The sequence below is a fragment of the Talpa europaea genome (assembly GCF_964194135.1).
Source record: "Talpa europaea genome assembly, chromosome: 6".
Taxonomy (NCBI): Eukaryota; Metazoa; Chordata; class Mammalia; order Eulipotyphla; family Talpidae; genus Talpa; species Talpa europaea.
This window is the reverse complement of record NC_140072.1, coordinates 558,883-626,177: the sequence shown is the minus strand read 5'-3', so window position 1 is coordinate 626,177 and position 67,295 is coordinate 558,883. Positions and strand designations below refer to the sequence as shown.

Genomic DNA, 67,295 nt, shown 5'->3' with positions numbered 1-67,295 from the left:
GGTGCTCCCGCTGGACAGCATTGCCCGGCCTGGCCGAGGGGCACTCTGGCTGCCCCTCGGAGAAGCTGAGCTCAAGGGCAGCCTCAGGGCCAGGCTCCACCTCCCAGAAAGGAGGTGGGCAGGGAGGGGGCGCCTGGGGCCAGGCCCTTCACGCATCCCCACCCGCACGCGCTGCTCCCCTGCATCTCCTCGCGGGGGCTGCGGGCCTGCTGGGGGCGGGGGTGGGCAGGCAGGCTCCGGGAGCCTCCCCCGGCTCTGGCTCCTTCCTGGCCGCTTACAGGAGGAATTTTGTTTTATAAACGCGAGGGCCAGGCTGACCTCTGCGGGCCAGCGTCCTTATCTCCCAGCTCCCGCCGCCCCGGCCACAACTGCGGTCATGAGGCCCTTTGCAGGCCAGGGAGGACCTCACTGGAGTTCTCCGTGGGACCAGGTCTGAGCGGAGGAGACAGCACCGAAAAGGTGGCGCCACTGAGACGCGAGCGAGCAGGTGTCGCGCATTTCCACTCTGACCCGAAGGCCCGGCCAGCGGGAGCTCCACCGGGTGTGCTCCAGCGACACCCATGGGCCCAGCCAACGCTCACGTTGTTCTTAGTGTTTTCTGACCCCGAGAGGCCTTCCCTCGCTCTCCAGTTGCAAGCAGGCCACCCCGAAATGCTCTGTGTGGTGTAAAGAGTCTCAAGCCTGTCAGTGGCGTGGGGTGGCATCCCGCCGTGGAGGCTTGGCCAGCCAGGGGCCGCGAGGCCGCCCTCGGCTCAGACCCGGCCTTCCGTGAGCAGGAGGCGCCCCGGCCCGGCCCGGCCCGGCCCCACACCCAGTCTCTGGGGGCAAGATGGCGGCCGCCCTTGAAAGGGCCTCGAGTCCCCCCATGAGCCCGAGCCGCCCCCACGCCTGGTCCTCCTTGCTGTAGCCCCGTGGACAGGCCACGCTGACCCCCAGCCCGCGCAGCAGCACGTCCTGGGAGCCAGGAAGGAAGCGCTCGGCCCTTCCACTGTGCACCGTCTGTCCAGGAACAGGCCAGGCCTCCTCCCTGCCGGGCTCCTCGGGGGAAGCCGACCCTCGGGGCTCAGGCCTGACTGCTGACCACGTCCTCTGGGCAGGGACCCAAGAGTCTCCCCCCACCCGCCTCAGCACCCCCCTGCCGGCCCCTGCAGACCAGCATCCCTACCTGAGGTGCAGGCTGGGCGCAGGGCGTCCTGACCGCGGGGGCCTGGAGGACACTGCGCCTGCCCGGGCCCCCATGGCTGTATTTACAGCGCGCCGGCCACAGAGGCCAGCGCGGGGCTGCCGGCTGCCCAGCAAATCGGCAGGCGGCTCTTATCTCGGCAGCTTCCTGTCTGAGGCTCATCGTGGTCCTGCTGCAGGAAGAGGGTCGGGGACCAGGGGGACGCAGCGCTCGGGGGGGCCGGCCTCGGGGTCCCCAGCTCTCAGCCCTCACCCAGGCCAGGCGCCTTTTTCGCCTTCCTGCTTTTCAATTTTCTTTTTCTTTTTTGAGAATCTAAGCATACCGCGTGACGGCGTCCACTGGCGCCCGGCGGGCTGAAGGAAACACAGCGGACAGCCCCCTGCCCTTCTCCACCTGGGCCTCACCCCGCCCCAGCCCCTCACGGGGCCCCGGCTGGCCGCGCTGCCGTCTCCCTAAACGCTGCGTGAGCCGGCACCTCCTGGGGCCACGGCCGACACTGACTGTGGAGTCAGGGCCAGAGTGGGGGGCTGGGCCTCCGGCCTCTGGGCCGCTGGCTCTGAGGGTGAGTCCACCCAAGGCCCGGGGAGGGAGCACCGGCCAGCACCGCGAGTGCCAACAGCTGCGGCCAGCCCCGGGGACGCGCGGGCAAAGCCCCCACGGTGACTCGGCTGGGACAGGAGGCGCAGGGGGGCGGGCAGGCCGAGCTGGGCCACAGCCGCCAGGGGCGCTGACCGGGAGGCCACACGTCCCGTCGGCTGACGCAGAGAAGCATTTGACAAAATTCAACACTTTCACGATTTAAAAAACTCCCAGAAAGACGGGCTGGAGCGGCGTGTCCCCAGCTTGGCGAAGACCGTCTGCTCTTTGAAGAGCTGACATGCACCTCGCACTGGGCGGAAGGATGGGGCGTCCTCCTCGGAGCAGGGCCAGCCAGGCCGTCCGCCCGCACCCTCTCACCCACCCCGGCACCGAAGGCAGCAGGCTGGAGGCAAACACAGAGCCCCGGGGCGCTGGCGCCCACAAGCCAAGGGGCCGACGTGGGGCCACTTCTGTGTTTCAGCTGCTGTGACTGACGCTGCCCGGACGTGCGGCTCGGACCTGTGTGAAGCTTTCCCTGCTCTGGCGCGAGCCCAGGACGGAGCCGCTGCCCCACTCCCGCCACGGCGCCTGCCCGAGGCTGCAAGGTCCCGCCTTCTAGCCAGCTTCCTCCCCGCAGCTGGCGTTTTCCCCAAAGGACAGCAGAATGACTTACAATTTAGCAAATTCCGTGGCAAATCATGTAAAGCAGCCATTTGTTGACGGCATTCGAAACACCGCCTGCGGCTGCCCGGAGGCCTGGGGGTTCAGTCTCAGGCTCTCACCACTGTGGCCTGAGTCCATCCCGGCCAGGGAGCTGCCCACCGGGTGCAGCAGACCCCTCCTGTTCTGCTCCCCACTCTGTCTCTGGGGAGTCCTCCACCCCCCCCAACTCTGGCCTGCACCCCAGCTCTTTTACACAAAAATAAATTAAAAAAAAATTTAGGGGCCTCCCTGGTGGCGCAGGGGGTTGAGTGCAGTGCTGTGAAGCTGTCTGCAGCCTCTGTTCAATCCCCGGCCAGGGAGCTACCCACAGGGCGCCACAGACCCCTCCTGTCTCCCCGCTGCTCCCCTCGGCAGTGTATTCCGGTCAGCCTGCCTGTTCTGCTCCCCGCTCTCTCTGGTGAATTCTCCCACCCCCCACACCTCTGGCCTGTGTCCTGTAAATAAATTACGCCTTGTCTGCGTAAATAAATAAATCTTTAAAAAAAATTTTTAAGTTGGTTTATTTAAAAAAAAAAAAAAAAAGGCCACCTGAGAAGCAGCGGAGCAGCACCCCGCGAAGCCAGGCAGCTGACTGACCCCGCCCCGTCACTGGCAGGAACCACAGTTCGTGAACAGAAACCGAAGGGCACCGAGACCAGGAGAGCACGATGGGAACGGACGCAGCGGCCACCCCTCCGCACCCCCGCGCTCCCCGGAGTACTTCTCCCAGCCGAGTCAAGGGCCGCGGGGTCCTGGAGCCGTGTCCTCCACCCACACCGCCCCCGCGTTCACCGGCCCCTGAGCCTTGCCGGGCCCGGGCGTCCTCGGGGCGGCGGAAGGCCAGGTCCTCGCTGGGCCTCCTCGGCTGCGGCCTCGACGCCCCCGGCCAGTGCCACGCAGAGCAGCCTCCCCCGAAGGCCACAGCGTCCTCCGCCGGAACCTGCGGGCAGGCGGCCACAGACAGTCGCCTTCAACCCAGAGCAACCCGGGGACTCAGCTCAGTCCCACGCCCCTGGGGACATGAGGCGGCGTTCTGGGGGTGACCCCAGGAGGGCACCCTGCAGGGGAGGGGGGCTGCTGAGCGCTGTGTGACAACAGCCCCCCAAGAGTGGCCAGGCCCCCGCGTCCATCGTGCTGAGGGGACCCCTCTTCAACGCGGCACCCCTGGCTGCCCCGACGCCTTCAGCCGGACGGGGGAAGACACCGCATTTGGGTTTGGGTTGCCCTGGGCCTGGAGAAGGACGGCACCTGCAGGGGGAGGGGAATGCAGCGGCCGGGCTCGCCCCCGGGCTTCACCCCAGGGCCGAGAGCCGGGCACGGATGCCGTAAATGCCCATGCAGGAGAGATCATTGGCCAGAGGGAGGCCAGGAGACAACACAGGAGCGGGGAGAGGGAGGGAGGGGGAGCCCATCACAGGGCCCTGGGCTTGGTACCACCCACCTCCCGCCCCGGCCTGTCTCCTGCGGCTGCTCTGCCCGAGTGCGGTGCCCTGATTCAGCCTTGGAGGCGTCACAGACCCCTAGGGCCCGACCGTCTCTTGTCATCGGCCCGCATCCGCGAGGAGCCTGCCCGGCTGAGGTGGCTGCAAGCAGTGGGCTCTCGCCCAGTCCTGGGCAGGCAGCACGGCCCCACGCGGGCGCTGGGATGAAGCGGGTGGGGTGTCTGTCCGGCGGGGCGAGACGGTCACCTCCCCGAAGCCCCACTTGCTCCCTCCCTCGGCCTCGCCGACACCGTGAAGGCTTGGCATGGGACTGGCCTTTGCCATCGTGAACGCGAACTCCCGCGGTGGCCGGCCTGGGGGTCGGGGCGAGAGCTGGCCGGCCTCCGTCACTGTTTACATTTCTCAGAGATAACCGACAAGTCTGGGGACCGGGCCGGACAGGCCGGCCGGTCTCTGGATGGGAACTTACCCTGGAGGCCACTGACCCAGGACTCTTTGTCCACAAGGCCATTCACCCAGGCTGCCCCCTCCAGCCTGAAGGCCTCCTTTTCCCAGAGTCCCTGGGAGCCAGGGCCCGGCCCCTTTCCCTTGGCGCGGGGCGCCTACCCCCACCTCTCCAAGCGCACAGGAGCCCCTCCCGGCCCCACAGCCCGTCCCCGCACTGGAGACCAGGCCTCATGGGCACCTGTGCCTGGGGACTTCCGCAAGCCGGCCCCACCCAGAGGTGATGGGGCACCTGGTTCCTCTTTGAAGTGCAGGAGCAGGGAGTGAGGGTGGGAGGGGTGAGGCTGGCAGGGGCAGGCTGGCACCAGCCAGACCAGCGCAGCGCACGCCCCTGCAGCTCCGGGGGCATCTTTGTTCCACAGCATCTTGGAAAAATTGTTTACCCCAAAGAATATTCTATGGGGGCCTCCCTGGTGGCGCAAGAGGTGAAGCACCGCACTATGAAGTGCCGCGGACCAGCACAGCGATGGACGATGAGGCCGTCTCAGGGTTGAGAGATTGCGCAGGGTGGTCAGGGATTCGATGAATAAATGACACACAGACACACTTCAAGAGAGTGAAAATCTGAGTGCGTCTTTATTAAGCTAGTGGTCAGTATATATATGTTTTTCTAAAAGCATAGGAACAGTGAACATCAAAGAGATCAGTTTGCTCATAGACTTAGCTTAATTGACAGGGCAGTGATTTATGTCCGAAGTTACATCTGGACCTAGCCTCATTCCTAATTGGACAGGCTATAAATTCTTTCTACTGTTCTGTCATAATTAATTGTCATGGGTGAATTTATTTTATAATGCAGTTAATATCAAAGGTACTAAAGTTAAGCACATACTAACAATTCTATTATAACACAGTGTTTAGTAATGTTTCATTTGCATTAACCTAATTATTAAATTAGGTATGTTTTTTTAATTAGCAATCAATGACCAGAAAAAGGAAAGATTTTAGAGAGACAGTTGTAGCAGAATAAAGTTTGTGGGCCTTGAGAAAGCGAGATAAGGTTCCAGGTGGTCAGCATTTCTTTTAACCATCTTTGTGGCGGCTTCTGGTGGTCGTTATCTCTTGGCAGGCATTCGGCTTCTCTGCATCTTAGGGAGTTTGCTGTTCTCCCCCTGCGCGCATGGTTCCTTGCCCACGCCGGACCTCAGGGACCATGGCAACAGCCATTAGCCCTGAGTGTCACTGCAGGGGGGGGTGCAGCAATGAAGCTGTCCACAGCCTCTGCAGCACGAGTTCCATCCCCGGCCAGGGAGCTGCCCACAGGGCGCAGCAGACCTCTCCTGCCTCCCCGCTGCTCCCCTCAGCAGTGTGGGCGCACCTGGGCCCGGAAGCGGGGCTGTGAGGCCGTGTCACAGAGGACGGACGGGAGAGCGGCTCTGAATGCAGAGCCCAAGCTGCTGCTCTCCCCGCGCACCCTCAGACCTGTGGGCACTTTGCTGAGGGCCCCCAGTTCTCTTAAGCTTTTGGAACTGACAGAACTGAACACCCCCCAGCAGCCCACAGGTGGTGAGGTCGCAGCCACCGGCCACTCCTGAAAGTTCAACTACTGTGGGTACGGGACACGACAAGGCGGCAGCATCACCTTACAGGTGAGCAACAGGCCGAGGCAGACATGCCAGGAGCAGGGGCTCAAGGACAGCGCGTGCAGCCTTGACGGGCGTGGGAGAGGGACCGCAGAGGCACAGGGAAAGCAGGGGGAGCGGAGGGATGGGCTCTAGAGCTCCGCAGAGAAAGGGGAAGAGCAGAGGGGTGAGGCAGAGGCCCACCCTGGGTGCCTGCCAAGGGCGGCCTTCCCACTAGCCCAGCCCCCAGGCCTCCCCATCCCCACTTTCCACTAGGCCCTCTGGGCAGGGCCCTCCAGCTGCGGGAGCCTCAGGGTGGGGCGCAGGGTGTGGTGAGCTGAACCTGGGCCTGGGGCTGCCTCCCGCACTGTGGCCGCCGCTCCACCCCAGCCAACAGGACAGGTGGACGACCCTCTCAAGGTCCAAGAATCCCTGAGAGCCACTCGGCACAACCGGAGTCCACTTCGGGCTCCTGCCCCACTGTCCAGCCCGGTGAGGGCCCGACTGCTCCCGGCGCTGACTTTTCACCTCATGTGGCATCTGTGCTGCAGGACGGGGGGAGCAACAGGGTCCTGCTCTCGCGCTGGACTTACCAGAGGCAGTTGGGTGGAAGGTGTGGCTCGGGGACTGGGCCCGGGGCTACCAGATCCAGGCTCTGGACCGCTGGCCGACCCGTCTTAGAAACGGCTGAGGCAGCTTTCATGTTTATAGTAAAAACCCAGTGAAGTCAAGGGCTCCTCGCCAGGCCTCGCGCTGAGGAAAGCGCCGTTTCTACCAGGAACTCCTGCAGCCTGTGCCGGGCTCCTGAGCCGTCCCGCGCAGAGTGGCTTCCCGGGGCCGGGAGCGGGCGGAGGCCTGGGGTCCCCGGGCTCCTGGAGCCGCGTCCTCAGGTGCAGGCGCCGCCGCCCGGCCCTCGGACACCGAGCACGTGCCTCACAGGTCCGACTTCCCGGCACAAGCTACAGCGCTGGGCTCAAAATGCTCCGGCCTCGGCAGGAAGCCCCCGGAGACGCAGACAGCTGTGTCCACACCGCCCGAGTTTTGAAAAACGTGCCCAAACCAGAACGTTTTAAATATTTTATTCAGTCATTTGTTTACAACTGAAACTCTGGGAACTCGAAGTTTACATCCTTGCCTGTGAGCTTCTTATAGACGCCGGAAAAAGTTTCAACCTACGAGAGAAGAGACAACTCATAGCCGGGCTGCTCCACGACACGCCGGCGTGGAAGGCGCAGTGACGGCGTGAACCGGGGCCCGGTGCGGCCTTTCCTGGCGGCCGGTGCCCAGAATAGGGTGACAGGCCCCCGAGGCTCCCCTCCCAGGCGGCCTTGCGAGTCTAGCGGGACTCACTCCGCTTCCATTGCCCTGGCCGCCCAGCGGGCAGAGCGTGCATGACCGTCCGGCCCCCGACGCCGCCGGCCCCCGCGGCCCCGCACCTTGTGCTCCACGTTGTTCTGCTGCGCCTTGTCCAGGTGCACCTTGATGAGCCGGCTGCCGTCCAGCTTCACGCGGATCCTCTTGCCCACGATCTCGCTCGGGAAGACCAGGTCCTCCAGGATGGCATCGTGCACGGCGGTGAGCGTGCGGCTGGGGGCGGGGGACAACGTGAGACCCGGCCAGCGCGCGACGGGAAACCACAACAAACCCAGGTTCCTGAGGTGGAGTCAGCGCCGCTTCTCAAACTAGAGGCTTTCCCGCCCCGAATGGCCACCCCACACCTGGCGCATCTTCTCAGGACGCCCTGTAAGCGCACACTCAGCCTCCGGGACTCGGGAGGGGGGACGGGTACGTCTGTTTATCAACAGGTCCACTCCTGCTCTGCCCGGTCAGCTACGCCACCGCAGCTACCGCTGCAGGATTCCTCCTCCGAGCCCGCACCCCCCCCCCAGTGAGGTCAAGTCAAACCACCCCCGCGGCCACAGGGCTCACCTCCCGAAGACCCCTCCAGCGCGCTCGACACCACTCCTGTTCCCGCCATCCCAAGAGGCAAGGCCCGCCCCGAAGTGCTGTCCACCTCCTGTGGCCACGCCCGAGGACCCCCCATCATGGGGGCCGCCTCCCCCATCAGTGCCCCAGGCCCATGAGCTTAAAGGTCACTTCAGACATGGGGAACGCTCTGCGCAAGGTCAAGGCTGAGCAGACACTGCGCCTGGTCGGTGCAGCTGCTGGTGGGGTGCTCTGTGGGGGTCTTGCTCCCCACAGCGGATCAGACACGATCCCCCTGCGCTCCCACTCTGCTGCTCCCAATTGCCCACCAAGGCCCCGCTGCCCCCAGCCAGGCGCAGGACCCGGGGCCCTGAGACCCAGCACCGCCCCAGAGAGGACGAGCCCGTGCCCGTCCTGTGACTTGGGAGGGAGGCGGGGGGGGGGGTTGGGGGGGGGAGCGCGGCCACTTCCTCTAGCAGGTGACTAAGTAGCAACTCAGGTCACCCCTCAGGCCTCAGCGCTGAGGGGCCAGTCACACAGCCCGAACAGCCCAGAAGGGAGGATGACCTGCCTCTGCAGCTGCGTGCGCCGCCCCCACCCTCAGCAGCACCGCCACCCAGCGCGCAGGCAACACGCAGACCCTGGGCCAGCACCCCGATCCCGAAGCGGGGCCCTCCCTTTCCCTCCGAGGATGTTCTGGCTGGCGGCGGCAACCACAGCGGAGTGTCTCCGACTGGCCCTAGAGTCGGGCGCAGGCCCTGAACCAGCCTGTGAAACCAGACTCTGAAATACCCAATGGCCTGGCTCGAGGAGCCCGTCCACACTGGCCTCACGCTGCCGACTCCCGCCCCAGCGGCGGCGACACGAAGCCTGTCCAGCACCCGCGGCCACAGCACCCCCAGCCTCGTCACTCTCTGAGCCCGCCCCGGGTGAACCTGAGGCGACACCAGGGCCCGAGAGCAGAGACCCAACTTTACTGCCTCAGCCTGGGTTTTGCTCCAAAACTAACTTTTAAATGACACAGCCACAAAGGAAACCAGGAGCCCCCCAGAACAGCCCGCCCTCGCCGTGGACGCCGGCGGACACCAGGCACATCTTTGACGCGGGCAAACCCCTCACCTCCTGGGGCGCTTCTGCTTATTTTTTGTGCGGCTTTTCCGAGTTGGCTTAGGCAGGATTCTCCTCTGCAAGGGAAGAATCACCATGAGACAAAGTTCAAGGAAAGACACCTTCCAGCCCGCAGGGCGCTGCCGCCCGCCAAGCCAAGCGCCCGCCAAGCCAAGCGGCGCTGCAGACCGGACTCAGCAGCGCAATCGTCCCAGGCTCGAGAGCACAGCGACGGGCGCCACCACGAAGGCCTCCCGCCTCCTCACTTTCCGCAGAACCGCAGCTGGTGCAGCGCACCGCTGAGTGAGAGCCGCCGCTTCCCGCGCCCCCTCCCAACGGGACCTTTCAGGCGAACCAGGCCACTGCCTTCCCGCCAGCGCCCCGGAGCCCCAGCAGCCTGACACCTGCGCCCAGACCTGCCCGCACCCGGGCCAGGTGTGACGGCAGCCGTGCTCGGCTCTCTGCGCGTCCCTACAAACACCCCCGGCCTCTTCCGCTGCCCACACCTGACCCAGCCGCGCAGGACGCTCCGCCAGCCGGTCCTGTGGCTCCCCGTGGGCAGCCCCCCGAGCTGTGCCCCCCACCGCAGCCAGCAAGGCCCCGGCCCCCTCTGGCCCAGTGGGAAGCTCCGCAGGCGCCGGGCCCACACACCTGCGCGATGAAGACCACGTGCTTCCCGCTGAACTTCTTCTCCAGCTCCCGCACCAGCCGCACCTGGATCTTCTGGAAGGACTTCAGCTGCGGCACCGGCACGAAGATGATGATGGCCTTGCGCCCGCCGCCGACCTCGATCTCCTGCGGGGGCCGGTCTCAGCTCAGCCGCCGGGCCTCGGGCCGCGGGCACCGCGCGGGCCGCCCCTCCCCGAACACCCGAGCGCGCGGCTCCCCAGCCGGGCCGAGAGGCGCCCCGGGCGGGGGGCGGGCAGCCCCGCTGCGGGAGGCGGACACCCCGGGCCCCGCCGCCCCCCGCCGGCCCGGGTCCCCGGGGCGCCCCGGCCCCCGCACCTTGGCCGCCGTGATGTTCAGCTCCCGCAGCTGCGCCTTCAGGTCCGAGTTCATCTCCAGCTCCAGGAGCGCCTGGGAGATGCCGGACTCGAACTCGTCCGGCTTCTCGCCGTTGGGCTTCACGATCTTCGCGCTCGAGCTGAACATGGCGTCCTCCTGCAAGGGGGCGCGCTGAGCGGGGTGCGCCGCCCCCCGCGCCCCGCCGCCGCCCGCCCGCGCGCCCCTGCCCGCCGGCAGAGGCCATCCGGGGCCCCGGGCCGGGGAATCGGCCGCATCCCCGCCCGCTGGGCAGGGCCCGCCACCCCGGCGCTCGCCCCGACCCCTGCCTGCGCCGAAGCCGGCCGAAAACGCCCCGCGGAGCGGAGGCCGCGCACCCACCTGGTTGAGCGCCGGCCTGGAAAGAGGCCCCGGTCTCGCGAGAGCTCGGCAAATCCCGGCGGCCGGAAGGGGGAGGCGGGACCGCGGGAGGACTGGGTGGAGGCCCGAGAGCCACCGAGACGCGGCGGGCGCCTAGAGAGCCGCAGGAAGTGGCCCCGGGCGCGTGCGTCGGGGGCGCCGGCCGGCCCCGCCGCTTCCGGGCGCCGAGCGGGGACGCCGAGGCCCTGCGCCTGCGCGGCGGGCGACTCTTCGGGGCCCTGGCGCGCCCGCGGCCCCCGGCCTGGCCGCCGTCCGGCGGGGGCGGCCGCGCCCGCTCGGCTCTGAGGGCGGGACCTGCCATCAGGGACATCTGAACACTCGCCCAGGCCTCAGCCCTCAGCATCTGAACCGTCTTTCCAGCACGCCCGCGCCGTGCCCGGCAGCCGGAGGGGGCACTAGCTCGGAAACAATCCAGCCTGCAGAGTGGGGTGCTGCCGTGGAGGGGGTTCGGAGCTGAGATTTGCCGCTTGTAGGGCAGGAACTGCGCTGGGCAGGATTTCTGACCCAGCAGACCGGGTGAAGGAGGAGTCAGAGGCCTCAGTGCTTTTGCAGGTTTTTACTGGGATTACCAGGCACACGGCAGGCAGGGGTGCTGGGGGGCCGGGAGGCCGGCAGTCCTCCCCTAAGCACCCCGTTTTGTATCGGGGTTGCTCTACAACACTCCCAGCCCTCAGCAAGTCCTCACTATCTGGGCCCTCTGGCGTTCTCTCTGCTTCTCTTCTTCTCTCGGCTTCCGTTCATTCTGGGCCTCTGCTGGCGTCTCCCTGCCGCCGCCTTGTAAACGCAGTCCCTCAGCCCAGGTGCACCCGCTGCAGGTGCCGCCATCAGGCATGTGTTCAGGACCACAGGGCTCCCCCATCTATCTTAATGGCGGGAGGGCAGAAAAGCCCTGATGCTTTTTTTACCTTACCCTACACCCCTCTATCCCGAGCCCCTTCTGTAGGTGTTGACATGGGGCTCCTCCCTCCAGGGACTGGCCTGCACGGGGCAGGAGGTGGAGGGGTCTCTTCAAGGTGTAACTGTCTGCTGCTCCTTTTGTGACAGCAGGGCTCTGCTGCAGCCGCTCTCTGCAGTTTCCCGTGCCCGAGATCAAGGATGTTACGTCCCTAACTCCCACTGGGCAGTTTATCGATAAAACACAAAATTGCTTTCTTTAAATTTGTTGAAGTGATAAAGTTTCCAAAATCATTATACAGTATGGATTTTTTACTCTCCTTTTGAAATGTAAACATTTCATTAAAAATCTCAAGTTTGGAGGGCCTCCCCGGTGGCGCAGCGGTTGAGCACTGGGTTGCGAAGCTGCCCGCGGCCTCTGCAGCGCTGGTTCAATCCCCGGCTGCTCCCCGGCCCCGGAGGAGGGTCCCACATGGCGCGCAGACCTCTCCTGCCGCCCGCTACTCCCCTCAGCAGTGTACCTCGGTCCTTCTGCCTGCTCTGCTCCCCGCTCTGGCTCTGGTGAATGAATTCTCTCACCCTCCCGCGCTTCTGACTATACCCAGTGCATGTATAAACAAAACAAACAAATAAATAAATAAAACATGCCTCTATAAAAAAAAAAATCAAGTTTGGAATAAATGTTTTTGGAATAAAAGGGATTTGATTTGTGATGAGTCTTTGTAAAGAAGGAAAAGTTCTTCTCTCCTTTCTAAAGCTTAGATTTTAGCTATTACACACATTTTAAGACCCCCACCTCAGCCCTAAGAATCTCAAAAATAACTTGGTTGGTGGCTTATTCTCATCATTTCAAAAGTAATCTTTTTGAGCTTAAACTTTACTAGATACCATGATAGTCACTGTAGGGTAGGTAAAAGGTATCAGGTTTTTCTGCCCTCCCGCCATGAGGATGGATGATGGAACCCTGTGGTCCTGAGTGCATGCCTGATGGCGGGCCCCTGGAGTAGGGTGCAGGCATGCGTAGGTGGGTGCACCTGGGCTGAGAGACTGATTTATAAGGGTGGTGCAGCAGAGTGCGGTGTGGTGGTAGTGCGGGGTCGAGGGTGGAGGAGTGGAGTGCACGGACGAGTACAGCGACTACACACAACAGCAAAGAGCATGTGGCTGCTAGAACCGGTCATAAACCTACCTGGAATGGGTTGGTTGCTTTACAGTCACCCTTTTGAATACCTATAATGTTTATAAGACTGACATATGAAGTGTTGGGGAGGGTGTGGAGAAACTAGCACCTTCAAACATTTTTGGTAGGAATGTAAAATGATACTTTATATTGAAAATGTCAATTTCTTAAAAGTACACTGTAGGGTAAAGAAAATGTCAGGCTTTTCTGCCCTTCCGCCATCAGGATAGATGATGGATCCTTGTCCTGAATGCATGCATGATGGCGGGCACCTGGAGTAGGGTGTGGGCACAGGTAGATGGGATTCAGCTGAGCTAAGACTGTGCTTTTTAAGGGCGGCGTCACGGGGACGCAAGCAGCAGCAGTAGAAGCCGAAGCCAAAAGAGAAGCCGAGAAGCAGCAGAACGAACGCTAGAGAGCCCAGATAGAGTGAAGACTTGCTGGGGGCTGGGAGGCCTGCCAGCCTCTCAGCCCCCCAGCCAGCACCCCTGCCTGCCATATGCCTGGTGAACCCCAAATCAAAAACCTGCAAAACTACTGAAGACTCTGACTCCTCCTTTACCCGGTCTGCATGGGATCCTAGAAAACTTGCACTGTGTCCTGTCCTGCCTTTACATACACTTAATATATAACCCAATAATTCCACAACCTACAGGTATTAAAAACACTTCACACCCCCAAAAACACTTGTTTACAGCATCATTATTCATAATAACTAAAAATGGAGCAATCCAGACGTGCATCAAATGATGGAATGTGAAACAAAGTGTGGCCCAGCTGCCTCCACCATGGAATACTACTTAGCAGTGAACAGCAGCAAGCTGCGTCTTACCGCACAGGTGATACAGTTACAAATGGCCAGTCTCTTAAGACAGGCATTCACAACTGTGTCTTTCCCCTGTTTCCTAACAGGCTCGTCTTTGATAGGTGTTAACCAGATTAACAGTTTGTCTTTCCCCCATTTGTTGCAATTTCCCCCTTGTTTGATAGATTTATCTTTGTGACCCAGTCTCGCAGGGGAGCATTCCTGCCTTTCCAGGAAGAGAAAGTTCAACGTCAGCTATTGTAGAGAAACAAGATAGCGCCCGCCCAGCTCGGTGCTGACCCCTCGCCCTCCCCTTTGCAGACCCTCGCCCAGCTCCACTTTTTTTTTTTTTTCCTTTCTGTAAATGGCCCTGCACTCTGCCAAGGAGCAGGACGGCTGTCTTTCAGACGTGAGTCTGCTGCCCTCCTCATCTGTCGACAAATTAAACCACTTTCCCTTTCCTCAAATTCTGTTCCCTTTTGTTGGCTGAGGGAAATGGAGGCAGCTTCGGTAACACAGGGGGATCGCAAACCCAACCAAGTCAGGAACCCAGGCCCGGCAGACGCCTGGTAAGGTTCCAGAAGCATCACACCGTCCATCGCTCCGCTCCACATTGGCTGCATTCATCAACTCTAGACGTACAAGGGCTGAGTTTTATGGCATCTGAGTCACAGCCCAGTGAAAAGATGGAGCGTGTAAGCATTTAAAACAATAGAAAATCGCACGTTCCACCTGGACTGCAGGTCTGCCCCAGCGGGGGTCTTCCCTCCCCGCCCTGCCGTCACCCCAGCGGGGAGACCCGGCGCCCACGGGGCCCCAGGCCGCATGGGCTCCGTCCTCCCGCGCGGAAGCGTGTCAGTCCCGCTGGCCACGGCTGCGGAACACCCGCGGTGGCCGTGCGCGCGTCCTGGTGTCCCTCGCCCCGCGTTCCCGGTGCTGTGACGAAAGCCACAGCTCACAGTCTTGCTCTGAGACACGCGCACTGTGTGTTCATGCTTTTCCTTTGAGCTGTCAGAGTATGTGAAACTTCACATTTCTGAGTCAGAGCTCTGAAGAAGGTACCCCTCTGAGAAGGGGCACCCCACCTCTGCCGTGCCTCCCGCCTCCTCCCCCCACCCCAGCTCGGGGGGTTCCCGCTCATCCTTCTTGCTTCTTTTTTGCTCAAATGTCTATTTTCTCAGTGCCCTTTCGCCCTCACACGAAGGCAGCGCTTGCTTTTCGCCACGTCCCCCGCACCAGCGCAAGAGCGCGCGCCCCGTTCCCCGTTAGAGCTGCGTGGTTAGAGCTGCGTGGTGCACCTCGGCGGCCGCGCCAGCGCTCAGCCCTCCGCTGAGCCGACAGCAGACTCTCCACCGCGCCGCAGCACAGCCGGCGCTCCTGACACTTGGCCGGGCGGCCTGTGCATGCCTGTCTCCGTGCTTCAGACCCGGGGTGACTTTCTGGGGCGGGATTGCAGCATCCAAAAGAAAGCAGGAGTAGCTGCGGCACCACTGCCAGATGTCCCCAGAAAGGGGCCGTTATTTGGGGGTTCCTGTGTCCCGGTGGCGTCACCAGCAGAGCAGGCTGTCACACTTGCCATCTGGCGGGTGCAAGGCGGGACCGCAGTGCAGCTTTGAGTTACATTAATTCTCCACTGACGAGTGAATGAGATATATTTTCCGGAGTCTCACAGGTAAGAGGCGCTTCGCAGCTTTCATACCCCTTTTTGGTGAGCTTTCTATTTAACCTTTTCTGTTCAGTTTTGGTCTGTTTTCTGCTCGATCTTCACAGGATACTTTTCCAAACAAATTATTACAGGTCTTGATGTCTCTGAATATAATTTTATTTATTTTTAAAGATGTTTATACAAGAGCTGGGGTACAGGCCAAATGTGCGGGAGGGTGAGGATTCACCAGAGACAGAGCGGGGAACAGAACAGGCAGTTGGATGAAATACACACTGCTGAGGGGAGCAGCGGGCGAGACAGGAGAGGTCTGTGCGCCATGTGGGTTGATCCGAGGCGGCGGGGATTGGACGGCACTGCAGAGGCTGCGGACAGCTTCACAGCGCTGCGCTCAACCGCCTGCGCCACCAGGGAGGCCCTGAGTATAATTTTAATGAACAAACATACTGTTACTGAGTCAAGTAATCTAACCTTTTGGATTCTTAATTGAAAATCCAGTTAACAAGGGGTTGAAACTTACTGGTGAAAGTAAATGATCTCTCAATCTAAAAATCCACGTTCCTCCAACTTTGACCTGTGAGGGACTCCCTGGGCGTCATGGTGAAATTTGCGGTGGGATCCACAGCTTCTGGGCTAAGGCTGATGTAACTTCCTAAGGAGCTCCTAAGTGATGCGAGGAGGCTGGTTCCGGGACACTTGGCGCAACAAGGAGCCAGGTGCAGCGAGGAATCGTGACGGGCATGTAGTGGGAAGCAGTGATGCTCCCTGCAGTGCGAAGGCAGCTGGTGAGTGTCTGCTGTTCCTTCCCGAGGGGCCAAGCGACCCTGCCTGGGCAGATATTGAGGGCACAGTGCTGGGGGGGCGGGGAGCAGTCGGTTTGCCAACCTCTGTCCACCTTTCTTTCTTTCTTTTAACATCCAAAAGGAAGAGGGAACGGGGGAAGCAGAAGCTTGCGCAGACACAAGTGGACAGAGAGAGCTGCCGAGGTCTGTGCGCCTTGAGAAACGTGGCATTCAGATCTTCCAGAGTCCCCTGGGAAAAGAATCCTGGGTGAGGAATACGGTCTCAGTATCTGCCGCGGACCAGCACAGCGATGGACGATGAGACCGTCTCAGGGTTGAGAGATTGCGCAGGGTGGTCAGGGATTCGATGAATAAATGACACACAGACACACTTCAAGAGAGTGAAAATCTGAGTGCGTCTTTATTAAGCTAGTGGTCAGTATATATATGTTTTTCTAAAAGCATAGGAACAGTGAACATCAAAGAGATCAGTTTGCTCATAGGCTTAGCTTAATTGACAGGGCAGTGATTTATGTCCGAAGTTACATCTGGACCTAGCCTCATTCCTAATTGGACAGGCTATAAATTCTTTCTACTGTTTTATATAATTATTTTCTAACTATCATTTTTACTCATAATTAATTGTCATGGGTGAATTTATTTTATAATGCAGTTAATATCAAAGGTACTAAAGTTAAGCACATAATAGAAAGATTATTAAACCAACAATTCTATTATAACACAGTGTTTAGTAATGTTTCATTTGCATTAGCCTAATTATTAAATTATGTATGTTTTTTAATTAGCAATCAATGACCAGAAAAAGGAAAGATTTTAGAAAGACAGTTGTAGCAGAATAAAGTTTGTGGGCCTTGAGAAAGCGAGATAAGGTTCCAGGTGGTCAGCATTTCTTTTAATCATCTTTGTGGCAGCTTCTGGTGGTCATTATTTCTTGACAGGCATTCGGCTTCTCTGCATCTTAGGGAGTTTGCTGTTCTCCCCCTGCGCGCATGGTTCCTTGCCCACGCCGGACCTCAGGGACCATGGCAACAGCCATTAGCCCTGAGGGTCACTGCAGGGGGAGGTGCAGCAGGTCCCCCTTTGATTTTAGAACGAAGTTGGTAAGCATACATGTCACACTGGATGCGGTAGATGGACCTGTGAAGTGAGCGGACACAGAAGGGAATAAACAAACAGAGAAGCAGGACAAGTAGGGAAAGAACAAGGAAGGAGAGAACAAGATGATACCAGTGAGTAGGAGTTAAAGATTGGAGAGTGGAAGCCAGAGAATGGGCAAAGGAAGAGACTGAAGTATCTAGATGAGATTTACTGACAGCAGAGATTTCAGACTGAAGAGATGCAAGGTCATGAGAGAGGTCATTGTCATGCCAGATGCCCAATAGGTGATGTTTAGTAAGATTCCAATGTAGAGAGGAATTATAACGCAAAGGTGTAACACAAATGAAACGAAAGTGAACGTGGCAGCGAGTGGATAATTGCTGCTTAAGCAGCTGAACTTCATCTCCAATGGCAATAACAATTTCTTCCAGGGCATTTATCTTTCTTTCTAACTTGTAATCAATGTCCCGCTGCACAGAGAGTGCCATGGTCACATTTTTGGTAAGGTCATTTACAAAAGAAGCTGTCTTAGTTTCCTGAATTAAAGCAACAGAGGAAGTAGCTAAGGAGGTAACCAGGGAAATTAGAGCAGCAATTCCTAGAATAAGGGTGGCAATAAAACATTTAGGACGAAGAAGAACATGTACTTCATCTAAAACTTGCATGGCAGTATTATCATACCAAGGCATATCATGTAAATCAACAGGTAACATAACATAGGGGGGTCTTTTAAGTAAGACCACCACAGGATATATACGAGCAAGAGAGGGGGTAATACAATTAGTAACAATGCAGCCAGAACAATGAATGGAGTAAGAAGTCCCACGCAATTGAATGCGTGTAGCTGAGGCGTTCCCCAGAAGTATAACGAAGGGGTATCCAACGTAGGCACGCACTGGGATCTTATCGGTGTCCTGTCCAGGTTGTTTGAAGTGTACATCATTAATGGCAGTGAAAAGACGAAAAAGTTTAGGCTTTATGACAGAGCTTTCTGTTCAGGGAACCGGGTTATTCAGTCCTGTCAATGGAGGCAAGCTTTCTCATCATTTTCAGAGATTTCTGGAACCCTACGAACAAAGCAGCAGTTTCTCCACATTTTAGTTTAGCTCTATGTCAACTTCCTGGAAGAATTGTACTCAAAGCCACACAGAAGGTTAGCTCTGCTAGAAAAAGAAAAAAAATATATATATCTATAACATTGTTGTAGAGTCTGGTCAGTCAAAACAAGAAAACTTTGTTGAATCAAGGAAAAATGTAAAAAAACATTTTCAATGTTATGCCAAACAAAACAGTAAAAATCAGGTGTATTTCCAACAGTCTATACAGTCCTTTGTAGAAAGATTTTTACTCTCAAAAGTTTATCATTTTGAATCAATTGAGGCCTTTTGTGTGTGTGTGTGTGTGTGTGTGTGTGTGTGTGTAGAAACAAGTCCTGCAGACATTAAACCATTGAAGTATATAATATTGCAAGGCAACAATAATCATTGACAATTTACATACATATCAGGTATTGAAAGATTTTGTTTAAGAAAACCAATGTTAACATTTTTGTACATATTAGAGTTTTTCCATTTTCCCAAGTAACAGTGCTTTCCTTGTAGTGTAACTTTACCAGGTAAACCAGATAGGATAAATTTATCTAATGTCCTTCCCAGGAGGAAAGGGAGAAAGTTTGTGGAGTGTCTCTAAAGCTTTGCTGAGGTTCCACAAAATTTCCTTTAATTGATTAAATGACAGGCTACCAAATTTTACTTTAATTAAATGTTTGGGAAGCTGTGTCATAAATACTAGAAAACAGCAAAAACAACCATATTTAATCTCTATAAAAATTCTAGCCCTAAGTGATAATATTGACAATTAAATCATAACCTTTAATTGTCATCTCAAAAACCTTAGTTCTTTAGACACTAAAAGACATTATGTACCCAACATTATTAACCTAGACAAGGGCCAAGATTATACCCAATGCTAGTGTATAAGTACATGTTTTGAAACAACCCATTAGATTATAACTCAGTTACTATTAACCAAAAATTATTTCAGCTAATGTGTTCCCAAAACACTAAAATAATATAAATCATTTGAGTATACAAAATTTGTTTTCCTAAAATTCCTTTTTCAGATGTTCAACACTTTACTTAGCTTTGTTACTTTTAATTCCTTTAGACCTTTTAATATTTGTTTTAACACTTATCACTTTACTTTTAAGACCATTAAAATATCTATTTTTAATACATGTTTTTTTTTTTTTTTTAAACACACATTTCACATTACATTGATTTAGGATTGTCACATCTTTCATTAGCAGTAAGGCATTATAATATAATACTGTCATCTCTTTGAACTAGATGACTTAAATGTGAACACACAAGGTAATATGACATTAGAATTTTTAGCTTTTACAAATAGGTGCAAAAAGTAAACCTGAAAGTTTAGTTGTAGTTTTAGTTTCTGTTATGACTGGAATTCCATTTTGCATGGCTGTTAATAACATAATGGCACATACCTAGGTTTTTACAGGCTGGCTAATAAAGAAGCAATTAGGCAAATCAATAAAAACAAAAAAAATCAGAGCACCATATAGATACTATGTACATTTTTCACATACATGTGACTCAGTAGGAAAGACAAAAGTACCTTTTATACCAGAAATTTCTTTTGAAATAAACACATTTAAACAAAGTATTAATACTTAACATAACTGTAAGGCATATATGCTTTGAATTATATTATAAAATTTAAACTAGTTTTTGTTTATTAAAAAATTGTTTGATCAAGATGTCAAGATTTGTTTTGTGATAATTTATAAAGGCGCCATCTATAATTAGTCCTCCGGAGGTAAAAAACAAAACAAACACAAAGAAAGACAAACAGAAACAGAGATCTCTTGATATACATTTAAAATTTTGGCCATGTGCATATATTTTGAAACATAGTTATTTTATCAATATGTGTGAAGATACTGAGGTTTTTAATGAGTTAACAGCTAAAATCTGTACACAGAATAAGTGTCTAATCTTAATTATTACCAAAGACCTTGGGCTCGAGACCACAGCAGTCATGGCAGTTTTTACTAACTTTTTTGATAAGAAAATATTTTTGGAGTTTACATTTTTAAGAAATGATTTTTTGGCTTTAGGTTGTTAACACATTTATGTCACTGGGAACGGCCATATATTAAAACATAAAAGAACACTAATTTTGATAACAGAAGAGGTAAATTTTTACAGTCTGCCTGTAAAATTTGAGGTTTAGAATTTAGCTCAAAAATGTTTGTATTATTACTTTATGTTTTACCAGGTTAGTTTGTTTTAACAAGAAACTTAATGTTTTACAGGTCCCATAAGTAAAATTAAAAGCTTTTATTCAACCAATAAGCATTCTGTATAGCTTGTTAGCAGGTCAAAAGTAACTCAGCAGTTTTTGCCTAAGACAATGTAGATTTTAAAATCAGAGAAACACAGGAAAATGGAACTTTTTGGTAGAATGAACCAAAATAGTTATTTAAGGTGGATAATAGAAAAGTTTAGTTCTCCACAGCAGGAAGGTAGTAGAGACCTGTCAGTGATCCCAACACTGGAGAAAAAGTCCAGGCAGCTGCTTGTTGAGATCAAGGGCAGCCCCCACCAGCCCACTGCAGTGGGTTTATACTATTTTAATAAAAACTTTTTATTCATATTATAGTCATATAGTCTCATACACTCATATTTAACCATTTTTTATCACTTTAACAATTGTGAATGAACTTTGAATTTATAAATGCCTTATTTATCTATTTATTTATTTTTAAAGAAACAAATGGCAAAACTCCACCAGGGGGAACCTAGCCTCCTCCCCAAATAATTAACAGGAAAAGATTGGAGCATTTTTTTGTTTGTTTGTTTGTTTGTTTTATTTAAGATTATGACACATTATTTCTTATTTGTTTTTGAGTTTTTATTTTTATTTCAACAATTTTAGCCAAGTTTGAGCTGGAAATTTGGGCTGGATTTTGGAATGGTCTCATAATTGGGAGCCGATGCCTCTGCAAAGAGGTCAGTATTGGCTCTAGAATTAACTTTTGGCTTTTGAAAAACAGTTTCACTATCCCAATAATCCTGATCACTTTTTCTAATACTGCAGGCTATTTTTTCTTTTACCTTTTGTTTTGCATGTTTCATTTTTGCCTCCAGCCAGGCAAAAACGACCTATTTGTTCAGGCAATTGTTTTATTAATATGGGGCTGTCAGCTGAGTCCTCTTTGATGTTATTTAGGGATACAGACAGCCATAAGTTTTTGAGTTTTTTATTTATTTTCTCTAATTCAGACCCTTGATCTAGTGCCACGGGGGAAGCATTTAAGGGAACTTTCATGAACAAGATTTTTATGTGATGCAGTTGTAGGTTTAGTAACGACTGGGAAAAGAGTGGTGGCTGGGTGGGAGAGCAGAAATTCCTTTAGAGAAACGCTGTATAGAAGGTTGATCAGGATGATATACTGCCGAAATTCCAGAGGAGGAACCGTCAGTAAAGACAACGGCAGCTCCGGGCAGAGGCTGCGAGGAAACAATTTTTGGAAAAGTTAAAGCAGTTTCCGTCGCAAATTTTAAAATAGGGTGCTGTGGCAGGTGGAATTTGACCTGACCAGGAAAATTGAGCAAGGCTATGCCCCAGTCATCGTCATTTTGAAGCAGAAATTCAAACTGTGTTTTAGTATATGGGACAGTAATAGTGGCAGGAAGCCTGGCAAACAATTCTTTAGAACATGTCAGCCCTTTCATTATGAGAAATGCACACATAGATGTATAAGATGTGACCGTTTTTGTTTGATTGTGTGCCAAATAAGTAATTCCCATGGTGATGAATAATCAATTTGAGAAACTCTAGCTTCAGAAAGTTTTTGTTCAACCAAATGCAGTTTTGAAATGGCCTCGGGCGTCAAGGACCGAGGTGATTTAGGGTTAGGATCTCCTTGTAAAATCTGGAAAAGAGGGTGTAAATCACCTGTAGTAATTTTAAGATAAGGACGAATCCAATTAATGTTTCCAAGCAATTTCTGAAAATCATTTAATGTGGAAAGTTTATCAAGGCGGATTTGAAGATTTTGAGTCATGATGAAATCATCATGAATGGTTTTTCCCAGATAGTTAAGTGGTCTCTCACACTGAATTTTGTCAGGAGCAATGACAAGACCAAAGGAGGTTAGGTCAGTAATTAAACATTGTAAAAGTGTCTCCACACCTTCCTTAGAGGAGTGGCTCAGGAGAATGTCATCCATGTAATGAATGATATATGCATCAGGAAATTTATGTCTGGTAGCTTGTAAAGCCTGATCAACAAATTTTTGACATAAGGTAGGAGAATTTTTCATGCCTTGAGGCAGGACTTTCCATTGAAAGCGTTGCCAGGATTGGTGAAAATTTGCAGAGGGAACACTGAAGGCAAACCGAGGAGAATCATCAGGGTGAGGTTTAATAGTGAAAAAACAGTCCTGCAGATCAATAATTACAATATGATTTTGTTTTGGAACAGCTACAGGGGAGGGGAGGCCTGGTTGAAGGGCTCCCATGTCATGCATAGTGTCATTAATTGAGCGGAGGTCCTGAAGAAGCCTCCATTTTTCTGACTTCTTTTTAATTACAAAGACAGGAGTATTCCACGGACTGTTAGAGGGCTCTAAATGTCCTTTTTGTAATTGGTCAGAGACAATGTCATGTATAGCCTGGATTTTGTCAGATGTAAGGGGCCATTGAGGTATCCAGACAGGATCATTGTTTTTCCAAGCGATTTTATCAGCAAATAAATTTTCCTCAATGGCCCCTAAGAAAAAGCCTGTTCATCAATTAAATCAGGAGCGGTGAGAGTTAACCCCATAGATTCCATCACATCACGGCCCCATAACGAAAAGGGCAAGGAAGGAATCACATATGGCTGAAAGAGACCAGAATGCTCATTCATTTGCCAATGTAAAACCTGAGAGCTTTGAGCTACATTGTTTGCCATGCCTAAACCAATTAAAGTAGATGAGGAATTAGTAATGGGCCATGACGAGGGCCAGTCTTTGCCAGCTATGCATGACCTGTCAGCACCAGTGTCCAATAATCCCGTGAAGGGGTGTCCATTAACATATATTGTCTGTAAAGGTCTCTGTTTTGTAATGGGCTGTGTCCAAGCCACGACCTCGGTGGAGCCGAAACCACCGTCTCCCCGTTTGTCTTTTAAAACTGGGTTTGGGAGTTTGACATAATTTAAAATTAGAATTTGAGCTATTCTTTGATCTTTGTGAATTTGAATAGTTTCCTTTAACGGACGGATCATAACTTTGACTCGGCCTGTGAAATCCGCATCAACAATACCTGGCAACACCTCAAAATTCTTTTTGTAATTTGAACTCCGACCAATTATTAGTCCGACCGAGCCAGCCGGCAGCGGTCCCTTTAAATAAGTTTCAACTAATTGTACATCTTCTGTGGAAGACAATAAAACATCCTTGATGGCAGCTAGATCCAAACCAGCACTGCCCGGGGTGCCCCGGGGGAGGTCATAAACTGACACTTGGGAAGGGGAATTGGGCTTGGGGGGTTGTTGATGAGACCCTCTTTCTTTTACGGGGCTGAGGGCTTGCCCCTCTGGAAGTTTTTTGAGTCAATTGACTGTTTAGAATTAGGGGTTAATTTATGGCCATCCTTATGCCATTTAGAACGACATTCGTTGGCCCAATGAGTACCTTTTTTGCAACGAGGGCATGGGCCTGGTGGGATAGGGCGTTTAAGTTCAGCAATTACTTGGGCTTTGTTTGGGCAATTTTTGGAGGTGTGGTTTGGCTGGCCGCAGCTAAAGCATGAAACCTGATTGTTACGCCGCCCATGAGGCATTGACTGAACAAAAGCGGCGAAAGGTTGTCCTTTCATTGCTGCAGCATATGCAATGCCTTGAACAACCGCTGGGGAAGCATCTAAGCAAACTTTAATGTAATCTTGAAGTGTACCAGTTTTTCTTATGGGTCTAATTAATTCTTTACAAAGGGAATTAGCATTTTCCCATGCAAGTTGTTTAAACAACAAATCCCGTGCTTCGGAGGATGGAAGAACCTTATCCAGAGCAGTTTCTAATCTAGCCACAAAATCCTGGTACATTTCATCCTGGCGTTGGTGTATATCAGTGAGATTAGTGGGTTTGTGCTCAGGTGAAGGTAAATTTTTCCATGAGGCAACTGCTAGTTTATTAATTTCAACTAGGACATCTTTTGGAAGGGCAGCCTGTCTGCGTACATCAGTATATTTGTCTGTTCCCATGAACATGGAAAGAGAAATTTTCTCAGCCTTGACCATATCATCATGTTCCTTAAGGAAGGCATGTACTTGGTCCTCATATTCCATGCGAAATAATATATACATTCCTGAAGGAAGAACAGCCTTGGCAAGATTAAGCCAGTCATAAGGGGTCATCCAAGTGGCCGATAACATGTCAATAATTTGATAAGTATAAGGGGAGTTATGTCCTGTAGTCTGAACAGCTGATTGTAATTCTTTAAGAGTTTTTATAGGGATGGCCTCCCATGCAGGGCCATCGTCATGGCGAGTCAAGACCGGAGGTCCAGTCACGGGAAAGGCAAATGAAAAATCTCCTGTTTTACTGGCCTCTCTTGCTGATCCCAGAATGCCACCTAGGGGTCCTTGAAGGACACAATCATGGGGAAGATTTTTAAGTAATGCAGTTTTGGGCTTAGTAACGATTGGAAAAAGAGTGGCAACTGGGCGGGAGGGTTTGTCATTTTTGAAAGTTAATTTATCTAGCATTTCAGCATATTCATGATCATTAGGCTCATCCTCTGCATGGGAAAGGGATTCTTTTAATATAGGAGCAGAGGCTTGAGCGAGTAATGGTGTTATTTCTAGGTTTTTGTTGTTTTTAGGATTATCCTGAACCTTTTCCTGTTTACTCTCCCACAATTCTGCCTCAGTGTCATCAATCAATAAGTCTCTAATTTGTACCCACAAGGACAAAGTCTGTGCGGGGACTTGAGATGGCCCATGAAGGCCAAAAAATTCTTTTACTTCTTTTCCTACCTTTTTCCAAGTTTCCAGTGACAGACTGCCTTCTTCTGGAAACCATGGGCATACCCGCATTATGAATTCATAAAGTTGTAACAAAGCCTTTTTATTTACTTTAATTCCGCGTGCTTCAATCATATTTTTCAGTATAGAAAGAAAAAGATCTCTGTTTTTGGTCTGTTGTTGACCCATGACCTCGTGGTGCTTTGTTCACTCAGACAAGATCTTTATTTCAACTGTGCTGTCCGGCCCGTGTCCCTCGCGGGAACTTGCGGAGGCGTCTTAGCTAAGGTCTGTCCGTATAAACCCCGGACCAGGCTGCTCCAAGGAGCAGATGACCGTTATGCCTTATGACGTCCTCCACGGGAACCGCGGGTGCAGCCCACTCAGACTCCGTAGCCCTAAGGCCGTGGAGCCGTATTCATGCACTCTCACACACACTCAGCACCACGAGTATGTTTTCAAGTTTAGAAAAACTTCTCACTGTCTCAAACTGATCACCCTTTATCAGCGAGCTCCGGACGCCCCAGTGAGGATTCTATCCCTGACTGTCTAAAAAAGAAGGGTATTTTAGGAGAAATTCACTCACACACTCACACAAGAAGGAGATAGCTTACCCAACGCAACCTCTTCGTTACTTACCTCTCCTTTGGGTGAAAACAATGAAATGAAGGTCAGGCCCCACCTTCGGGCGCCACCTGCCGCGGACCAGCACAGCGATGGACGATGAGACCGTCTCAGGGTTGAGAGATTGCGCAGGGTGGTCAGGGATTCGATGAATAAATGACACACAGACACACTTCAAGAGAGTGAAAATCTGAGTGCGTCTTTATTAAGCTAGTGGTCAGTATATATATGTTTTTCTAAAAGCATAGGAACAGTGAACATCAAAGAGATCAGTTTGCTCATAGGCTTAGCTTAATTGACAGGGCAGTGATTTATGTCCGAAGTTACATCTGGACCTAGCCTCATTCCTAATTGGACAGGCTATAAATTCTTTCTACTGTTTTATATAATTATTTTCTAACTATCATTTTTACTCATAATTAATTGTCATGGGTGAATTTATTTTATAATGCAGTTAATATCAAAGGTACTAAAGTTAAGCACATAATAGAAAGATTATTAAACCAACAATTCTATTATAACACAGTGTTTAGTAATGTTTCATTTGCATTAGCCTAATTATTAAATTATGTATGTTTTTTAATTAGCAATCAATGACCAGAAAAAGGAAAGATTTTAGAAAGACAGTTGTAGCAGAATAAAGTTTGTGGGCCTTGAGAAAGCGAGATAAGGTTCCAGGTGGTCAGCATTTCTTTTAATCATCTTTGTGGCAGCTTCTGGTGGTCATTATTTCTTGACAGGCATTCGGCTTCTCTGCATCTTAGGGAGTTTGCTGTTCTCCCCCTGCGCGCATGGTTCCTTGCCCACGCCGGACCTCAGGGACCATGGCAACAGCCATTAGCCCTGAGGGTCACTGCAGGGGGAGGTGCAGCAAGTATCTAAGGCAGAAAGCCTAGAGGTCGGGTGGGGGGAGAGCCCAGACATCAAAGTCATTTTTTCCCCTCCAAACCCCAGTTCCCGGAGTTAATAATAAAGTGACAGAGAAGAGCTACCGAGGAGACCTTGCATGGAAAATGAATTTATGAACCTGTCTTTGGACCAAGAATTAATGGACTGAATAGAACAAAAGGCTTTTTCTCTCCCTTCAGATACACCTGGCAGGGTTTTGTTATGATCGCCGGGCTGGCGTGAGGGGCAGGGGAGCAGAATGGATGTTCAAGTTGGTAATGGGTGGGAAAATTGCATGCATTTAACTGAAGCAAGGTCACTGGCTTCTGGAAGTTTCAAGGTCGCTTCCTATATAAAAGCACATGATCTTTAGACACCAGCGGCCTATCAACTTGACAGAAGAGGTAACTCCTCGGACGCTGATATAAAATCTAGAAATGGTGACGCTTTTATCGTAAACCGATCATTTGCTCATCTCAATGCATTTCAGCAACAGCAACACCGTTCTTCTCTTCGTCACACCGGACAGGAAGGGTGGGTGTGCCAGTGAGCGCACGTGCGTGTCAGGCCACTGTGGAAGCGTCACGCAGTCTCGGCCGGTATTCACAGCCGCCTGCATGACGCCAGACGCCATCACCTCCTTTCCAAAGGGCAGGCCTCACTGGGCAGATCACCAGATGTTACTGCTAGTGAGCGGCGGAGCTGGGATTAGCAGGTGAACCTGTGACCGTCCAGCTCCTCCGCAGTGGACAGGAGAGGACGCTGCCCCCCCCAGGACGGGGGCTCACACACCAGCACACGGCCAGTCACCCCGGTGGCCAGAGCAACCACGGCCAGATGAGGTCAGGCAGGGAGTGTCGCCCCCTTGCCTGGACCAGCCGCGCTGACAGGGCCGGGGTCAGGCTCGCGCCAGCCTGGCTCCCGGGAGCAGCTCCTTTAGGTGAGCCTTCGGTGACGCCTTGGGGGTTGATTAAGCGGGTTCATGTCTGGAAGAGGATAATTAGTAGTAGTGGGTAATTTCCCTGCCCCCGCCGTGACAGGGTCCCGCAGTTCTCCCCTGCGCTGAGCCGCGCGACGTGTGTGCATGGACCAGCAGAAGCAAACGCTCTCTGCCCTCCGCTGACCCAAACTGGCCAGTGCGGCCACCAAGTGCCCCACACCCTCGGCCTGCACCTGATGCAGTGCTGCAGGGCAAGGCTGTCCCCCCACTGCACAGGCCACGGCCCACGGTGGGGGCCCAGGCCCCCAGGGCTGTTCAGCCTGGCCTGGAACCGCAGGCGCCCAAACCCGCCTCCTCCGGGCAGCGATGCGCTGTGGGCTCCGGAACTCGGGAAAATGGGGGACCGAAGCGGTGCCTCCGGAGGCCGCGCATGGGGTCGTCCACGGGCTGCACTGGGCTGCCCAAACGGCCCACCGCTAGGCCACCTCCGCAGCACCTGCTCTCCGGAGGGGGAGGGGAGGGCGGCGGGGCCTGCAGGTGCCGGCCCTGTGGCCTCCGTGGGGTCTTCCTGCGGAGCCACCTGGGAAGCCCCAGGTCCAGGCGCGGCGCGAGACCCGCGCGTGGGAGTGGGGAGCGAGGCGGCAAGGCCCCGCTGTGAGAAGGCACGCCCCGGCCCTGGACACCAAACACAAAACCTGAGGCTCTGCAGGGAAGCAGGCGTGTCCTTAAGTGGGCCCGGCCCTCCCTGCGGCGCGGAGAGGCATCGGCACTGTGGGGTTTGGGGGCGGCCACAGAGACGCCCAGGCGGCCCTGACGGAGGCCATGTGGCCACCCACACCACAGCCAAGGCACCCACACGCCAGCCAGGGCACCCACACCCCAGCCAGGGCACCCACACCCCAGCCAGGGCACCCACAGCCACCTAGAGCACTCACACCCCAGCCAGGGCACCCACACCCCAGCCAGGGCACCCACACCCCAGCCAGGGCACCCACAGCCACCTAGAGCACCCACACCCCATCCAGAGCACCCACACCCCAGCCAGGGCACCCACAGCCACCTAGAGCACTCACACCCCATCCAGAGCACCCACACCCCAGCCAGGGCACCCACAGCCACCTAGAGCACTCACACCCCAGCCAGGGCACCCACACCCCAGCCAGGGCACCCACACCCCAGCCAGGGCACCCACAGCCACCTAGAGCACTCACACCCCAGCCAGGGCACCCACACCCCAGCCAGGGCACCCACACCCCAGCCAGGGCACCCACAGCCACCTAGAGCACCCACACCCCATCCAGAGCACCCACACCCCAGCCAGGGCACCCACAGCCACCTAGAGCTTGCCAACCTCGCGGGCAGCTCTGGAAGCGCTGCCCAGCACGTGACCCGCTGCTCCGGACGGCCCGGCCCCGCCCCACGGGCCCTGCCCCGGCCCCGCCCCACGCCCTCCGTCCACTGACAGCCTGAAGAGCCCGGGCCTCAGCCCCGCCCCAAGGCCACGCCCCCAAATAGCCACGCCCCCACGGGCCCCGCCGGCTGGCGTCATCGACCCGCGCCGTCGCGACCAGCGGAAGTCGGGTGCGGGCCGCGGCGCGGGATGGTGGCCGGCGGGCCGTGAGCGATGCCCCGGCTCCTGGGCGCGGCGTGCGGGGTCGTGTGGGTGGCCGTGCGCTGCGGGGGCCGCTGCGGCGGCGCGCCCGGCATGTTCTACGCGGTGCGGCGGGGCCGCCAGCCCGGGGTCTTCCTGACCTGGTGAGCGCGCCCCAGCTCCTCGGCCGGCCGGCCGCGCACACCCGGCCCGGGGCCCGGCACGGCCTGGGGGGCGGACGGGGCGAGCCGCGCGTCGGGTCGCGGCGCGGCCGGAAGTTCGGGGGCTGTTAGTGGGACCCGAACCCGAGCTGCCGACCCCGCGCCGCCGGCCGCGGACGCCCCTGCGCCTGTTCCCCGGGCAGCCGCGCTGCTGAGGAGCAGCGGCTCAGAAGTGGCCGCGCGCCGATGAAATACTTTTAGGACTTTTTACAAGGGCCCAAGGAAGCCTGGCGCTGAGGAAAGCCTCAGGGCGCCCGCGTCCTGGCCGGCTGGCCCGTCTGCAGAGGGTGGCGGGGCTTCACGTAACCCGACACTGGAAGGCGTGACCCGCGCCCTCTAAGAGTCCACGGCCCCCCTTTCCCACACATTTTCCTACCCTAAGAAGAGAATCAGCGAGAAGGGGACCAGCAAATGGGTGGCGTAAGGGGCTCGCGTCGCCTCTGTTGCAGGAACGAATGTCGAGCCCAGGTGGACCGGTTTCCTGCTGCCAGATTTAAGAAGTTCCCCACGGAGGAGGAGGCCTGGGCCTTTGTGAGAAAGTCCTCCAGCCCTGATGGTTCGGAAGGTACTCACCACTCGTCTGGCTTTTTAAACGGTTCGAATCTAAGCTTTTCATGACCATGTGCACTGGTCTCTACATCTGCCCTCTGCTCAGATCCAGGAGAGCTGACTTCTTCCATCTTTCCATCTTACCAACTAGGAAACAGGCTGGAGGCGGTTTAGCTCAGTGCTTCCTGCCAGTGGCAGTTTGAGGGTCAGACCAGGACTTGGACCTGCTGCACCATTCAGTGTCCTCACTGGCCTATTTCCAGCTGTAAAGAGCACCTGGAGTGGCTAGCAGGTTGAGCGGGGTGCCGAGTGAAGTGACGAGTGTGGCTCCTTTCGTGGTGTGCACCTGTGGGATGCGCCCTGTTCACTTAGGCCAGAGTTGCAGAGCGGCGCCACCGCTGCTGCCAGTTTCACGAGTTACAGAGATAGAGTTCATTGAAGCAGAAGGTCTGACCAGGGACATCAGGCATGCAGGACTGAGGATGACTCTTCAGAGCACAAAGTATGCCTTGTCGCCCCTCGGAGGGTGATTTTTGTTGATGCCACTCATCCTTTCCTGTTCCAGTGGATTGAGCAGAGAGCAGTTTGAGTCAGCTTCTTTTGAATTGTCTCCCTAGTGCCCACCAGGCAGCTTGAACATGGAATGGCTGCCCCTTGGGGTTCCTCACAACTGGGCAAAGCGGGTTGCACAGGGATCTGGTCTGAAGGCTGGTTTAGGGAGCAGGCGCCTCGCTTGTGCATCTGCTTCCCCCCTTCTCTCCAGCAGCTTTAACAGGTTCTTATTGGCAGACATTCTCACCAGGGGAGAAATCACTTGGGGACAGAAAGTGGGTTTGGAAAGAGGACTTCTTATGGTTGGATTTCTTGACATCCCCTGCCACCCCCCTTTGCAGGTTTTTTGTTTTAACCAATTCATATCTCAGCTCTTTTAATTGAGGTATGATTCCGTTTGTTGGGTACACTGAATCTGAAGACGATCTATTCCTTTATATCTATGGGCCTAACTTCTCTAAAAGTTTATAGAGACCTAGTCAGTGACTTAGGTTAGTAAGTTGGGATTTCACATCTTTAATGTTGGGGTACCACACAAAGCAAGAGTGTCAGCCCCTTTCCAGTTTCCTTATTTTTTTTTTAAAGGTCTATGCATACAAGAACTGGAGTGTAAGCCAGAGGTGTGGGAGGTGAGAGGTAAGTCTCTCACCAGAGACAGAGTGGGGAGCAGAACAGGTGGATCCACTGAAATCTACTGCTGAGGGGAGCATTGAGGAGACAGGAGAGGTCTGCTGCACCCTGTGGGTCGGCTCTCTGGCCGGGGATTGAACTGTGTGCTGCAGAGTCTGGCAATAGCTTGATAACGTTACATTTAACCCCTGCACCACCAGAAAGGCCCTAGTTTCCTTCTTTAATAACAGTTTCAACTTAACTTATTCTTATTTGGGTATTATTGAGCTATTTGTTAGTTATTGTGGTTTATATATGCTGAGTTAGGGTTAATTTAAAGAAAAAAATTACAATTTTATGAAGAAAAAATTTCTGACAGCCCTCATATCCTTTTTTTTTTTTTTTTTTTTAAGATTTATTTTTATGCAAGAGCTGGGGTACAGGCCAGAGGCGCAGGAGGGTGAGAGGATTCACCAGAGACAGAGTGGGGAGCAGAACAGGCAGACGACAGAAATACACTGCTGAGGGGAGCAGCGGGCACGACAGGAGAGGTCTGCCGCGCCATGTGGGATCCTCGCCAGCCGGCAGGGATCAAATTGGTGCTGTAGAAGCTGCGAACAGCTTCACAGCACGGCGCTCAACCCACTGCACCACCGGGGAGGCCCGCTCATCTCCTTTTCTTTCAGTCTCTTACCTGTACTTTAAGAATTTTGACTCCACTGTAAAACCTACAGTGTTAATAGTAGATGAAAGCAGTATTTATGTCATTGTCAAAATCCTAGAAAATTTCACTTTGACCTGCACCTGCGTATTTAGGGCTTACTTCTGTAAAACCAGAGGAACAGTTTATGGGGACTAGACGGTGACAGGAATGTGACGGAGCGGGAGTCTCACACGTTGTGCTAAATGTGGCGGTGATGCGAGTTTCGCCCTGGTGACCTTGTTGTTCTGCAGCTGAGAGGTTGTGCAGGCAGGGGAGCTTTGGCTTCCCCCCTCTTTTCAGTGAGCATTAGAGCCCCGTCTCTCTGTCCCTGGCGTAGGGGTTTAGAGGTGAAAGTGAAAGCTCTCGTGGTGGATTAAGGTTGTTGTGTTGGAGATAGTCACCCCCTGTGCCCCGACCCCACTTTACACAACAATAATCTAAGAAAAGCAGCTTCAGACCACCCGGCCTGGGGCCTCAGTTAACAGAAGCCGTAGGGTTTGAATCCGTGGACTGAGTTAAGTTGAAACTGGCTTGTGTGCCCAGCTCTGACTCCCCTTCTGCGGGGGTGCCTGAGTGAGAGCCCCTGCTCCAGCAGGCCGAGTGTGCGCGAGCTGAGCGCACCTCGAGCCGCCGGCCGGCCGGGCTGCACACCCGCTCCGCAGCGGCACCGGCCTGCCTCTCTTTTCTGACACCAGCCGTTTGTTTATGGCTGCACCTGCCTCGCAGCTCCCTGGGGCTCTCGTGGTGCCGCGGGCTGGAGCGTCGGGGCGGGAGGCAGGAGTGGTGCCTCGGAGACCACTCACTCCGTGGACAGGGTGTCGCGCTTGTTCTTTTTGGAAAGGGCCCCTTGGATTTTCACACTGTGGACAACCCCGAGGGGTTCAGAGCTCTTGGCAACTCTGCCACCGCCTTGGGGAGCACGCTCTGCGCAGACTCTGCTGTCTCGTTGCTCTTAAGGCGCTCGCCTGAGCCACCTTGGGCTGATTTCACCGGCTTCAGAGTGAGGTGGGGGCCACATGCAGAGGGGCTGGAGCCTGGCTTGCTGAATTGCTGGATTCTTCATCCGTTCATGTTGCATCCATGGTTTCCACTTTTGAGTAGACGCTCTTTTTCAGGGAAGAAAAGTCCGCTTGGACAAGAGTCACAAGGGAGAGCAAACAAGCGCCTCCGAGAGCCCTCCGAGGACGACGGGGCGCAGCCCGGGGAGCCCTGTGCGAAGCTCGGGCGGCAGGACGCCGGCGCAGCCCCTTGCGTGAGCAGGGACACCTTTTCCTACATGGGTACACCTGCCTCGGCACTTCAGTGTCTAGTGTGTGGTCTAGCGTGCGGAAACGTCCCATTGAGCGGGGGACACTTGAGCTGATGTTTAGCATCCTCGTTCTTAGCTGGGGAGGTCACTGGAGACCTCTGAGGTTACTCTTTTATATTTGCTCCCCTGCTGCAGGATGGGTAACATTTTGGACACCCTCGGAAAAATCACTCCATAGGCCACTAGCGGAACACACTGTAATCTTCTGAAGTGACAGTGTTCCCCGTGCGCACGGCCTTTCACGTCACTCTGGGAAAAGGGAAGACACAGCTTCCTGAAACGGGAGAGGCCCTGGGGAGCTCCTGGTTATAAACGCGCCTGCGCCTGAGCCTTTTATAGTCAGTTTTCGCAGACAGAAGCAGCCCTGCCTTATCCTGCAGAGCAAGAGGCCCTGAATACCCCCTAGTTCCAGGAAGGCCTCTGCTTCCGACACAGCCTGTGAGGCTCCCTTTTGTCACTGACACTTGTGGACAGACAGTCGGAATACGTAGTGTCTTTTGTATAAATCATGTATTTGTAGGTTCAGATGTCCAAGGAAAACCAGCAGGCACTGCCTTGTCACCTTATCAGAAGTAGAAATCAGCTTTGCAGTTGCATGGAAAACAAAGCCAATGGCCTTGCCGGGGTGACTTGCCAGTGGCCATCAAAGCAGCTTATTTGTGGGGAGACGGGGGAAGCCCTGCAGTTGCTTGAAGGCACCGAGCAAGGGGCTGCTGGGCTCTGGCAGTGGTCGCCTCGTGTTACATGTCAGACCCGGCGGATCTGGGGAGCTCGCCCAGCACGTGTTGCTCGGCCCCGGTCCACTTTGGGATGTCTCCTGTGCCCCGAGAGTCCGCTGCTGTCCTGGTGGCAGCCACCTCAGGAGATGCCCATGCCTGCCTGTTAGGCCCTGGCAGCCTGACTTTCTGTTGCTGCTGAGAGCGGCCTCACGTCAGTCCTTGTCTTTATTTTTCACATTCGCACGTTGGGACAGTCTGTGCGTTGGTCGGACCCTTTGTTGACCAAAAGACGCAGACAGGACACGGCCCCTTGGTGGCCGGATGCTGAGCAGAACCAGGATGTCAGTGGGCAGCTCCGGGTCCCAGGGCACAGCTTGTCTGCAGGGACCCCGGAGTGAGCTCGGCCCCTGCCTGCCTGAGGGCCCTACAGGGAGGAGTGGGGAGCAGCACTGGCACTGCAGGGCCTGGGTTTGCTGAGCCATGGCCTTGGCCTTGCCTGGTAGGCGCCCCAGAAACCAAGAGAGTTCAAGTGAAACGTGTCAAGTGCCCGTGAAGGGGGGTGGGGGGTGCCTCTCCCAGAGGAAAGACTGACCTGGTGTCATTGAGTCCTGCCCAGCTGAATGTGTGTCCTGCCCAGCGCTGCTGGGCGCTGGCTGCAGGGGCGGGCCACCGCACTCACCCAGCCTTCCTCCGCAGGTGAGTCCGTCGTGGTCTACACTGACGGCTGCTGCTCCAGCAACGGGCGCAGGAGGGCGCGAGCTGGGATCGGAGTCTACTGGGGGCCCGGCCATCCTCTGTAAGTGAGCAAATGAGTTGGAATTTTCAAGCTTCGGATTGAAGCAAATTATCTGCCAGAACGTGTGGAACAGGCCGGCGTGCAGATTGGTGGCTTGGGAGCCAGCTCTGCCCGGGACGGTGGGGACAGGCCCCTGCGCGTGCGCACCTGGCGGCCGTGTCCCTCAGAATGTGAGCCCCTCCACATGGCTCTCCCGCCTGGAGCCCTGACGTGTCTGTGTGGCTCGCTGAGAAGAGTTTACACCAGCAGAGCCTCGTGGCCCAGAGAGTCATGCATCCCTGGGTGGTGGTTTGGAGGGCACCAAGCAGGCCCCGACTTGGGCCCTGTCTCATCCCTCTGTCGTGGTGGAGTGAGCTTCCAGGCCCCTTGTTGCTCACCCATGGACGCCCAGTGGGTGATGTGCATGTGGGCGTTCACGTGGGCCCGGCCTGGGACTGCACAGGGACGAGGCTGGGCAGCAGGGGTGTGGCTGGTGAGCTGCTCGTGGTGGCCCCCACACCCCTCGGCTGGTCACCCTTGCCTCCTGGGAGTTCACTGGGGCCTGTGGGGGCGGGGACCTGGTGTGGCGTGCGTGCGTGGCCTGGTGTCTGCTGAGGTTGTCCGGGCAGCGCTGGAGTGCACTCTCCGCATCGGGCCCACGCTCCTGGGACGCCCCCGCGCTTCTCAGGAGGGTGCTGGTAGCGGCGGCCCTTGGCGGCCGTGTTCTCTGGTGCTTTCATGTCTTCATAGCGTCCAAATGACTTTGAGAATTTGCTTTATAATTTTATTTTCCTTTGTGCTGTTTTGAAACCAGGAACGTAGGCATTAGACTTCCTGGGCGACAGACAAACCAAAGAGCAGAGATTCATGTAAGTTCTCGGTAGATCTCGCACGAGGCCTGAGCTTCTCCTCAGCCCCGACTGCACGCGCGCGGACACTCAGGACACTCACCCACTTACGTTGGGATTAGTGACAGTGTCGGAGGGTGGGAATTTTCCAGAAAAGTCCTGAAACTCGTTTCAAATAGAGGAGGCTTGTCCGGGTGGTCTTATTCCCGGAGAGGCTAATCTGCACGGTCAGCACAGGGAGGGTGCGCGTGCCTGCGCAGTGGTTCTGAACGTGGTTGCGTGGAGCATCGTGCAGTACCTGCAGTTGACACACCTGTTTTCTCAAGGCAGCCTGCAAAGCCCTGGAACAGGCGAAGGCCCAGCACATCAGCAAGCTGGTCCTCTACACGGACAGCATGTTCACTATCAACGGTGAGCCCCGCATGCCGGCTGGCAGGGCAGCCCCGCAACGCGGGGGAGTTGAAGCTTGGAGTCTAGGCTCCAGCTGCCGTGCGTGCCTCTCCCCTGCCCTCGTGGCCGTGGCATCCAGGGTGTCACCACGTGGCTTGCAGACTGCTCCTTCGGGAAATGGTGTGGGGCAGGGGCGGTGCTGATGGGGCACGGAGGTGGCGTCTTGGGCTGAGGCCTGAGCCGGGCCTAGTGCAGGGGCCCGTTCCCGGGCTGCTCAGAACAGGGCTGACGTCTGTGGGGAAGGCCGGCCAGAACACTCCAGATCAGCTGACGGCCAGGAGGTGCTCTCTCGTAGGCATCACGAATTGGGTTCAAGGTTGGAAGAAAAACGGCTGGAAGACGAGTTCAGGGAAGGACGTGATCAACAAGGAGGACTTCGTGCAGCTGGAGAGGCTGGCGCAGGGCATGGACATCCAGTGGGTGAGTCCCAGCTGGGGCTGCGGGGCTAACAGGGGTGGGGGGACTCCACATGATGGGTGACTGAGGTCAGCGACTGCTTCTGCGGGTCGGCGCCAGCAGGCTCACCCGGCGCGATGCTCAATTGGGGGGCCCTGGGCCCCGCCCAGCCGGCACCCCACGGAAGGCTGCTGGGCGGTCAGCCTCTGGGTTTCTTGGCAGTTGGTCATAACATTAAAGCTAATTTAATAAAAACTAAATTAAATCAATTAAAATTAAGTTGCGTGATCAGGCCTTAGTAAAATGTTTCTGCCAAAATCGAAGATTTTTCCTCATATCTGAAGATTTCTTAATATTATTTTTTCAAACGACACAGCAAGTTAAACTGCAGGCGTTGGGCCTCCCCGGTGGCGCAGCGGTTGAGCGCTGGGTTGCGAAGCTGCCCGCGGCCTCTTCGCCACCGGTTCAATCCCCGGCTGCTCCCCGGCCCCCGGAGGAGGGTCCCGCATGGCGCGCAGACCTCTCCTGCCGCCCGCTGCTCCCCTCAGCAGTGCCCTTCGGTCCTTCTGCCTGCTCTGCTCCCCGCTCTGGCTCTGGTGAATCCTCTCACCCTCCCGCGCTTCTGACTGTACCCAGTGCTTGTATAAACAAAACAAACAAACAAATAAAATAAATAAAAACATGCCTCTATAAAAAAAAAAAAAATCTTTAAACTGCAGGCGTTGCCTTGGCCTCGGCGGCCTCCCAGGACCTGAGGTTGTTAGGCCTGCCTCTCACCACGCCCTCAGAAACACGCGCTGCCTCTAAGCCGCACTTGGGGAGGATGCAGTGTCCTGTTTCGGGTCCCTCCTGCCCACACGGGCTGGCTGGGGAGCTCCTTCAGCCCCAGGTGGGCGGGAGCGGCGCAGGCTGTGAGTGGAGTCGGGGGTGGGGGGTGCTGCTCTGCAGTGTCGCTGCCCTGAGGGCTGTTCTGCAGAGGCAGCTGCTGCGTGTGGGAGGCATCAGTAAAGCTGAGGACACTATTTATTTAACAGATGCACGTGCCTGGTCATTCGGGGTTCAGAGGCAACGAAGAAGCCGACAGATTAGCCAGAGAAGGAGCCAGACAGCCTGAAGACTGAGCGAGACCCTTCACCCCTGGAGAAGCGGGCGCCCCGGTGGCTTGTGCCTTTCCTGCTGGCGCCTGCAGGATGGACCTGGGGCAGGGTGCTGGCGAGCTTCAGACGGACCGGAAGGCAGGCCGGCCACGGGCTGAGAGGGCCCAGTGGGCAATAAATTGGGCACCCTTGAGGCCCGAGGGCTGGTGAGGCTTCTGCATCCTGCTCGATGGGCTCGGCTCCGCTCAGCATGCCCGCGGTCGGGCAGGCGGCTTAGGGCTTCGACTGGAGAAGGGGCGGACAGACGGGGTTTAGACGTTTACTCGGTGGGGCTGAGCCTTCGCCCCAGGTGGGCCTGGCCGTCTGTGCCCTTCAAGGAAGGCACTGCCAGGGGAGGGGTGTGGCCCAGAGGTGGTGTGGCCGGGATGGGAGCGTGGGGCCGGGATCCCCATGGTGAGTGCTGAGCACGGCCCGTCTCCAGGGGGTCGCATCGAGGGGGAAAAATCTGTTGAGACATTTCCCTGCGGAACACTGCGAGGTTGAAGAACTGGCCTTGGTTGTTCACTTCTCGCCTGTTCGTGGAGACAAGCAGGAGAGGACTCACCGCATGCGGAGCTTAGGCATTATTACTGCCCATGCTGCTCACATTGCCAGCCCCTGGCCAGAAGAGGGTGCGGACCAGGCCCGAGGGCACGCGGGCCCGACTCCAGCCCCGCTGGCCATTTGGCTAGGCTTTCCTCAGTCTCTACTGAAGTTCCGTCCCACCTGCCGGCCCCTCCAGGTCGTCTGGGAGGAGCCTGGGCAGGCCCATCGGCCCATCCTGGATGTGCTGGGCTGCTCCCGCGCCGTCCATCTGTTCTGCGTGTCACCAGCGCAGGCCACTCGCTGGCCTTCACCCTCTGCCGTTGTCGCTTTTCCCTGACCCCGAATCGTGGCTGCTGTGCCCTGCTGGAGGGGATGCCCCGCTGCTGCTACTCCCTGAGCCCCGCCACTGTGCAGGCCCTTGAGCCGCCCGCCCTGCTGGTGCTCTGGGCCCTCCTGGTCCCTCCTGGTCCCTCCTGCTCCAGGCCTGCAGTGGGCTGTTCCTCTAAGGCAGAGGGCTGTTTCACATCAGGTGCTGGTTGGCCATTGTTTCCAGGATTTTCCAGTGGACAGGTGCCCTCGGGACGATCCCGCCAGCACAGACTCAGGCTTTCGGCCTACCCTCTGCTCAACTGTTTCCCCAAGACTCCCGGATCTCCAGAGTGGCCGGGTGAGGAGCCGGCCTACTCGCTGCTCCCCCTCAGCATCCCGGGGGCACTGCATCATGGCCCGCAGCCTTGGGGGGTGGCGCTGGGGGCCTGGGCAGGCCCAGGACCTTGGGCCGCCTCCAGCCAGTGTGGGCACTCGCTGGCTTGTTGAAATCCTTGGCCCTGCACAGCCTTCCGCGGCGGGGAGCGCCAGGCCTGTGATAGGCCCGCGCCCGCGTGGCGGGGGCAGCTCAGCGGCCTGGCTGCAGGCGCGGGAGCACAGACGGCCCCGCGGGGCTGAGGACCGCCCCGCGGTGCGGGGAGACTGCCGGGGCTCTCACCGGTCAGGGAGGACGCGGCCCGCCGGAGAGTGGGTGGTGGCTGGGGCTGCGGCCGCGAGCGCGGGGTGGGGCGGGTGGGGGCCGTGACCCGGGCGGCGACCAGGTGGGCACAGGGGGTGACACACACGTGCGCTCCGGCGCCGCGTGTCCGGGCCCGGGCGATGTCCCGCCTCCAAGCCCGCGGGTTCCCCGATTCCGGCCGAGCGCGCGGCGCCCCTCGGGGCTGGGGAGGTCGGCGCCGCGGCCCGCGCAGCCGGGCTGGGGTCCAGGCGCCTAAACGCGGAGCCCGAGGGCCGGGGAGAGGGAGCTCGCGTCGCTCCCGGGGCCGCACACCCCGAGGGCGGCGCGGGCGGGCCCGGGGCACTGGACGGCCGCCCGCGCCCGGCGGGACAAACGGCCGCGCAGAGGCGGTTCCGCAGCGGGGGCCGCCGCCGCCGCGCTCGGGGGGCGGGGCCAGGGCGGGGCGGAGGGGCGTGTTCTCGCCGGGGCGGGGCCAGGGCGGGGGGCGGGGTCAGGCTGTGGGCGGGGCCCCGGGCGGGGGCGGGGCCAGGCTGCGGGCAGGAATGGGCGGGGCTCAGAGCTGGGGCGGGGTCAGCGCTGGGGGCGGGGTCCGGCGGGGCTGGGGGCGGGCCATCAGGGTCGGGGCCAGCCGGGCTCGGGCTGCAGCGGGGCGGGCGGGTCGCGCGCCGACGGCAGACATGGTGCAGGCCTGGTACATGGACGACTCCGACGACGACCCGAGGCGGCCCCACCGCGCCGAGCCCGACCGTCCGGTCGACCTGGAGCAGCTGCGCCGTCTCGGGGTCCTTTACTGGAAGGTGCGCGGGCACGGGGTGCGGCCCGGGCTCCCGAGGCGGGCGGAGGGACCGGTCCCCACTCAGGCACCCCGAGTTCCCGCGCAAACGCACACGCTACACCGAATGGGGGGGGCGGCCAATGGCCATGACAGGGCCTGGGAGCGGTGCGCATGCTCAGTGGCGGAGCCTGCGATCAGGCGCTGTGTTGCCTAGGCACTGCGCGCATGCTCAGTGGCGGGGCCGGTGCCCGGCGCTCTGCGGTGCCTAGGCGCTGCGCGCATGCTCAGTGGTGGAGCCTGCGATCAGGCGCTGTGTTGCCTAGGCACTGCGCGCATGCTCGGTGGCGGGGCGGGGGTTCGGGCGCTCTGCGTTGCCTAGGCACTGCGCGCATGCTCAGTGGCGGGGCCGGGGGTCGGCCGCTCTGCGTTGCTAGGCACTGCGCGCATGCTCAGGGCGCCGCCGCGGGTCCTCGTGGCTCCTCACTCTCCCCGGCTCGAGGCACCCCGGGGCCGGCGCGCCGTGCACGCGCCCTGCCGTCCGCCGTGTTAGCCCCTCCGGCCGCGCTGCGCGGGCTTGGGCTTAGCCGCTGCTGCCCGCAGTGTCCCTGATCCCTGTGGCTCCCGGGGCGCAGTGCCCTGCTTGGCTGTGGCCGAGGCCCGTGGTGACACCCCCGCCCCGGTGACCGCGCGGGCGGGGAGTCGTCCTCGCAGAGATGACTCGCGCGCTGGGATATGCCGGGGCTTGCCCTTCAGCAGCTGCGCAACGGGCGTCGCCGGGACCGGAGGCTGAGGGCGCTGGCCTGAGGCAGCGGCGCTCACTGACCCGAGGGACAGATGTGCGCCCGGTGCACAGGGACAGGTGTGCCCAGTGCAAAGGGACAGGTGTGCGCCTGTGCAAAGGGACAGGTGTGCCCAGTACAAAGGGACAGGCTTGCCCAGTACAAAGGGACAGGTGTGCCCAGTACAAAGGGACAGGTGTGCCCAGTGCAGAGGGACAGGTGTGCGCCTGTGGAAAGGGACAGGTGTGCCCAGTGCAAAGGGACAGGTGTGCACCTGTGCAAAGGGTGCCGGGGACTTGGCTGGAGGCGCTGCCAGGACCAGGGCCAGGACGGCGCCAGGTGGATTTGGAAAGAAGCTGAGTCACCCTTTCTGGTCTAGAAGGTGGTTTGTTTCTTTAAGAAAAGGAAATAGGGCAGAGGATAAAGGCCCAGGGCCAGAGACAGAAGCCTTTTGTCCCCGGGTGGCCTTGGGTTCATTGGTCAGCACCAGGCCTCGGGGGGACGCCCCACTGGGCGGGGGCACGGGCGGGGGTGTGGGGGGGTCAGCAGCTGCCTCAGCCTCCGCAGACCCACTTCCATGTTACACTCTTAGCTGGATGCTGACAAGTTCGAGAGTGACCCGGAGCTGGAAAAGATCCGCAGAGAAAGGAGCTACTCCTGGATGGACATCATAACCATCAGCAGAGACACACTGCCCAATTACGAGGAAAAGGTAAAGCAGCTGGAAGGGCGCGCCCAGCACCCGGCAACAGCTCTTCTCTGACGCCTCTATTTCGGCTTTGCAGCAGAGGGAGGGTCTGGCCGGGCGCCACCAGGCTTCCTTCCCTCCTGAGGTGCTGCCGCCTCGCCCCGGGCTCAGGCTCTTTCCCCCAAACTTGCCGCCCTTTTATTAGCCAGTACGAAACGCCAGACGGCCACCACACAGCCAGCGGGGGACAGTCCCCTGCCACGGCCAGCCTGCGGCGGGTCTCGGGCTGTGCCCCATGTGTCCTGCACGGCCACCCCCCGACACGCACCTGGCGTGTCACCTTTCTGCAGCCGGTGAAGGCCCACGAGGGGCTGCTGGGCCCACGAAGCCCTGCTCTGGGCACAGCACCTGCGGCCCAGCTGCGGAGGCTGCGGTGACCTGGCCTGTGGGCACCGGCTCCCTCCTCCCGCTGCTGCAGGCGTGTGCAGGCTCTCAGGGCTGCCTTCCGCGCCCCAGATTAAGACGTTCTACGAGGAGCACCTGCACCTGGACGAGGAGATCCGCTACGTCCTGGAGGGCAGTGGCTACTTTGACGTGAGGGACGCGGAGGACAAGTGGATCCGGATCTTCATGGAGAAGGGGGATCTAATCACGCTGCCGGCCGGCATCTACCACCGCTTCACGCTGGACGAGCAGGTGCCCTTCCCTGGCGGGTCTGCGGGCGAGGGGCGGCCCCACGTCTGCAGGGAGGGCGGCGCCCGGGCTTGGCTGGCGGAGCGAGGCGTCCCGCGCTGCTGCCCGACGGTGCCACGTCCGTGTCTTCCAGAACTACGTGAAGGCCATGCGGCTGTTCGCGGGCGAGCCCAAGTGGACTGCCTACAACCGGCCAGCCGACCACTTCGAGGCGCGGGGCCGGTACTTGGCATTCCTGTTGCAGACGGCGTAGTGGGCCCTGCAGGGAGTTGGGGTGCCTCCCTGCCGTGCCCCCCAGACCGAGTCTGGGGCGCTTCCCCGCAAGATCCTGCGACCCCAGCACCTTCCCATGGCGCCAGCCCCACCCCACGCGAGCCACCCACGGGTGCAGACCCCTTGGGCCTGGATGGGGCCTCTGGTGACGCCTGTCTGCACCCGTGTGAGCTGTGACCCCAGGAAGGGCTCACCAGATGGAAGAAATGGCACCCAAAACTGAGAGGGTGGGGGGCTCCCCCATGGTGCTGACGTCCAGAATAAAGCAGCCGCCTGCTATGCCGCTGGATCAGAGTTGCCTCTGCCCAGGGGCTGGTCATGAACCCACTCAGGCCCCCCAGGCCTGTCCATGGGGTGTAACGCCGGCCTTGGGGACCTCAGGGTGGGGCTCCAGGTGACCCCTGCTGTCGTTGGGTACGGTGACAGTGTCGAGCTTGAAACCCAAGGATGCCGTATTTGTTATCCTGGAAATCCCCCAAAGTCCATGTTTTGGGCTTTTTAAGCCATTGAAGCTGGATAAAAACCTTGTTAAACCCCCCTCCTCCCCTCAGCTCGCACCGCGCTGAGGAAGCCCAGCCCTGGCCCTCGAGGTCAGCTCTGCAGCTCAGGGTGGACGTGTGCGCAGGCCAGGGGCCGAGGTGGTGGTCAGGGCTGGGGAGTGGGTTCTGGGGCCCACATGCCAGTACCCTGGGCAAGCCGTCCGCTGGCTGACTGGGCTGGCTCGGCTCTGTGGCGTCTGCCTTCCACCCCGAAGGATATTTGAAGGAAACCCTCGAAGCGAAGGGGTCAGATGGATTCTTCTCGCAGATTTGAAAACCTCCCTGGCGCCCCCCAACCCCTTGGCACCTCACCACTTTCTCACCTTAACCTTTAATTCACTTTTTCCAGACGCGTCCAGCCCTCGCGCAGGAGTCCTTTACAAACCCGCACCTCGCGCCGCCCGTGTCCTCCAGCAGAGCGAGCTCTGCTTTCCGCAAAGTGGGAATCTTAAAGTGGACTGAGGAGCGAGTGCAGGGGCTGGCTGGTGGGGCTCTGCGGGCGCAGGGTCCCCAGCTGCCCCGCAAAAGCATGCAGGGCGCGGCCCCCCAGGGGGACACCAGCCCCCACGCTGAGCCTGGGCGGGAGGGGTGGCGGAGAGGGGCCGGCCTGTGCTCCCGAATCATTGTTGACAACCATGTTGTTGGCGCCGCGGCCGCCGGCAAACCACGAAGGGCGAAGCAGGTGTGACCAGGAGGCAAGAGCGAGGGCCCTGCAGGCCGTGCCTACATTCTCGGGGCCCTGGTCCACCCCGGCTGCACCCCGCCCCTTGACGTGCAAACGCAGTGTCGGGAGGCGGTGAGCCCAGAAGCAGCAGGTGAAGGCGGGGCGCTCCTTCGGGTGGGGGCAGGCGCGAGAGGCGCACAAAGGCCTCCGTGCGGCTGTTTGGCCTCTACCACTCACGACGGCAGCGGGGCCTCTGAGGACGCGGGGCGCAGCGGCAGGCCGGGCTGAGGCGCCCCTCAGGTCCGTGGGCCGCTCCCGGCGGGGCTAGGCCAGCTTGAGGCACTGGGTGTTGAAGCTGTCGCCCTCTGTGCCGGCCACGGCGCCCAGCAGCGCCTGCTTCTTCTGCGCGCTGCGCGAGGACTCCAGCTCGTACATGGTGGTCAGGTTGAAGAGCACGCTCTCGTGCAGGCCGCGCCGCGGGTCCTGCTGCACCATGGCCTCCAGCTGCCGCAGCGAGTCCTTGAGCCGGCCCAGGTAGAGCAGGCACACGGCCGCGTTGTTGTTGGCCTGTGGACACGCGCCGGTCAGCAGCGCCTGGGCCCCGCGGCCCCCTGCCCGCCCCGCCCCGCCGCCCCTGCGGGCGGGCCTCACCACAGCGTTGGTCGGCTCGAGCTTCAGGACGTCCGAGAAGAACCTGTGGGCGTCCGCAAAGTTATTCTGACCGAGGTGAAGGAAAGCTCTGCAACAGACACGGGAGCCGAGAGGTGAGGCCTGAGCACCCGTGGTGCCCACGGGTCCCCCAGGCAAGGACAGGCTCCGGGGAGGGGCGGGAGAGCCCGGCGGGTCAGGGCGCAGCCGCCGCCTCGGCTCGGGCATCCTGCGACCTGCAGGCTTCCTGCGGCAGGAACGGGCGCCGCCCCGATCTGCTGTGGGGGCCGCATGCCAGCTGAGGCCCCCTGCTGCCCACAGTGGCAGCCGGAGGTCCCCAGACAGCAGCAGCTGCGCAGGCACATGCAGGACTGGGGGGCTGCGGCAGCACCTTGGGGGGAAGCGCTAACATTGGTCTTCACGACTGAGTGGGGCAAGTAACGTGAACCCCGTGTGCGCTGGGGGTCTGCGGCCACTCACTTCCAGCCCCAGACCCCGACAGGAGGCCACGCGGGCCAGTCTGGCTCCGGGGCGCAAGGGCGCGTGCGCTGCGCACCTGTTCATGAGCACCATGACCTTGCCCCGGGGCCCCTCCAGTGTCCGCGTCGCTCTCTCCACGTCCTGGAAGTACTTCTCGGCCGTCCTGATGTCTCCGATCTGTGGGGCGGGCGACAGGCACGACCCTGAGCTCCCGCTGGGGCCTGTGGCTCCCTCAGCCTTCTCCGCAGCGCCCTCCCCAGAGGCCAGCCACCCCACGTGCCTCACGGCCTTAACCTGTGCCCCCTGGAAGGTGCCCCGTGAAAGGGGTGGCTGAGAACCCCAGCACTTAGGGCGGCCCGCACTGCTGGTCTCGGGTCCGCTGTCTTCCGACCCCCAGCCGTGGAACTGTCCTGCAAGAAGGGACGCCCTGCTCTGGGGGGATGTACCCCGCTCTGACATATGACACACGGGGACGCCCCAGATCCTTCGTGAGACGGTGCTGGAGGAGCGCTCAGGGTGGGCGCGGCAGCCCAGGCTCGCCACAAAAACGAAGGTGCCTGCCCGTCTGTGTCGGCTGCGGAGGAAGCCTGTCCTCGGACTGCGGCCACCTCGCACGCTGCAGCCGCTCCCTGGGGCTCGCGCCCCTCCCGGCACAAGTCCGCCACCAGGGAGCTGTCAGCCAGGCGAAGAGAAGCTTCCGCACGTTTCCGTCGGCGCGTTCCCAGCTGCAGCAGGACAGCCGAGGGCAGCCGGCCCGGGCTCCCCGTCACGACACCCGGTCCCCAGCTGCGGACTCCGCGGCCCCGGGCCTAACCTGCAGGAAGATGCGGCCGATGCCGCTCAGCAGCTGCGGCTCCTGCTCGGGCTGGTACTGGATCACGGCGCGGTACACGTCCACCGCCAGCGCGTAGTCCTGGGCAGAGAGCAGTGCTGAGGGCCGGCCCACCCCTTCCAGCAGCCTCCCAGGGGCCAAACCTGACCGAGTGTCTCGTCTCCCCACTACAGCCCGTCCTGCCCCCACCCCCTCTGCGGTCAGCCTGGGCGCCAGCAAGGGCTCAAGGGTCAGGGCCACGGCACCACAGGAAGGGCCGAGTGTGGTGGAAACGCAGACAAGAGCCGCCAGCAGGGCAGGCCCTCCTGAGGTGGCTGGCACCAGGGTTAACGAGGCACCAGCCGTGACTGGGCCTGTGCCCCGTCCCCTTGGCTGTCCCCATCGGCCGTGAGGGGCCCCCAGCATGCCCCCTCGGAACATGGCCTGCCCTGCCTGCGCAAGACCCTGCCCACACGCAGTGGCCAGGGCCACCGTGGCTTCCTGGCACAGGGCCCAGGTCACAGGCTGTGCCCCTGCCAGCCGCGCAGCCCCCTACCCACCAAGGGCTGCAGGAGGCCAGCACGGCCCGCCCCACTCAAGCCTCTGTCTCAGGAGCTTCTCCTCAGGGGAGAAGGCCCGGAGAGAGGCACATGGACGCTCATGGCCACCTTGTGCACCGGCAAGTCCAACCAAGACCAGACACCCCCACTGCCTCGGGAGCGTGGGCACCTGAGCGTGAACGATCCAAATAAGCTAAAAAGCTTGGCGACGTCAAGTCAACAGTCTGCTTAAGCTTCTTTCAGAAGTGAAGGTAAATTCAGCCATAAGAGTTACTGCGCTCCACCTGCACGTGTCCCCTGCCGCGGCACCCCCGTCCCCAGGCAGCAGCCCCCGCCCCAGCCCCCCGGGCGCAGGCCGCGGCCCTACCTTCATGAGGAGCAGGCAGTTGGCCGTGGAGCACAGCACGCGGCCCAGCCGGGAGCGCCACAGCTGGATGGAGGCTGAAATGGGAGCAGCGTGAGCAGCCTCGGCGGCCACAGAGGGACAGCAGTGCCCCAGGAGGGCGGTGGCCTGGCTTTGGGCGGCCGAGGGTCACCAATCCAACCAGGGCCATGAGCCCTGGCGTCCCCCAAGAGCAGGAGGCCCTGTAGCCGCCACTACAAGGTGGGGCGCCCTCCCGGGCCTCCCTGGGCTAGCAGCACCTCATCCTGTAAACTTTGCAGGTTCGTGGGGCTGTGTGGACCCCAGTCAGCCCATAGCCGCGCACCTTGCAAGCCCCATGCCCCGCGGGTGAGGCTGGAGGATGGTGCGGGGGCCGCACACACCCAAGGCACCACAGTGTCCTTGCGGCGCCTACATGGTAGCAGGGCGCTGCTCCGTCTTCCAGATCCCAGCGCAGCCAGGTGCGCCCAGGGGGTCATGGGTAAACGGAAGGCTGACCCACGCGGCCTGCCCCCCACGGACCTTCGTCTGCCTCCCGGTTGGGATGAGCAGGAGTAAGGTCTGCCGTGGAGAGAGAGCTGACCTTGACCTTACTCGAGGCCCAGCCAGGCTGGGTGACCTGGCTCCTGCCGCTCAGCTCCGTCGCCCCTCCTGGAGGGGCCGGCACGCGGCGAGGGCGCTGGCCTGTAGCCAGCCTGCGCGCAATCAAGAGTCCGTCCTGGCTGGAGGCGGGACCTGGCGCTGCCCGCGGCAGCTGGAGAACACGTGCCCCGCGCCAGAGTAAGAATTCGCCATGTCCAGCACTCAGAGACACCAGCGGCGCCGGGACCTGCCCCCACCGCCCCGCACCACTGTGAGGGGGAGGTCCTGAGAGCCCCCTCAGTGCCGCGGGCTGTGCGCCCAGCGAGCTGCAGGCCGCGGCTGTCTCTGCAACCCGCGCTGCAGTTCTTGGGCTTTGCTTCAGGAACCGGCCTTGGAGCTGCCGGCTGAGCCGCACGTGGCCGCTCTCCGCACTCAGCCGAGCCTCGGGGCGACACGGAGATGGGGAGGGGCCTGGCTGCAAGGCTCCCCCGGACTCTTCTATCTGCAATCACAGGGCCGAGGGCCCCGTGGCCTGCGCTCCCGGCATCACTGGGGCTTCTCAGGACACGGGGTCGGTGTCAACAGGGCCCAGTGCCCCTGCCCGGGGCTGGGACCGTCTCTGTGCGGGGCTCAGCTTCAGCTTTGCTCTGAGGCGCCAACAGCCCGCCAAGGTTCTGGCTCCCGAGAGAGGCCCGGGGCGGGGGCGGCAGCACACGGGTGAGCTCGGGGCTGGGGAGGGACCCCCAGGCTGCACTGGGCTAACCCCGACCGGTGCGGGCACTGACCTTGCCGATTCTCCGGCGTGATGCTGCTCGTGCTGCCGTCCTCAGCCAGGCCCTGCTCCAGATTCGCAAGGATCTGCGGTCACACAAGCCGTCCCGTGAGCTCCAGCGGTGCCGCCCCACATGGAAGAGGGGAATCCTTCTGGCAAAGCCAGGGGCAGGGCAGCCTCGCATGCATGGTCAACCTCACTGTGCGGGTGCAGGACTTCCAGAGGACGGGTGGGGGGGAGCAGGGGCTGCCAAGCTCAGAGACTCAGCCCGGGGGGCCTGGGAGAAGCATCAGGCAGGCGGTGGGGCCTTGTCCCCCAGGCCCGCCAGCCACGCGGCCCTCGGTCGGGAGCGAACCGGCCACGAATGGCTCCGTTCTGCAGCCCTGTCTGGTGGTGACCTGGGGCTGCTTCTCTGTGTCCCCTGTAGTGTGGGTGGCGAGTGGGGCTTGTGGAGGGGCAGGGAGAATAGACCTTCAGAATAAAGATCCTGACAAAGGTCTACAACCGTCCCGCACACACCCGGAGACCTGACCGCAGGCCGGCACAACATGCTGCTTCAGGGGCCTTGTCGTCTGAGCCCCAGTGGCCGCACGGGCCTGTGAAGTGTGTTCCTGCTCACGGCTGAGGTCGGCGCTCACAGCCGCCCCAGCATGGCTGCCCGTGGGGAGCAGGTGCACACCGCCATGTCCTTGGGGCAGCTGCATGTCCACACGTGGCTTCCACTGCCAGCTCCCAAAGCCATCAACCACTCCACAATTATTTAGCAAGCACGGTGGACACCAGAAACACAGGAACTGGCGGGAGCCGAGACAGGCTCGGCGAGGGGATGGAGTGGCCCGCCCCACCCCCAGGCCCTACCTCACTGCAGACGGCTTTCACTCTGTGCAGTCGGTCCAGCGACTCCTGGGGGTCCCCCAGGTACTGCGGCAGCTCCGCGTGCAGGACCCGCATGGAGAAGGGCACCATGGAGCCTGCAATCAAGACAGCGCGTTGGCCTGTCGCCCGGTGGCAGGCTCCCTCCCAGCCCAGCCAGAGGCCACAGGGGCGGGCCTCTGGGGGTGCAGCGCAGCTCTGTGCTGGCTCCCCCTCAGCTGCAGTCCCAGGAGGCTTCAGGGCGCGCAGGCGGGCGCCACGCTGCTGCTCAGCCACGGCATCAGCGCACGAGGAGGCTGGAGGCCGCCCTCTCCTCTAAAGGAGAAAACACACGCAGCACTCCTGGATCAGCTGGCATTTCTTGAGGGTGGCAAGCGCAAGTGGACGTTAACCACTTAACTAGCCAACGAACTAACAGGAACCAGTCAGGTGACCCAAAAGTGCTGCCAGGGAGGCGATCACAGACCCGAGGCTGAGTATCGCCTGCCCTGCAGGATGGGCGGCCATCAGTCCCCGGCGCCCGGCACGAGGGCGCTGATGAGGAAGGCGCCGACCCGGACAGGAGCAAACCCTGAGAGGAGGGTGTGCAGGTGGAGGTGGGGGGTGGGGGAGGGAGTGATAGGGCGCTGCTCGGGCACGCGTGTGCACATGTGTGTGTGCTGCGTGGGCATGTGTGTTGTGAGGCTGTGGAATGAAGGTTCTGCCTCAGAGGCCCGGGAGCCACATATGAAGCTGCCTCCTGGGGCTTTTGGGCGGGGAGGCCGCGCAGGATGCAGGAGAAACTTTGCGAGACCCAGCAATGGCCACTGGGAAGTGTATGACCAGACGCGGCACCTATCCGTGGTAGAGCTCCCAGCAGACGGGGACACAATGAAATGTCTTCAACTTGACGAGGAATGTCTGTGAAGGAACCTCGGCAGCCACCTGGCTAACGGGGAGAAACTCGGCGCTTTCCCCAGCGAAGACTGTCCCCTTCCCACCCCCCTGCCGCACAGCGTATCGGACGTCCCAGCCAATGCGGTAAGGCCGGGAGAGGAAAAAACATTTATAAAGACCGAGGAAGAAGAAATAAAACCGCATCTGTAGACTACAAGGTTACCATGCAGAAGACACCAAAAACTAACGACAAAACCCCACGTAACTGGGCAGTTAAGGATGGCAGGAGACAAGGTTAAAGCGCTGAAGTCAACAGCGAGCAGCAGGAGCGTGAGACGCGAACCACGACACCGGCCACAAGCGCGCGGAACAAACGAAGGATCCAGCTCATCTGCTGGACGCACGCCAGAGCCCGGCAAGGGGCACCGGTGACACCGAGACACGGTGCCACAGACACACGCGCTGCCCACACAACCCGAGCTGCGCAGCCCCGTCAGGACACCCAGGTCTCCTGCAGAGTTGACATTGCCGGCGGCGGCCACGCGGCCACGCGGCCACTGCATGCCCAGCCTGCGCCCAGGAGAGCAGGACCGGAGGCCAGAGCTGCCCAAGGGCAGAGCCGCCACGGTCAAGACGGCGCGCTCGGGCAAGAGACAGGGCGACGCGTCCATGGACGGACAGAGGGCAGATGGGCCTCCCGGACACAGCAACCGGCTCCACCCAGGACCAGGGTGCGCCGCGCGGAGAGGAGGGGAGGAGAGCCTGTCAGAGACAGTGGGAGACCCCGAGTCCCTGTGGTCCGGGGGCAGGGTGGGGCCCCGAGGGGCTGGAGGCGCCGGAGGGCGGGGCACGGTCCTCACTTGTGATCATGGCGTGTCTTGTGACTATCCTGAACGGGTGAAAATTATGCCCAATGTTTAAATATGTTAAGGCTCATTCTTAAGTTATTTGTTTGTATCATCACAGCCTGCTGTTTCAAAGCACATTTTAACGGCTGCTTTACTTATAGATTGCCAGCAAAAATGAAATGAATTTATCAAATCTCACATTTATGCTTGTGACGACACAAAATGAGAGTAAAAATTAGTAAAAGCCAGCACTTCACTGTGGATGACTGCAACACACTTGGGCTAAAACATCCGTGTGATTTATGCTCATTTCATAATTTAAATTAGCTGCTTAATGATGCGCGGCCGGTCTCCCCTCCACCCGCACCCGGTGCAACTGGGCTGGGAGTAGTGGAGGCCGCCCTGCCTGCACAACCTCACAGAGCACGAGGTTGGAACCCCCGAGTTTTGCTCTTTCTCATGCAGGACGCTCGGCCTGCACCCCGCCAGCGCCCTCTCCTTGGAGGTAAGTGGGTGCCCGTGGGCGCAGCCCGGTAGGACGGAGGCGCAGCTGGGCAGAGCCGCCTGGGGTGGTACTCCAGGGCTGGGTGGGCCGCGCGTGAGCTGCATTCCCTGCCACCACTTGGGAAACACCTGCTTTTCCAGTCTCGCACTTTCCTTCAATGCCCCCGGGAGCCGCAGATGGGGCCACTGGCGTGGCCTCTCAGGAGCAGCTGTGCCCCCTGGGCCCTGCCCTCGGGCGCCGTCCTGCAGCCCCAAGCGGGCCTGCTCACAGCTCCCACGGAAACTCAGCTGCCCGAGTGACCCCGCGCCCCGGCTGGCAGGGCCACCGGGAACGCCGCAGACAGGCACTTGGGAAATGGCGGCCGGAGGACGGGCGAGGGCAGGGTGACCGCGGGGCTGGGCGCCCTCTGCTCACCAGGCCTCCCAGAGTGCTGCTTGAGCGTGCGGGGGCAGGAAGGAGGGTGAGGCGCCAGCCTCCCCGTGGAGCCCAGGCCCGGCTGCCTTACCCCGGCGCCCCGGGCACACGTGCGGATAGTACTCGTAGTAGAGGTCCGGCTGGTCCAGGTTCCCGAAGGGCTCCATCTCCATCTCGGCGTTCTGGAAGAGGCCCAGCTTCACCAGCAGCGCCAGCCTCACAAACCACAGCTGAAATCAGACACAACAGATGGGAGTTACTGCCCAGGCCGGGGCACCTGCCCCACAGTGGGGCAGCTTCAACTCGACGTGCTGAAACGGGCTGAACGGACTCTCCTCGTGCACGTTCACGCTCATAAGCACGCCCGCGCTCAGCAGTGCAGCCCGTGACTACTGGACTCCACCTCCTCTGAGGCCACCCGGGGAGTGTGGACGCACAGCACGGGGCATGGAAACGAGACGGGGCCTGGCCCAGAGTGCAGCATGGCTGGGGCGGTGGCGAGACAGGTGAGTGGGGAGGCCAGGTGTGCAGGGCCCACAGGGGCGGAGGGGAGCCAGAGACGGCAGGGGTCGGGGGGTACAGAGACTCTGAGAATTGAAAAAGGCACTTTAGAAACGCCCTTACTCTGTCTCGCCTGCCCGAGAAAAAGGAAGTTCAAGACCGAGCAGCTGCGCCAGATCCCAGCGAGGAAGGGTTGGAAGCGGGAGCCCCCCTGCAGGCAGCCTCCTCCTCATGCCCCTCTGGGGTGATGCCGCACAGGGCCTGTCACCAGCGAGGCTGTAGGGGGCTGGGCCGGCCTGAGGCGTCAGACCACCCTGGCACGGCGCACCGGGCATGGGTCAGGCGGTACACTGCGAGGAGGGGTGCCTGGCGGCGTCTCCCGGCACATCCAGCTGGGGAAACACTGTTCTGCTCTCGCTTTGTTCTCACTGACAAGAAAGGCCACGGTCCCTCCTGCACCCCAGAAGGGCCCCGACGCCCGCCGGGCCGCACCTGCAGGGAGTCGGCCGTGTGGCTGGTGGGCAGCCCGCTCTTTCCGTAGCCCTGGCCATGGGCCGTGAGCAGGCGCCCGCACAGGTCGGCGGCGGCTCTCCAGCTCCTGCAGCTCTGTGGGGAGACGGGCGCGTCAGCAGGGCCGGTGGCCGGCCGAAGGCGTGAGGGAAACTTACGCTGTGGGACTCGCAGCCGGGACCAGAGATGCTCAAAACCACCCCCTCCTGCCTGCGCCGCGCCACGTGGAGAAGAGGAGGATCAGCATAAAACTCCTCATCTTTCCTAAATCTGACGAAACATTAAAGTATCTGCCGCTTCCAGTAATTTTGCCACTAAAATAATGGGCTTTTAAACCACCCAGATTTAAATTTAAAAGCATCTCCACGTGACGCCGTGGCTGGCACAGGACGCACTAGCCCCGATGAGGCTCCGGGCGGCGCTCGAAGCGAGGGACTCTGGGAGGCGGGGCGGGGAAGGTGGGCTCACCAGAGGGCAGTCCTGGAAGCGCGACGAGGCTACTTACGATCAGCTGCTTCAGGCCAACGAAAGACTGGTCCACGGAGCTGGCATTCAAGACCTGCCGCTTTGCTGCGGCTTTTTCACCCAGGAAGCGGAGCATTAAGTCTTTAACTGCGTCTCCCTGGAAAGGATGTAAGAAAAATATGTCAAGACAATAAAATGTTAATTAAATTCAGCTAACCAGAACCCATAACTTCCAGAATCTCTTTTTACTCCATTAGCGCGTGGAGGTTAAAACGCGGTTATAGGACAGCAATATCAACCAGCCAGACGCTGGCGCCGCACGATGGGGTGCGCTTTGTTCTGGGAGGGAGCCCCACCCCAGGCTGAAGGCCGGGGCCCCGGGGAGGGGCTGGGCAAGGAAATTCTCGGCTTCCATTCCTCACTCGGCTTCCATTCCTCGGTTCCAAAAATTCCTGCACTGTTACCTCCCGCAAACCTCCCAGGAGCCTCCTTAAGATCACAGGCCGCCCAGCACTGGCTGCAAGTGCCGTGTTCTGGGGACTGGCACAGCTGACGAGTTCCGCAGGCGCCTGGCGTCTCTACCCTGAACTGGCAGAAAGGTCACTTTGTGAAGAGTTTAAAAATTTTATCCCACAGGAAAGGGACCAGTAGGTGAGCAACTGGGGAAAAAATGTCAAAAGTAAGTGTCCTGGAAAGCTGGCCTGGAACCAGCCCCACGGCAGCGGCCAGGGTGACCCACCGAGGGGCGGGCGGCTTGGAGCCGTGCGCCAGAGAGCTCCCGCAGACCCGTCTTTGTCAAGCCCACTCTGGGAAGAAACAAACCGCGGCCTTCCTGTGCTGGGACGCAGGGCGCCAGGAGGCCGCAGGAACATGCGTCTGGCATGTTTGTTTACGGCCAAGGCCGAGGTGTTTTGACGACTGTTCACATGTTAACTTGCCAGGTCTCCCAGCCATCACCGTGAGATTTAAAAACATGACTCGCAGGAAGCATACAGAAAACCCTGTCCCCCTGGCTGTGTTTCTTTAAAGTTTAAAAAGTGGGAACAGGTGTGTGGTCCTCTGAGGGTGCTGAGACGGGGCCCGTCCACACCTAGCACACGCTGGGCACAGTGCAGTGAGTCCGGGGCCTCCCCGGTGGCGCAGCGGTTGAGCGCTGGGTTGCGAAGCTGCCCGCGGCCTCTGCAGCGCCGGTTCGATCCCCGGCTGCTCCCCGGCCACCGGAGGAGGGTCCCGCATGGCGTGCAGACCTCTCCTGCCGCCCGCTGCTCCCCTCAGCAGTGTCCTTCGGTCCTTCTGCCTGCTCTGCTCCCCGCTCTGGCTCTGGTGGATTCTCTCACCCTCCCGCGCTTCTGACTGTACCCAGTGCTTGTATAAACAAAACAAACAAATAAATAAATAAAAAACATGCCTCTATAAAAAAAAAAAAAATCAAAAACAGTGCAGTGAGTCCGAGGGCCGGAAAACAGGAGTGGCCACCACCTTACTGGGGCTGGCATTTCTGAGGTCACTGCTGACTACCTGTAACATTTGTATTTTGGGGACCTACTTCTTTGGGGGGCTGTTCACACATTTTTCTTAACGTGTCTTGATCAAGTTTGTTACACGTAATACAAACGTGTTTTTCCAGATTAAAAAAAATGGGGAGGTTCATCATTTACTGTAGCTTAAATGTCACACGAGCCAAGCACGCGGCATCCCAGCTGCTCGGGGACCTACGCTGTGACACCGCTGCCGGGCCGACCCCCGAGCAGGCCGGCGACAGGGCTGCTGAGGCCTCACGCAGCGCTCGCCGACAGTGCCCTGGCGAGGCCGAGGCCGGAGCCCCGTCCTCGGCGGGCATTGTGTGCGTTTTTACAGCAGTGCGTTTCCTGGACGAGGGACAAGCGTGGACACCGGGTCACCGCGTCCGCTGCGGGGCACTTCCTTTGAGACGCTGCCGCTCACCTGGATGTTGTCGAACTTGAGGCCCGGCATGGTGAGGTTCTCCTTGCCCACGAACACCGCGCTGAACTGCTGCGTCGCCACCGACACCAGGATGTCGCGGGTGGCCTTCCCGGGCAGCCAGGCGTCGCTCCTGCGGTCCATCTCGCTCATGCTCAGGGCGGTGGCGAAGGGGTCCTCGCTGCCCGCAAACACTGCCTGGATCTGGGAGAATGGTTTGGGAGACTGAGGGCTCTCCAGGGACGCCGCTGAGAGCCCCGAGTCAGACCGGGCCACGCCCGGGGAGCAGGAAGGTGCCCCAGAGCCTGGGGAGCTCCCGCCACCGGGGGTCGGGAGCGGAGACAAGGGCTCCGGAGCAGCAGCGCCCGCATTGGGGTTGCTGACAGAGATGAAGGCTGAGGAGGTGAATGAGTCAAAGAAGTCAGCGGCCACAGAGTTGCTGGTGGTGGCGTCCCCGAAAAAGTTGCTGAGGCTCGGGCTGGGCTGGACCCCCAGCGGTGGGGTCCGGGCCGGCGTGTCGCTGGCGCTGCTGAAGCTGGGGGACTTCACCATCTGGGGCTCGAAGCCGTCACGCAGGAACGGGGGTGCCTGCGGGCTGGCGGGCCCCACCTGGCTGAAGATGGTGCACACGGGGACTGGCTCATTCTTCGGGGACGACACGCAGGACGGCAGTTGTGACGTCGGCGTCGCCACGGGGTGCGCCTTCTCGTCCCTGTGTCCCGAGTCCCCGGCCCCTTCCTTCTCAAGGACGGGCAGGCCTTTGGCCTCTCCAGGCTCTGGGTCCCCCTTCAGGGGCGCTGCGCCGTCAGGGGTCAGGTCAGACACGCCCTGGGGGGTGGCGTCCCCGTCGCTGTTGCGGCTCGGCGTGGCCTCCAATCTGTCGCCCAGCAGGGCAGTGGCGTGTCCTTCTGTGGGCCCCGGGGTCCCCCCGCCCTGCGCCCCGCCTGGGTCGCCCGCATCGTCCTCGCTGTTGTTGGGGGAGTCGGAGATGAGGACGCTCTCCATCAGGTGCTCGCTGAGCCTGTCCGCACAGGGCCCGGAGCCGTCGGAGACCAACTCCTCGTCCTCGGGCCCGGGCCCGTCCCCGCCCAGGTCAATGGTCTCCTCGTGGTAGAGCAGCTGGTCCGGGCCTCCCGGGGGCGCCTGGCCAGGGCTGCTCTCCTCAGGGTCGCGGGTCCCGCTGGCGTCATCCATGGCGGCTGCAAGGAGGATGGACACAGGTGAGCCCGGCTCGCCTTCCACCGCAGGCACCAGGAGCCAACTTCCTCCCACCGTCACGGGTGCTTTTTAACTTAAAAGATGGCGGCGGCAGCGCACCACCGGACGTTTGCCCAAAGCCCTAACGCGCACAGTCCGAGGCTCAGGACCTGCGGGCCGGCGCCGGGAGGCAGGGGCGCGGGCGGGCGGGCCAGGGCGCGGGAGAGGCCGCGCCTGTTCTCAGTGCGTAGAAACTAAGGCTGCCTGGAAACAGGCTGCCACAGAAACGTCAGTCAGGTCCATAGTCAAGCGGCTCGGCTCGGAATCCAAGACCCCATGTCTCTAGCTCTTAATTTTTGTTGACAAAACACACGTCTGCTAAACCTGCCGTCTGAATCACCTTCGACACGCCACCCAGCCACGACCGCCCCCTCCCCCGCCAGCGCCCACAGCTCATGCTGCCAAACCGAGGCCCTGCACTGCCCCGAGGCGCGGAGCGCACGCCTGCTCCGTCTCCCGACACGAGCATCATGGGCTGCTCTGGGGGCCACAGAGAAACTGACCTCTCAAAAAAGCAGTTGCTCCTCCTGAACTTTCTGGAGCAAAGGTCACCACACAGAGCCTCTGTCAGAAGGAACTCATCCGAGTTAAGCATATGAGAAAAGATGAGGGTTTTTCCAGAAAAGGTACCTTTTTCGCCTTTGAAAATGACTTAGGTGACAGCTGTACAAGGCTTTCTCCTCGCGCCAACACTCTTGACAGAACCCAGGGCTTCCTGTCAGAGCCGGGCTCGCCCTGAGGCCCACGGCAAGGCTGCTAAGCGGATGGTCTGAGCAGCCTCTGCAGGGCTCCGTCCAGTGCAGGCGGCTCCGAGTTCCTCTCCACCACCACCTAATAACTAACTGCAGACGGGCCAAAAACACAACAAAAGTAAACAAAAGTCATTTCCCCGTGTGCTCCCGGCAGTCCAGAGGCCGAGGCCCGAGAACGTCAGGCAGGGTCATGCCCCAGGAGGGCTGCCCGCTGCGCCCTCCCGACCCCACGAGATGCTGGACGGCGCAGACCCGTCCGGGGTGTGGGCTGGGAGCTGCAGCAAGAGCTGCTGCCTCAGCTAGACCACAGCGCTCCGGAGACTGCAACTCCTCCGAGTCAGGCACTCCCCCGGGTGCCTGGCACCGGTGCCAGGGGGGCTGGGCACAGCAGGAGACTGCAAGTCCCTGTGCAGGGGCAGAAACCCACGTCCCCTGTGGCTCCACAGTGGCAGCGTGGGTCTTGCAGCTGGGCCCAGAGCCTGGTCTCTGCCACAGGAGCCCGCTCTAGGGGCACGGGGCTCACCACTGCTAACGAGAACCGCCCTCCTCCACGACAGGCCACGGAGGGCGAACCCTTGCAAAGCAATTGTTTCCCAACTTGCCTAAAATGCCTTTAAAGCAAGCTCCTGAGGGACAAAGCTACGCAAAAGGCAATCTTCCTGGTCAGCCGAGCCTGTAGCTACGTTCTAAGTCTTCTCAGACCTGTTTCTGACCCGGCCTGGTCCCCGGCGCCCCATCCCGGGGGGACACAAGTTGTTCATCTTCCGAAACGGAGGCTACGCAGTCACTGACTGGGGCTGGAATTGGCTGCAGACCAGGAGCTTGCCCCAGAGCAGCCGCGGTGGCCCCGGGGGAGCACCCCCTGCGCCAAGAGGTGCATGGCCTTGGAGTCCAGTCCATGGAAGTCTGCCTACTTCTTTCCAGAGAAAAGCTTAGAAAGTTCCCATTACTCCCCCTTTGCTCATCAAGGACATTTTCTATACTTTTCATGAAATACTGAGGGGATACAACACGTCAGTTATGATGACATTAAGACAACACACCCTTGTCTCTACTCCTTCTCCTTCCAGAGGTGATATTCTGGAACTTTCCCTGCTCTTGTTCTTCTCTAGTATCCTCCATTTATTTTTCCAAATGTTACTTACACTTTCTCCAGTTTGTCACTTAATTTCCCTGCCCTGCGCTTAGCCTGGAGAGTCCCCTGCTTCACAGATGAGTGTCCACTGTCTGGGGTGTCAGTAGGTCTCTGCTACTACAAAGGGTGCTGCAATCAGTCCTCTTGCACCTGCCTCCTGGCACACATGTGCAAATTTCTTCATGCCATGAAGTGTGTGTTTTGGGTGTAGAGAAGACACCTCCTTATCTTGACAACACGATGTGAAATTGCTGTACTGAGCGGTCGCACCAATGGGCATGCTTGGCTGCTTGTCAGTATTGTCATTCCCACCTTCAGGCACACCTGACGCGGGTCAGGCTGACAGTAATCACCCCATAGGAAGACAGGCTCACGACCCAGCAGGCTGAAGGGGCACAGGACACCAATATCCACCCTGGACTATAGCGGCCAGGCCTCTTGGCTCCTCCAGAACCATCCACCTGGCGCCCACAGGCGTAGTGGTGAAGTGCCGCTTTTCCCTCTCAGGAGTGCTGGCTGAGAGTGCGCGCTGGGTTAACACTCGCTCTGTGACTCTCCCACATGTGTTACGTGTACTCTTTGCATTTCAGATCTAAAAAGTGGAGCGGGGCGAGCACGGTTCTGGGGTATGCATGACCCATCTTCACTCCTCACACTGGCTTAGTGCTTCTGACTGAGCCACGGACACGACTTTGAGATCAAGCCCGCAGCAGCACGCTGGCAAGCGCGTCTGGCCGTCCGGGCGAGTGCCTTCCCTGCGAGCTCCCGTGGGCCTTCCAAAGGGACGTTCTCACGTGGAGTCATTTAAATTCACTACGAAGAACAATTAAAACCACCGTTTGCTCAGGTTCCCTTTCTGAATGTAAGCCTGGGGAATTACTACTCTGTCAGCAGGTTGCCATCACGAGGCCCTTTCCACGAAGCCTAACCCGCGCGTATCTGAAGGCGCCGGGCGCGAAACGCCGGGCCTTTTGCACGGATCTTATGTCAACCTCAGGATCAACTTAGGAAGACGAGCCAGGCGGCTCCCCAGTCCCGCCGGAGCTCAGGCCACAGGCCAGGGCGCACGAGCCCGGCGCGGGGGCGCGGAAGGCGCGCTGAGCAGCTGCCCGCGCCCCGGGCCCCTCCACGCAGAGCCTCCGACGGGGACCGGGCGCCGGGGGGGCTGCGGGCGGGCCGGGCCGGGCCGGGGCGGGCGAGGGTCCTGCTGAGGCGCCCGCCCGCCCGGGAGCCGCGGCCGCCCCCCTGCGCGGCCTCCGCAGAGGGCGCCTCCCGGGCCCCGACCCGCGCCCCGAGGGGGCGGCAGGCGCCTGAGCGAGCGCGGGCGCGTCTCGAGGGGCCGAGGCTCCGCGGCTGCACCCGCGGGCCGGGCGGGCCGGGGCCGGACGCGCGCGGGAGGCGGCCGCGGCGACGTCTCCCCCGGAGGCCCGCGCCGTGGGCCCGTGGGCGCCGGCCCGCACCCCGCGCCCCGCCTGGGCCCCCCGGCGCCGGCTCCTCACCTGCCGCCCGCGCGCCGGGGGAGGTCGCCGCGGCCGCTCCCCGTCGGGCGACGAGGCCGCGAAGCCGGAGGGACGCAGGTCGCGGCGCCCGCGGAGGCTTCTGCGCCTGCGCGCGCCGGGGGCCGCCGAGCCGCTTGCGCGCATGCGCAGGGCGGAGCCCACGCTCGGCGCGCTTCCTGGGGCGGGGCCCGGGGCTCAGGGGGCGGGGCCGGGGCTCGGGGGCGGGGCTCAGGGGCGGGGTCCAGAGCCGGCGGGCAGGTGATTCTGACTGCGTGCCCTGGGAGGGAGACAGCGGGGGTGCGGGGGGGTGGGGGGTCCTTGGAAATAATTGTTTTGCACCTGCTGGGACTGGCATAGTATCAACAACAAAGATGGAAAGGATTGGATTGGAGGATTGGCACCGTAGCAAGAAGGAGGCCCGGCCCAGTCTCTGACAGGCAGGAAACTTTACTGCGCTCCAGGGCGAGCATCACCGACCCCTGTTGAGGGTGAGGGTCAGCTTTTATCAGGCAGGGTCTGGCCTTGGCGAGAGGTGGAGAATGCGGAGTCAAAGTTGCTTTTCAAAGAAGTGGTTTTTCTCTCGGAACAGGTGGTTCTTTCATTGCTGCTTCTCGGTCTGGCTCTAGCTGGTCTCAGGGATGCAGGTGGCAGCAGTTTCAAGTTCCCATTTTCTGCCCCAACCTGGCTCCAGCCTTGACCTTACAAAGATGTTAGTGGTAACAGTGTCAGAGCTAGTTGGGAAGTTTCAGTTCAGAAACTTAGCTCTGTTACAGGGCAGGGAGGGTCACCCCCAAACCTGCCGGCTCTAAATAGGTTCTGCCATTCGCCACATCAAAATAAAACATATAAGACCTTTAATGGAAAGGAAGTTTAATACGATTAATGTGCAATACAGACAAAACAAACGATAAAGTTTGTAAATCTAGCACCTGAAGTTGGCCATCCCCCATCTCTCTGCTCCTCGTGCCTCCTCCTGGTCTCCTTCATGCTCTCCATCCTGCTTCCTTCCTTCTCCAGTTTCCTCTCCAGCCTCTCTTCCCTGCTCAGTCCCATCCTCCCTTGGGAGGAGCAGGGAGCCTGGAACCTCCCCTTTTCCCAGGGAGCACCCTCTTTCTTACTCCATGACTTAATTTTGGGCAACAGAGCCTTTAAAGGCTGCTCACTCTGTTCCTCCTTCTCCTTGATTGCTGTCAATCAGCCAGGCCTTGCTTATCTAACAACTTTCCCTGGAGTCTTGGTTGTGTACCTCAAACTGTGCTAGGACCCACTGAGCAAAAACACACCTGGCCCTTTTTTTTGTTGGAATGATTTAAAATTTATTTTTGATATACATACACTTAGTGAAATGATTATCACAGTCCAACTTAGTAAAAACCTTCACCTCAGTCACCATTTCGTGTTTTTGTTTTGAGACAACTTGAGATCTACTCTCAAAAAATTTCATGTAGGGCCTCCCCTGGTGGTGCAGCGGTTGAGCGCTGGGCTGCGAAGCTGCCTGCGGCCTCTGCAGTGCCGGTTCCATCGCTGGCCACCCGCGAGGGTCCCACATGGCGTGCAGACCTCTCCTGCCACGGCCACTGCTCCCCTCAGCAGTGTATTTTGTTAGTCTGCCTGTTCTGTTCCCCGCTCTGGCTCTGGTGAATTCTCTTGCCCTCCCACACTTCTGACTGTACCCAGTGCTTGTATAAATAAATAAACAAATCTTAAAAAACAATAAATAAATTTCATGTATGGGATGTCTTATTAACTGTAGTCACCATGTTGAAGTTATATTTTTATAATTGAAAGTTTTTATTATTTATTTTTTAAAGAGGCATGTATTTTTATTTATTTAGTTTATTTATTTGTTTTGTTTGTTTATACAAGCACTGGGTACAGTCAGAAGCGCGGGAGGGTGAGAGAATTCACCAGAGCCAGAGTGGGGAGCAGAGCAGGCAGAAGGACCGAAGTACATTGCTGAGGGGAGCAGCGGGCGGCAGGAGAGGTCTGCGCGCCATGTGGGACCCTCCTCCGGTGGCCGGGGAGCAGCCGGGGAGCAGCCAGGGAGCAGCCGGGGATCGAACCGGCACTGCAGAGGCCGCGCGCAGCTTCACAACTCAACGCTCAACTGCTGCACCACCGGGGAGGCCCCGAAAGTTTTTTTTTTAACAGTATCTTCCCTTCCTCTACCCCTCAACCTCTGGTACCCACCATTCTACTCACATAAACTGTACACAAATGTATGTGTGTGTATATATGGCATATCTTGTCCACTCACCTGCTGTTGGACACAGGTTACTTCTGTCTTAGCTACTGTGACAATGCTGTAATGAACATGGGAGCACAGCTATCTCTTTGAGATAGTGACTTTATTTCCTTTATTTCCATAATCCAAAGCTGGATAATGTAATAAATCTTTTTACCTTTAATTTTTGGAGGCATCTCCACACTATTTTCCATAGTGGCGGTACCAGCTCACACCCCTACCACCAGTGCCGGGGGTCCCTCTATCCTGCACTCTGCCACATGGGGGGAGGACAGCATTTCCTTACCCTCTGGGTTTTTATATTAAGGTGGATGAGCAAGCAAATTAACACCAGAAGATTAGGTGAAAAACAGTGAATTTATTATATATATGTGGAAAGTTTATAAAATTGTAAATTCTAAAGTAAATGGGATAAAGCAGCAGTTTGTATCGTGAGCTAAGGAGTGGGGTAGGAGCCTGGGTTTCCCAAGGAGATAGGAGAGGGGAGAATGACAAAACCTTGCTTCTAAGATTGTCTTGTGATAAACTTCTCAGGTAAAAAGATAATTTCTGGAGTCATCCCTAAATCTAAGTAATTTGCATTCTTTAAGGTTATGGTAACAGTTTCTCCTGAGGTTCAGGGAACCTTGATTGACCTTGCTCTACATGCCATACGTGATGTGCCTTAGAAAAACTACCTCTGGACATTTTGGAAAAAGCCTATCTGAACATTTTGAGGCCATACGCTGCCAACACTTCTTACATGGTGACTTGGTAATAGCCACCCAGACGTGTGTGAGCTGAAAACTCATGGTGGGTTTGATTTGCATTCACCTGAAGAGTAGTTATGTTGAGGATCTTTTTCAGTACCTGCTTCAGACCCAGCCATTTGTCACCAAAAAAGCTCAATTAAGGAAAGGGAGAAAAAAATCACAGAGACGGGGTCGAGGTGTGTGGTCCTGGAAGCCAGTGGAACTCAGGTTCGCGGACGGGGTTTGGCTATAGCATTTCGCGATTCTGTGCAGAATCGCCGCTGTCTGCCAAGGGCCCTGGTGTCAGGCCCGGTGCCCCGGAGCACTTCCAGCAGAGGCGCCTCCTCACGCCCGGGGCCCCGCAGCAGCCCCCGCGGCCCGCCGCGCGCACGCAAATGCGAGTCCAGCAGCAAACGGGAGTCAGACAACGCCGGGTGCGGCGCCCCCGCGGCCGGGCCCAGCACGGGCTCTCGGCCCGGCGCCCGGGACAGGCCCGCACCTCGCCCCGGCGCCCGGCCTCCCGCGCAGGGCGGTCCCCGCGGGCCCGCCGGCCTGGACGGCGCCGCGAGAGCGGCTGCTGCAGACAGTGCAGGAGTCCGCGGGCCCGGGGCCAGCCTGGGTGTCAACCACGGCGAGGGCCCGCGGCACAGCCCGGGGAGAAGGCGCGGGCGCGGCCCCCGGAGGCCCCTCCTGCGTCCGCTCCCCCCGCCCGCCTCCGCTCCCCCCCTGCCTCCGCTCTCCCCCCCCTCCGCTCTCCGCTCCGCTCCCCCGCCTCCGCTCCCCCCCCCGCCTCCGCTCCCCCCCCCCGCCTCCGCTCCCCCCCCCCGCCTCCGCTCCCCCCGCGCCGACCGCCGGGCGAGGAGCCGGATGGGGCTGATCGCGCACGCGCACAGGTCTGCGCCGCCGCCACTGGCCGCCGGCACGGAGCGCATTGATGACGCACCATGAAAACACAGGAAGTGAGCGCTAGGGGAGCCGGCCGCGGCCAAAAAGACTCAGCTCGGCGCCCCCGGCGGGAGGCGCTGAACGGGCGGCGAGCCGGCGCCCCGGCCCGCGGGGGAGCGGCCGCAGCATGGAGGACGACGCGCCGGTCATCTACGGCCTGGAGTTCCAGGTGGGTCCCAGGGAGGCCCCGCGGCGTCCCGGTGCCCCGGTCCCCTGTGCTCCGAGGACGCCGAGGCGGCGGGGCTGCCGGGCGCGACCCAGGCCCCAGGCCCCGGGAGCGCGGGGTCGGCCCCCGCCTGCCCGCGCGGCGCCCCTCGCGCCCCCTCCGGCGCCGGCGTCCGCCGCGGGGCCCTGGCGCGGGCAGGAGCTTACTTTGCGCGAAGCGTTTCGGGGCGCGCGGGACGTGTGGGTGCCCGCGCCCGGCTCCCCCCGAGGGCCTCTGGCGGCGCCCTGCCCCGAGCGCCGGCCTGTCCCCAGGACGAGCGGGGCCGGCGGCCCCGGCCTTGCCCAGCCGGGGAGCTGCTGTGCGGGGCGCGGGGCCCACGTAGGGATGGGCTTGGCTCTTCCAAGCAGCTGCCTGAGCTGCGCCCTTGACCGGCGCGGCCTTAGCGTACGTGTCGTTCGGCCAAGCCGGGACGCGCCGGCTCCCCGGGGGCCCCGGGAAGCCCCCGGCCCTGGGTCGGCAGCCCGGGAGGACTTCTGTCCCCAGGTCGCCGGCCCCGCCCGCCTGCTGGCTGCCAGCTCAGCGCGACCTGGCCCCTGGCCTGCCCCTGGAGGGCACGAGTTTGACCAGGTAGGAGTGCAGGTAGTTTGACCAAGACGGAGGTCCTGTTTTTCTAGCTTTCAGTGCCCATGGGCTTGAGCCTACGGTCCTCTGACTTTTCCCTTTGGCCCTTTTCGCTTACTGCCCCCCGACTTTCCCCATGTGGGATGCCTCCAGCTTGGAAGGAGCCTGGCAGGTTCTGCTGGTTGCTGGGAATGCGTCCCCTGCTGCTCACTGTGCAATTTTCTGTGTCCTTTTCGGCTTGAACTTTGCCGCCCTGCCCAGGCTGGCTGCGTGTTCAGCCGTGGGAGCCTCGTTTCTATGCCTAGAATGGCCTGAGTGTGATGTTACAGGTGCTCAGCCCCTGGCTGCTGACTTTACCTTGAGCTTGGTTTTGGTGACGTGGGTTTCCCTGGGAATGTTCTTCGTTTGTCTGGTCGATGTGCTGCTGTGGGAGAAAGCCACCAAACCCCTTCCCGCCGCCCTGGCATGTGCGGAGTGGAGAAGCCCCGCCTGGGAAGAGAGGACTCTTGTAAGTGGCTCTTTTTATAAACGTCAGCCATGTGCTTGATTTGTGTTCATTCTTTATTTAAGCATGCAAACTTTTAGGCCCGTGAATTTTCTGGTGAACTTCTTGATTTTACAGTTTTCTGGATATCTTGCAGGTTTGACTTTGATTTCTGCATGGCCTGAAACTTACCTAAGAGCTTTTACTCACTTCCACACCATCCCCTGCTGTGTTTTGGGGGTGTCTGTTTTGTGGCCCTGAGAATGCAGCTTCCTTCCCTGCCATCCGCGAGTGTGTCAGCTCGGCTGTGGCCCCTCGGGTGGTCTTGGCTGCCTTCGAGTCTGTGCTTTGCTTATCCCTATTCTTTTCTCTCTTTTTGGGAGCTATGACTGCTCCACGGAGTTTCAGAAATACACGTGGGTGTTACGACCGCAATTTCTGCTCCTCTGGGTGACATCTTCCATCAGTTTGTCTGGTGTCCTGCCTCCTGCCCCTCCTTACAGCGCCTTTGCAATCCTCCTGTTCTGGCTCCTTCTGTCTCTGTCTTTCTTCTATAAGCCATTCTGTCCAGCTCTGTCTGGGGTCTGAACCAGACCCATGCCAGGCCAACAGGAATTCTCGCCATGCAGGGTTTGGTTTGGGAGTCAATTCTGGAAACATCTTTGATCCCAGCCCAGGAGGCTGGCACCTTGGGCTGCCCACAGTGCACTTCCTATGTCTGCCCTGCCTGCAGGTGCTTCCCCAGGGGAGACCAGTGGTCTCCCCTCCTCCCCTGCTCTCTTCCCACTGTGTGTGTGGGGACCCTGCCACCAGCCCTGCACTCCTGGTGCCGCCCTGCAGGCGTGCCCTCCCTCTGGGCCCTTGCTCCGCTGTGTCCGGGGTCCCTTCTCCCAGCGGCAAGCACCCCTCGTGTCTGCCCACTCTAAGGCTTCCTTCTTGAGCTGTGCTTTGGAATTATAGGTGTTCACAAGTTTCACTGAAGACAGTTTCTTTCCTTTTGCATCCTCTTTCTTTTGTCTGCGCTCTGAGAGTTTGTGAAGCCCGGGCTGAGTTTGGCACCCCAGGTCCGGATCTGATTGGCGGAGTGGGTTGTAGAGAGACTCAGCTCCAGACCCATAGCTAAGAGGTCGCTCAATACGATTTAGCAAGGACGGAGGAGGGAGGCAGTGGGGTGGGGTGGGGACTGTGCAAGGAACGGGGGACTGGTTGGGAGATTAGGCAAAGACCCCCCCACTCTGGACCCCATGCATCAGAGCTGTATGGGCAGGAGCTGACCGCTGCGGGAAAGGGGCTGGCCGAGGAATTGTGCACAGAGAAGAGCTCGGTTAGCAGCGTAGGGGCTGCCCTTTCGGGGGTGGGGGGCAGGAAAGGTGGAAGGGGTGCTGGAGGCGGGGACCCTAGAGCAGAGGGGAGGAGGTTCCCAGATGGGGGTGCTGGAGGCCTGGTGGTGGGAGCAGCGGCACTGGAGGCAGAGGTGCTAGTGCTGCTCCCCTGTCTCTTCAGCAGCGATGGGGGAGATTTGGCTAGTGGAGTCGGTCAGGTGAGTTTGTCAGGGGCTGGCTGGACGCGGGAGTGGTTCTCCCCAGGGAGGGAAAGCAGAGAAGAGGGGAGTGCAGAGGGCAGGCTGACCCTCCCCTCAGGCAGGGCCCGGTGCCCTGTCAGATAGGCCGCTGACAGGCTGGGCTGGACTGCGGGGGAAGAGGACACGTGTGCACAGCCACGTAGGGTGGGGAGGGCAGGTGACCGGTCCCTGTTGAGGGTCGGCCTGGACTTGGGGGAGGTGACAAGTGGGTGAAGGGAGGGACGTGATTTCCAGGCCAGTGCTCTTGGCCAGGGCTGTCCTGGGAGCAGGACTGCAGGCCACACTCACCTTGTCCCGTTTCTGCTGCCCGAACCACAGGCCCCTGCGCCCGCATCTCCCCGCTCGGCCCTGTGGTCCCAGGCGGCCTGTGGGGCTGTCTTGAGGGAGCAGTCACCGCCGTCTGCGGCCTGTGGTCACAGGGCTCCTGCGCTGGCTCAGGGTGGTTCTGGCTTCCCTGGAAATTCAGCTTCTCAGTTTCTACTTGTAGGTCCTGGGACTGCAGCCCCTGGGCCAGGGCGTGTGGCGTCTCTCCGGGCTCGTGTCGTCCTCTCAGGGGGAATGACCAGTCTCCCTGCCTTCCTGTCTCCGTTACATCATGAGGAAGGCCTGACATAAAACACACAGAAAGGGTTAGTGGCTGGAAATGTGTGTGCTTAGGATTAGCAGGTCCCCAGGAGCCTCCGGCTCGGCCGCTGCTCTGTGCCAGGCTGGAGGCCGGTGTGCGCCTGGGCATCTTTCTGAGGGTGCTGTGTGGATTGTGCCTGCAAGCCTTTTGGCAAGGGACACCCAGAAGGCCTTGCGCTGCTGCTATTTGGTCCTGATCACCTGCTCCGCCCGTTGTTGGGTGCATGTCAGGCAGCGCAGGTGAAGATCGAGCCCCGAGGCACATTTTCTCCCTGCAGAGGCCTGGCCACCGCTCAGCGCTGGCGGCTCGGCCTGGCACCAGACCTGAGCACCCACTGGGGAGGGCCTGGGCTCTGGTCCATGCCGGGATCTGATTCTGGTGCGGCCTCTGTGCTCCGCTGTTCCCTTTCCCGGGGGCTGCCCGGCCTCAGCCCTGGGAATCTCTGGGGCGCTCTCCTGGCGTCAGCCACAGGCGCTGTGGTGAAGAGGAGGCAGAAGCCCCTGCCTGCGCCCTCTCCTTGCCCACACCCAGTCTGTCTTCATCACGGCAGCTGAGGCCTTGGACAAGTTTGGAGCATCTGGCCTCCTGGTTGCCTTTCTGGAGACGTGGGTTGGGCGTCCTGCTCTGTGTGGCCAGCAGCCCGTCCTGCTGCTGAGGAGGAAGCCAGCCTATCTCTGCGGGGGGCGGTGGCTTATATTAAAGCATGACTTAGGGTGGCTCGTGTGCCGATTGCTTCCTGCTGCGCGTTTGTGCAGTTCGTGGTGCTTGCGGGTTCAGTTTGAGGCAGCGTCGTGTCCACACCCCTTCCCGGCCTATCCCGCGCTGTCTGCAGACATGCCCCGCACACCCCCGTGCCTCCCCGCTGGCTCTGAACGTGCGTGTGTTTTCCCCGCAGGCGCGTGCGCT

The 67,295-nt window shown here is 58.8% G+C and overlaps 4 protein-coding genes across 4 annotated transcripts; 2 read left to right on the top strand and 2 right to left on the bottom strand.

The window, feature by feature from the left end:
• Positions 1–7,053: 7,053 nt before the first annotated feature.
• Positions 7,054–10,384, bottom strand: RPS7 (ribosomal protein S7). The gene is made up of 5 exons (XM_084235809.1): positions 10,011–10,384; positions 9,657–9,800; positions 9,018–9,082; positions 7,409–7,559; positions 7,054–7,144 (listed from the first exon to the last, which is right to left on the bottom strand). Exons 1-5 carry the CDS (start codon positions 10,155–10,157, stop codon positions 7,067–7,069), a joined length of 585 nt encoding a protein of 194 aa, XP_084091935.1. The 5' UTR covers positions 10,158–10,384; the 3' UTR covers positions 7,054–7,066.
• Positions 10,385–29,059: 18,675 nt separating this feature from the next.
• Positions 29,060–37,354, top strand: RNASEH1 (ribonuclease H1). The gene is made up of 8 exons (XM_084235248.1): positions 29,060–29,113; positions 29,620–29,735; positions 32,699–32,863; positions 34,308–34,407; positions 35,201–35,255; positions 35,561–35,645; positions 35,980–36,104; positions 37,115–37,354. Exons 1-8 carry the CDS (start codon positions 29,064–29,066, stop codon positions 37,199–37,201), a joined length of 783 nt encoding a protein of 260 aa, XP_084091374.1. The 5' UTR covers positions 29,060–29,063; the 3' UTR covers positions 37,202–37,354.
• A 2,091-nt stretch (positions 37,355–39,445) lies between these two features.
• Positions 39,446–42,552, top strand: ADI1 (acireductone dioxygenase 1; the record flags this gene model as incomplete). The annotated part of the gene is made up of 4 exons (XM_084235322.1): positions 39,446–39,565; positions 40,915–41,034; positions 41,527–41,706; positions 41,837–42,552. 4 exons carry the CDS (start codon positions 39,446–39,448, stop codon positions 41,954–41,956), a joined length of 540 nt encoding a protein of 179 aa, XP_084091448.1. The 3' UTR covers positions 41,957–42,552.
• A 719-nt stretch (positions 42,553–43,271) lies between these two features.
• TRAPPC12 (trafficking protein particle complex subunit 12) lies at positions 43,272–55,560 on the bottom strand. Its single transcript, XM_084235991.1, has 11 exons — positions 54,351–55,560; positions 52,447–52,563; positions 51,924–52,037; positions 51,022–51,160; positions 48,273–48,385; positions 47,428–47,500; positions 46,046–46,119; positions 45,122–45,220; positions 44,384–44,484; positions 43,831–43,918; positions 43,272–43,746 (listed from the first exon to the last, which is right to left on the bottom strand). The coding sequence occupies exons 1-11, from the start codon at positions 55,539–55,541 to the stop codon at positions 43,504–43,506; spliced, it is 2,352 nt and encodes a 783-aa protein (XP_084092117.1). The 5' UTR covers positions 55,542–55,560; the 3' UTR covers positions 43,272–43,503.
• Positions 55,561–67,295: the final 11,735 nt, after the last annotated feature.

What these genes read in the sequence shown, in the direction of transcription:
- RPS7 (XM_084235809.1), bottom strand. Translation starts at nt 10,157, where the DNA reads ATGTTCAGCTCGAGCGCGAAGATCGTGAAGCCCAACGGCGAGAAGCCG. An exon ending in ACGTGGTCTTCATCGCGCAG is followed by an intron (nt 9,083 to 9,656) that starts GTGTGTGGGCCC and finishes CTTCCCTTGCAG; the next exon opens with AGGAGAATCCTGCCTAAGCC. An exon ending in AGAACAACGTGGAGCACAAG is followed by an intron (nt 7,145 to 7,408) that starts GTGCGGGGCCGC and finishes CTTCTCTCGTAG; the next exon opens with GTTGAAACTTTTTCCGGCGT.
- TRAPPC12 (XM_084235991.1), bottom strand. Translation starts at nt 55,541, where the DNA reads ATGGATGACGCCAGCGGGACCCGCGACCCTGAGGAGAGCAGCCCTGGC. An exon ending in TCAAGTTCGACAACATCCAG is followed by an intron (nt 52,564 to 54,350) that starts GTGAGCGGCAGC and finishes CATCCTTTCCAG; the next exon opens with GGAGACGCAGTTAAAGACTT. An exon ending in TCGGCCGCATCTTCCTGCAG is followed by an intron (nt 44,485 to 45,121) that starts GTTAGGCCCGGG and finishes CCCGCCCCACAG; the next exon opens with ATCGGAGACATCAGGACGGC.
- RNASEH1 (XM_084235248.1), top strand. Translation starts at nt 29,064, where the DNA reads ATGTTCTACGCGGTGCGGCGGGGCCGCCAGCCCGGGGTCTTCCTGACC. An exon ending in GGACACCTTTTCCTACATGG is followed by an intron (nt 32,864 to 34,307) that starts GTACACCTGCCT and finishes CTTCCTCCGCAG; the next exon opens with GTGAGTCCGTCGTGGTCTAC. An exon ending in ACCAAAGAGCAGAGATTCAT is followed by an intron (nt 35,256 to 35,560) that starts GTAAGTTCTCGG and finishes TGTTTTCTCAAG; the next exon opens with GCAGCCTGCAAAGCCCTGGA.